The sequence below is a fragment of the Ammospiza caudacuta genome, chromosome 24 (genome assembly GCF_027887145.1).
Source record: "Ammospiza caudacuta isolate bAmmCau1 chromosome 24, bAmmCau1.pri, whole genome shotgun sequence".
In the NCBI taxonomy this organism is placed as follows: domain Eukaryota; kingdom Metazoa; phylum Chordata; class Aves; order Passeriformes; family Passerellidae; genus Ammospiza; species Ammospiza caudacuta.
This window is the reverse complement of record NC_080616.1, coordinates 4,218,452-4,280,393: the sequence shown is the minus strand read 5'-3', so window position 1 is coordinate 4,280,393 and position 61,942 is coordinate 4,218,452. Positions and strand designations below refer to the sequence as shown.

Genomic DNA, 61,942 nt, shown 5'->3' with positions numbered 1-61,942 from the left:
GGAAGTGCAGAAAATGTTGTAACCCTCTGAATTTCAGGCAAAACTGCCTGAAATGGCAGTTGGCAGGGGGATTTTAAAAGCCTGTTTTCCACAATATCTGAACCAGCTCAGAAGTGCCACAAGCAGGAATGTACAGACAAGTCAGCTCCCTCTCTGTCTTATTGCAGATAATTGTCACATTTTAGTTTGGCTTAGCAAAAAAAGTGCCCCAAAAACTTTATAGTGATACTCTAATGCATGAAAACATCCATAAATTATCTGTCTAACAGCCACAGTGCATCTTCCAAGTTGTGACAACTTGGAAAACCAGCCTGACAAGCACGCTCACTTTTGGTGTTTTTCTAAAACTTCCTGAGCTTTATAAGGAGAATTTAAATTGAAGAAAGAACCGAAGCACAAACACTTTTTGTTCTCAGCACACAAATTCCTTCTGTCTCCCTGCCTGGGGTCCCTGTTTTTATCTGTGAGCAGTGTCTCAGCTCAAACAGTGTTATCACCAGCTATAAATCAATAAATATTGTCAGCTCCATCCTGTCACTACACACAGGCAGCAGGGAGGTCGTGAGCTTTCCCAAGTGGACATCCCAGAGGATACACGGTCTCTGCTGAAGCACTGCTCTGTCTGCAGCTAAAAGGATCCTGCCTTGGGTCAGTCACGCTTGGATTTAGCAGAATTCCTATTTATTTATATTAGTCAAGAAAGAAAAGAGTTTTTATCTAGACTAGAATTATCACAGGGCGGGGAAAAAAAGGAAATAAGAAAGCCTCAATATTCAGAACAAAGCCAGCAAAGAATTTTCATATAGGCGCAACTGCTGCAGAATGCAAATAAAACTAAGTTCCCATATACCTGGATAAAAAGAGTAAGACCACTTGCATTTCCCTGAGATTAAGCTGCTCTGCCTTAAGACGCTATTCAAGCCCTAAGCTTATCCACAGCTGCCCCGCCAACACCTTCCAGATGTGCGTGCGGCCGAACCTGCCTTGAGCAGATGCGATTTTCGAACCACAGCAAGCAGCGAGCAAGCAGCGAGCGCTCCGCGCTGCACAGACATCCCATCCCAGCTTGTCCCAGCTCATCCCAGTTTATCCCAGCGCATCGCAGCGCATCCCAGCGCATCCCAGCGCTCCGGAGGAGGCTCCGGGGCGCGTAGCCCGCTCTGGCCGCGCTCCGGTGCCGCTGCCGCCCCCGCTCGCTCACCTGGGAGCCGCAGCGCTGCCCGAGGCTCCCCGAGGCTGTCCAGGCTGTCCAGGCTGCTGTGACACCGCTGTCCCCGGCCCCCGTGAGCCATTCACATCGCCGCTGCCGTGGCAGCCTCATCCAGCGCTCGGGGCTCCGCTCTGATTCACGGCGAGCCGGCTCCCTCTGGGTCCTAGCGCTTGTGGACGTGTGGGAGCTGCACGGGCTCGCAGGAATTCAGCGCTTGGCTGGCTGCCGAGCGCAGGCAGGGATGCACAGATGTGCAGTGAAAGTTTCAAAGCCTCGGCTGCGCTGCGAGAGCGCTCGCACAACGCCCCGAGAAGGCTCCGGCTGGGCCGCGCCGCTGGCAGCGACTGAATCCCTCTGCGAGGGGGGTTTGTCCTCTGCCTTCCCTCCCTGCATCCTAATCCTTGCCCTCGATTTAAAGATGAGGGCTCCCGCAGGGAAACTCCCAGCTCCCCGGTGGGAAAATCATCTCCAGAGCCCTCTGCTCCTCTCAAGAGCGGGGAGCAAACCTGTAGGAACGCTAATGGTTAACTGGGGAAGGAGTGGACTGGGTCCCTACAAAAACCGTGCAGTCCCCGTTATCAGCTGGCTGAAACTGGGGTCAGCCAAGCACTGGTTGAGAGTAGCAAAGAAATATTTGACCCTGACTTGAGGCAGAGGAAAAGATTATATAAGAGTCCTTCCAAGTGAAATATTCTGTGTTTAACACGCTTACATTCAGCAACAAAGGGATATGGAAATGTTTTCCAGCGTGTTTGAGGAGAGGGATTAAGTAGTTTACAAGGGAGCAGCAGTGGGATTTAGGCAATGGTAAATACAGGAAAGAAGTGTAAAAATTTAAAACTTTGTAAAAAATATATATAAAAGGCAATTTGTCTAAAAACTCTACTCTCAAAAAAGTTGGCAGCTCTGTTGAGGATTATGAAGCAGCCCCTTAGAATTTCATAGTTCTTGTTCTGGCACAGTGGAACCTTTGTGATTACACAGACCCAAGGAAAAAAAAAATTAAAAATTAAAAGCAGATCACTGCATTTTATCTAAGTGGAAGTAATCAAACACTTTTTGATTCCATCCAGGAGAGGGCAGCCAGCTGGAGAGACTGGTCCTTAAATCCTTTGGGAAAGGGAAAGATGTGTGGAAAGAAGAAGAGCAAGGAGGCAGAGAAGCCTTGAGATAATCAAGTTCTCTGCCATGGGGATGTGCTGCTTTCTGAACCTGGACCACCCTTATCCTCATATTTCATTAGCACCAGCAGAAAATCCTTAAATTCCTTCCCCACAGAGCCAAAGTGCCTTCAGTGCTAGATTGATTCTGGGAGGGGATGTGTGTTTAAAATTGCCTGGAATATCCTTTAGGAAATTGCAGCACAAAATGCTGGATGTGACTGCTGAAATTGCCTTTCCCATTTGCCAGGATTATGCAGATTGCTTTGTTTTTCTCCAAGAAAAATTATTCTGCACATGGTGGCAGCCACAGGCCAAAGTGTGTCTTCATTTACACAGGAGGGAGAATTTCTTCAGATGTTTCCTGCAAACCTTGACATGGGGATTTGGCCAAAGCCTCGGGGTCCATGGCAGAACTGCCAGGCTGTGCCAGTGCTGAGCATTCCTCTGGCCTCATTAGGACATCCTCAGATTTAGGACTTTGTGCTGGAAAATTGGAAAGAGCCTTAGAGCTCATTGTGACTGCAGTAAACAGCATCAGATGAGAGCTATAAAATGATAGGATTTCTCTTTTCTTTACATAAAAGTTAGTGCACGCTTGTGTCGAGCATCTCTAAGAGTATTTCTTGGCAAGAACTGCCTGTTTTTTCTTAAAACTGTTCTAAGAAAACTGCCTGTATTTTCTTAAAAGCTCCTTTGGACACAGTAATCAACAAAACATTGTGTTGGTGCCTAATCTGTATCAGCAGCACTAATTTCTGTCTTGAAATCCTCCCCTTGTCCCACATTCTCGTTCCTCCTGAGCAGGCTGGGATCCCTGGGAAGGAGCAGGAGCTTGTCTGCTCTCCCTGACGTTCCCATGTCACCCAAACAAACACCAAGGCAGCTCCTGGAGAAGGTGTGGCAGCTCTGCAGGGAGGAATGTCAGATCCCAGGGCATTGCTGTGCTCAGAGGTGAACCCTCCTCCCTCAGCAGTGCTTGGAGGCTCAGATTTAAGGAGGAAAGCCTTGCTCAACCCTCCCTGAGCTGAGGCTTCTCTTGCTTTGCCAGGTGAGGGGTTGGAGTGTTATGGGTGAGGAAAGGATGTGCTATGGAGTCAGAAGGGCATCTGGATAAAGAGACTTGTAAGCACAGGATTAATGAATCCTAATTACTGCTTTGCATCCAGTTATTTCTCTGCTTTTACCACAGTTTAAAGGCTCCCATGATCTCTTGGATGAGCTTCTGTGAGAAGCTGTGGCTGCCCCTGGCAGTGCCCAAGGCCAGGCTGGACAGGGCTTGGAGCACCCTGGGATAGTGGAAAGTGTCCCTGCCATGGCAGGGGTGGGACAAGATGAGCTTTAAAGTCCCTTCCAACCCAAAATGTTACATGATTCTGCTGATTCCTCCTGGAATCTGTGTCCTTTGTGCTGCTGAAAGTCTTAGACAAGGCATTTGAGAAGAAGTGTCTGTGTCCTTTTGGTTTAGAAGAAACAGCCTTCGAGGAAAAATGTTGCTTTTGATGAATCCTCATTTATTTCTGAAATCTTTGTGGGTTTGGAAGCAACATGGGCAAGTACAGCTGCTGTTCATAAAATCTTGGCACTTCAGAGAGGTGTCAGGTCACTGAGAAAGGGACCCACAGAGCATCAAACAGTTTTCAGAGGTCCAGTAAAAGTATAAAGGGATGGGATGAGCTTAACAAGTTTTATTTTCTTAAGATACAGTTATTTAAATGTGTGTGTACATTACATTCAATATTTCCTTGTAATGCTAAGTCTTTACGTGAGAAAAGCTGCGTCACAAGCAACCCTCTTCCCCTGCCTGTCCTGGGGTGCTTTGATGTGAGTGTGAGGAACAGTTACAAACAGCTGAAATTAAACACTCAGAGTGGAAGATGGTGTCTATTTTACCTGAAAGAATATTTAGCTTTTACACCTCTACATTTGCAGGAAGCAGAACACTGTTAACTTGTGTAAACTTGTCTGAGAGCTGTTCCCAGGGCTGAAGTGAGTGGAGAGAGATCACAGAATTCCAGACTGGTTTGGGTTGGAAGGGACCTTAAAGCTCATCTTGTTCAACCTCTGCCATGTCAGGGACACCTTCACTGTCCCAAGCCCCATCCAGCCTGGCCTTGGGCACTGCCAGGGATCCAGGGGCAGCCACAGCTGCTCTGGGCACCTGTGCCAGGGCCTCAGCACAATTCCTTCCCAATATCCCATCCAGCCCTTCCTTCTGACAGTGGGAGCCATTCCCTGTGTCCTGTCCCTCCCTCCCTTGTCCCCAGACCCTCTACAGCTCTCCTGGAGCCCCTTTAGGCTCTGCAAGGGGCTCTGAGCTCTCTCTGAAGCCTTTTCTTCTCCAGTTGGGCACCCCCAGCTCTCCCAAGCTCCAGAGGAGATATTCAATTCCTACACCACAGCTGGAGGAAGCTCACCCATGTTTGGCTGAGTGGAAGTTAATCAAGAGATTGGGAGGAATGATCACAATGCAAATTCTCTTCTCGTCTTCATTACAGAAAATGGAAAAGTTGATAGAGGAATTGGGAGTGTGTTCTGATAGAGGAACTGAGGGTGTGTTTTGATGGAGGAACTGAGGGTGTGCTTTGATGGAGGAATAAAGGGTCTGATGGAGGAACTGAGGGTGTGCTTTGATGGAGAAACTGAGGGTCTGTTTTGCCTTTGGGGGTTTTGCAGCACCACTGTGGGGTTGTGTATGAGGGAGATGTTTCCAGCAAAAAAGCAGAAGCTCACTTATGGGTCATGAATAAATGGGTCAGACAAACAAGTTCATTACTGATTTACTGTAGGGCTCAGTCTCCTGTAAATATTTTCTTAACTGTCTCTGCCTCATGGCTGCCCAGCTGAGTCGATACCACATGGGGAGAGCAGCTTGGGCATGTTGGAAAATCGATGGGAACACGCTGAATTCCAATAGCTGCAATCCAAACTGAGCAGGGACAGCCACTCATCTGTGCTGCTCTGCTGAAGTGATTTGCACTCATCCTTTCTCTCTCTTTTACTTGGTTCTGCTCTGCACAGGAGAAAGAAACCCTTTGACTCTAAATGAAAACATCTCAAAAGCCTGAGCTGACTAAAATGTCTGCTGATGGTTCAAGTGCTGGTACAGACAGAACATAATTGTAGTGGCAGTGACATATAGACAGAGCTCTGATAAAAACTTCACATTCTGCTTCAGACCCTGCACACATTTGGCCTGACAGTTGTTTGAAGAGATAACAACCATTTCTTTCTGGAATGCACAGGCTCGCAGGCAATACATGCTTTATTTAATAAATGCTTTTATTACTGGCTCTAAACTGAAAGAGAATGGGTTGAGATTAGATGTTAGGATGAGATTCTCTCTGAGGGTGCTGAGGCCCTGGCACAGGGTGCCCAGAGCAGCTGGGGCTGCCCCTGGATCCCTGGCAGTGCCCAAGGCCAGGCTGGATGAGCTTGGAGCAGCCTGGGATAGTGGAAGGTGTCCCTGCCATGGCAGAGTTGGAATGGGATGAGATTTGAGGCTCTTTCCAACCCAAACCATTCTATGATTAATTATCAGCTATTCATTGGCAGAGAGGATCAAATGAGAGCATATGTGCTATTTAAAATATTAGAGGAATTATGGATTTTGAGAATCAGCACTCAGATGTTTATTCCATGCTCTTCTATGAAAGAATGAATATTTTAAAGAAATTCTGCTGAGTTGGTGCAAAGTTTTTCCCCAGGACTGAGCTTTTTGTGCTTGGCTGAGCCAGGCTTGGGTGGAAGTCTGAGTTCTCCTTGGAAACCATTGTTTGTCAGAGTTTGCTGATGCTGGATTTTGTTTGAGGTCTCTCTCCTTGGACAGAAGCTGCTCTGATGGATTTTTAGAAGAACACCTGCTCTGGTGCACCTTTCACATTCATCTCCTTGACAGAAGCTTTTAAAAAGCCAGCAAAACCCAGCCCTCCCTGGTGCCAGGTTCGGGTATTTTTGCCTGGTTCTGTGCTGCCAACACTGTGCCAGCATCAATCTTTGAAACACCCACAGTCTGACAGGGGGATCCTGTTTTGGGGGGTGCCAGCACTGCCAGAGAAGTTCAGCAGCTCAAGGACTCGTTCCCCCAGTGGCAGCAGGAAATGGGACCATGTTGGGGGAGGTCTGCATGCTCACAGAATTCACAGAATTTACAGAATTCACAGAATTGAAGAGCCCTTCAAGATCATCAAGTCCAACCCAGCCCCAACACCTGAACTCAACCCTGGCACCCAGTGCCACATCCAGGCTTTGTTCAACACCCCCAGGGATGGGGACTCCACCACCTCCCGGGGCAGCCATTCCAGAACTTCATCACCCTTTCTGTAAAAAACCTTTTCCTGATATCCAACCTAAATTTCCCTGGGTGCAGCTGGAGACTGTGACCTCTGGTTCTGTCACTTGCTGCTCCTCCTGCTGCTGGACCACAATTCCAGATCCCCTGGGAATCCATGGCTCCAGCATCACTCCTGTCCTTGCTGCAGAGGGTTTGGAAGCAGAGAGGAGCATCCCTGTCCTGGAGTGACTCCTCCCTGCCCTGATGGATGAAATGGCCTCGAGTTTCCCCTCCTGCTCTGGCAGGAGCTGTGCCAGCCCAAGCTTGGCACAGTGGGAATGGTTCTCCTGCAGGACCCTGCTTTGCTCATGACCTCTGGCAGCTGGCAGCTGCTTAAGGGATTTTCTATCTGCAGGGAATGAGCTTTACAATCTGATCCTTTTTGCCCTGTTAGTGGGCAGATGACAAATGATCATGGCACAATTCCTCCTCCTTTCAGGGCTGGATCCTCGTGTGCAGCAGCGCTGGGGCCACAGCTGTGGGATCAGGTTGTGCTTGTTCTCCAGGGGTGCTTCCATGGCCCTGGACAGCAAATTCATGTACACAACACCACAGGAACTGTGGCCACTGGGCCAAGGATTCTCCCACAGAAGAATCTGCTTTTTTCAGAGTGCCCCAAAACATTCCAGAGTGCCCCTTGACCTCCTGCTGTAGGACAGACCCCAAGAGAGAACGTGCTGCTCTCAGGGAATGTTGCTTTCTTGCTGAAATCTTGTGGAGGGGGTGGGACAAACACTTTGGCGTTTGATTTGCTGGTGTATAATTTTTTAAGGGTGGAATTAGGCTTTTCATGGAACACCTTCTCCTGCTCTTTGGTCTGAACATGGTCTTTTTCTATGAACACTCTGCTTAAAGCTTCCTTCTCAAGCACTGGTTTTTCTGGAAGTTTTTAAGAAAGCTTTTGTGGAAAGGAAACAGAAATACTAACTAGCAAAATGTCACCAAGCTGTGGAATTGAGGTACAAAAAGGTAATTTGTCAGAGTTAGCAATTACTGTGCAATAACAGGAATTACCTGGCTGATTTAAAGTTCATCCAGGATTTGCCCAGGCTCTGCTACCAGGACACGCTTTACCATAAATCAGCCAATTTCTTCAAACATTTCTGCCCTGGAAAAGTTTTCCAGCTACCTGTGCTTTACCATAAATCAGCAACCACGAGAGAGGCCACACTTTGAGGAGAGCCCCAGATTGCCCCCCAGTCATTCAAGATTTAATTTCCTTAGGTTGAATTCCAACTTTGTAAAAGAATCCCATCTGCAGGATTCTCCCTGGCCAGCCCTTCTCTGTGTTTCCAAGAAGGAGCACACTTAGGAATTGCTGTAAAACATGGCTCTGTGTTCCTAGCACTGTTGCAGGGCAGTAATTAAAACCAGGACTGTTATTCACTCTTTACATACCAATGCCTGGAAGCTGAGCTCTGTGGGGCTGTGTTCTGTGGGAAATGGACTGGCTGGGTTTGGCTTGGAGTTTTGGTTGGATTACTATTATTATTATTATTATTAGTAGTAGTAGTAGTAGTAGTAGTAGTTGTTGTCATCATATTTTTATTTATTAATTTTTTATTTTTAATTTGTTATTGTTATTATTGGCTACCATTATTACTTGTTACCATTACTATTTGTTATTTAATTTGTTTATTTCTTACCATTATTATTTGGTTTTTGTGCTGTTGTCATTTGTATTATTTATTATTGTTACTGCTACTCGTGTTTCCTTAGGGACAGAAAAAAAGTTTATTTTCATTTTATTTTTAATTTATTATTGTTATTATTGTTTATCATTATTGTTTCCTACCATTACTATTTGTTATTTTATTTGTTTATTTCTTACTATTATTATTTGGGTTTTGTGGTGTTATTATTTGTATTATTTATTATTGTTACTACTACTCGTATGTCCTTAGGGACAGAAAAAAGTTTATTTTAATTTTATTTTAATTTTATTATTTTTTTTTTTATTATTATTATTGGTAACCATTATTATTTGTTACCATTATTATTTGTTATTTTATTTATTTCGTGCCATTATTATTTGTTTTTTGTGCTGTTATTATTTGTATTATTTATTATTGTTACTACTACTTGTATGTACTTAGGGACAGAAAAAAGTTTATTTTAATTTTATTTTTAATTTGTTATTGTTATTATTGGTTACCATTATTACTTGTTACCATTATTATTTGTTATTTTATTTATTTATTTCTTACTATTATTGTTTAATTTTTGTGCCATTATTATTTGTATTATTTATTATTGTTACTACTACTCATATTTCCTTAGGGACAGGAAAAAAGTTTATTTTAATTTAATTTTAATTTTTATTTTATTTTTAGTTTATTATTGGTTACCATTATTGTTTGTTACCATTACTATTTGCTATTTTATTTGTTATTTTATTTGTTTATTTCTTACCATTATTAGGTTTTTTTGGTGCTGTTATTATTTGTATTATTTATTATTGTTACTACTACTTGTATGTACTTAGGGACAGAAAAAAGTTTATTTTAATTTTATTTTTAATTTGTTATTGTTATTATTGGTTACCATTTTTACTTGTTACCATTACTATTTGTTATTTTATTTATTTATTTCTTACTATTATTGTTTAATTTTTGTGCCATTATTATTTGTATTATTTATTATTGTTACTACTACTCGTATTTCCTTAGGGACAGGAAAAAAGTTTATTTTAATTTAATTTTAATTTTTATTTTATTTTTAGTTTATTATTGGTTACCATTATTGTTTGTTACCATTACTATTTGCTATTTTATTTGTTATTTTATTTGTTTATTTCTTACCATTATTAGGTTTTTTTGGTGCTGTTATTATTTGTATTATTTATTATTGTTACTACTCATATTTCCTTAGGGGCAGACAAAAAGTTTAGTGACTACAGCAGATTTAAAAGAATTTAAAATGCACTTTGTGCCCAGAAGTGACAGCTGGAGGTAAGATTTACTCCCAGTGCTTGCAGGAGGGATGTTGAAGGCACACCCCTTTCCTAATTCCATTTATATCTGGATGAACCTGTTGTCCATGAACTTGTGTGCCTGAGGCACTGTTTGCTTCCAACCCTTTCCTGGCAGCAATCTCCACGAGTTGTGCAGCCTCTCTGTCGATGCTTGTGCTGCTGCCAGTGAGTGCCCCCAGGTCTCAGCAGTGCCAGGGTTCCTCTTCCTCCCCTCCTCACCCATCGCCTTCACCCCCTGCACACCTTCCCCACCCAAGGAGCCCCAGCCCCGCAAAGCAGCTCCTTCATCTCTTTAATATCTTTATTTGCCCTTTTGAGAGCTTTTCCTCACTCCCCTGCGCCCTTCCAGAGCCTGGAGCTGCTCATGGATCCAGTGGTGGATGCAGAGAGGTGCCCCAAGGTTTGTGCAGGTGATTTCTGAGCCTCACATATCTCCTGATTCATTTGCAAGCAGTGATGATATCCAATATCATCATTTGGATGTGCACAGCATCAAGCCATCTGTTGCACTAAATGTTCATTAAAAAACCTCAAGGAATCCCTTCTCCATGTGGAGAAATCCTTTTCTTTCATGCTGCAGGAGTAAAATCCTTTTCCATGCTGTATTCCAGCTCACTGGGACCTGTTTGTCAGCCCCTACAATCTGATCACCCCAGCTGCTGGGCTGATCTTTGTTCTGTTCACAGGCCAATTGCCATTTCAAAACTATTTTAATTTCAAAATTAATTTCAAAATTATTTAAATTTCAAAATTAATTTCAAAATTCTTTTCAAAGTTATTTTCATTAAAATGAAAAAGTGCTTGAAGAGGCCTCCCCTATGTGAGGACACCCAGGTGTGTTTAACCTGAGTGAGGGAACAGCCCAGAGTGGGCACCAGGCTCACACCAATTCAGAGGGAAATCACTGGATTTTATTTGTGAAATAGTGCAATGTTACTGCTTTGTGAGGCTGATCCCTTGTTTTTCTGGTGGTTTAAATTCTGCAGATACTGGAAAAGCTTTCCTGCTCTCACACAGGGAGGTCAGACCCAGCTGCAGTTTTTCTTTGGGCATGTAGGTCCTGTCTTGTCCTACCAAACACCTCTCACCTGGCCCAGAGAAGCTGGGTCTGTCTCTTTTGGAGGGAACCCATTTTTTTGGGTGGTCATCACTGGTGAAACCACCTTTGTGTCACTAAGGATCAGAATATCAGAATTAGAAACATTTTTTCTGGCAGTTGTAAATGTTCTCTCCTTCAGTGTGGGTCTGACCCAGGCTGCTGCACTCAGCTCTCCTCCTTCCAGCACTCCCTGTGCAGGTACAGGGGATGCAGGAGGGAGTTCTGCTGTGAAATTAGGAATATAAACTCAATATCAGTCTTGGAGGGGATGCATTTGACAATTTATCCATCCCTGGAAGTGTCTAAGGCCAGGCTGGACAGGGCTTGGAGCATCCTGGTCTAGCACAATGTGTGGAACGAGATGAGCTTTAAGGTCTTTTCCAACCCAAACCATTCCATGATTTTATGATTCTTTTGGGGTTGGGATATTTTAAAGTAGCTGAAAAAAATGTCCCAGTTGGAGGGACCATGCCCTGACACCAGGGCCTCAAAGGATGGACTTGCCCTTCATCATCTCTCTGTCCAGCATCTACTTCTCTTTATTGATAAACCCTAATGAGGCTTTGGGGAAGGTTGAAAAGAAGTGCAAATAATCACTTTTAAAGCAAAGCTCAAGAAATATTTAATATCCTACACATCTTCCAGGACCTGACTGTGTATTGTGTAACAATGGAGATAATGAAAGTGTAAAACACTGCGGCTCCCTGCCAATGTTACAACTTGTTTTTACTACTAAAAAAGGCAGTAAACTGGGAGGGCACATCCACCAGTGAATTGCTTTGCACTTGCCCTGTTTCTTACACTTGTTTTCTACACTTCTTCTGGGCTCTGCTGGAGGCAGAACTCCAGGCCAGAACTACCCCTGCTCTGAGCCAGTGTGGGAGTGCTCAGTGTGTTCAGCTGTTTTGCAGCAAAAAGCAAAATTCTGCCAGTGAGAATTATTCTGAGTTGAAAACTGAATGAAAACAAAGCTTTTCAGTTGTCCAGGGAGGAAAATTAGGCATGGAGTAAGCCCCTGGTAGGGCTGTCACACTCATACACCAGGTTTTTATTTCAGTATCACAGAATTTGTCTCCTCTTCACTGTGATTTCCACCTCTGGTAAATAGTCTGCAAAATAAAATCCCTCAATTATCAGAAGTGTGTGAAGCTCTCAAGCAACTTTTATGTATCCTGGACTTCCTTGGACTTTCCAGGTCCTTCCTGGGACCACAAGGATTGGGGGAGACTGGGGAACACAAAGCTTTAAGAGAAAACACAAAGCTTTAGGAGAAAACACAAAGCTTTAAGGAGAAATGGTGGAACAGCTGGAGCAGTGGGATGCTACAGAGATGGGATGAAGTGGTGAGAGGCCAGGTGAGGTGGGGAGGATGCACAAGGAACCAGCCAGAAATAACAGTGTTTTCCATTGATTTCTAGTGTTTTCCATTGATTTCTAGTGTTTTCAATGGAATTACAGTGTTTCAATGGAATTACAGTGTTTTCAATGGGCTTGTAGGAAAAGGGACAACTTTGGATTAAGGAAAATAGCTTTTTATGGTTTTTGCCAACCCATTGTAGTGGATCAAGCCTTGCAAACAGGAACAACTTTGGATTTCAGAGACACTTGGACAAACCCTCCCAGGGGTGTCCTGAGGATTCTCTGTGGCATTGTCCCCAGACCTGCTGTGACATTAAAGTCCACCTGTGACAATCAGCCACCCCCCAATGCAGGTTTAAGCCATGCAGCTGCAGTAGGAGTTGGAATTGCTCTTTGCATGCACAGAGGGAATCCAAACCAATTTGGGTTTGAGGAGAGCAGGGTTTACTCCAGGACACAACACAGATAATTGGACAGCTCACTCTTGTACAGAGCATGCCTTTTTATGGGGACATTCCAGCTCCAAAGAGAGCAAATTCTTCTCAAACACATTGTCTTAGTTAAACTTTTAATATGTTTTGATATTGCCAGCAGCAGCTTTATATAATGCAGTCGTGTAGCAAACAAAACTCACTCTGTGCTCTTGAGGAATGGGAGCCCATGGATGGAGGGGATGGGGTGGCACTCTGGGGTTGGCAGTGGTTCATGCCTGGAATCAATGGGTTAATGAATTTCCAGCACAGCCTTGGGACTGGGAAGCACAGAATGTTCTGGAAGCAGGGGGAGAGGGCGAGGTTTTGCCAGCTCACCTTGAGCCCAGGCTATAGATGGCAGGAAAAGCCCACTTAGACCAAACCAGTTACAGACTGGGCTTATGGTCCCCAAACCAGTTACAGACAGGGGTTGTGGTCCCCAAACCAATTACAGATTGGGCTTCTGATCCCCACACAAGGACAGACTGGGGTTCTGATCCCAAACCAGTTACAGACTGGGGTTCTGATCCCAAACCAGTTACAGATTGGGCTTTTGACCCCTAAATCAGTTACAGACTGGGCTTCTGGTTCCCGAACCAGTTACAGACTGGGGTTCTGATCCCAAACCTGTTACTGACTGGTGTTCTAATCCCCAAACCAGTTATACACTGGTGTTCTGATCCCCAAACCAGTTACTAATTGGGGTTCTGATCCCCAAACCAGTTACAGACTGGGCTTGTGGTCCCCAAACCAGTTGCTAATTGAGGTTCTGATCCCCAAACCAGTTACTAATTGGGGTTCTGATCCCCAAACCAGTTACAGACTGGGCTTGTGGTCCCCAAACCAGTTACTAATTGGGGTTCTGATCCCCAAACCAGCTACAGACTGGTACTCTGACCCCCAAACCAGTTACTAACTGGGCTTTTGGTCCCCGAACTAGTTCCTGCTTCTAACCTGGACATCAATACTATTCTTTTTCCTTGTGCAATGCACAGGCCCTGCACTTCCCAAACATAAAGAAGGTAAGACTGGAGCAGTCATTGCCATAAAAAGGAGTTTGGATGATAGCACTGCTCAGTTTCTGGGGGCTCTGTCTCATCTCCAGAGCCTGGCAGTGCCCTGGGTGGCACCACGGGACGTGCAGCTCCTGGTGGGGAGCATCACGCCTGGCTCCTGCCTGGCTGCCCACCATCTGCTGGGGGTTTGGCTCTGCAGGAGCTCCTGCCATGCTGCTGTGCCTTGGCACCCTCCCCTGGCTGGGCTGGCATTCCCTGGAAGCACAGAGCCACGCTGTGTCCTGAAGCTGTTCCTCGTTATGCACCAAGGGACAGTTGGTGTTTTGGGTTGTTCTCTTTGTACTGTTCTTTTCAGGAAGGCAAAGACAATTTTGTGTTGCATTTGTCACTCCACAAGCCTTTCCAAAATCTGGGTCATTCCAAATTCAAGGTGTCACTGGGTAAGGTAATTCTGCTTGGGAATTAACCTGGGAATTTTAAGTGTTACTACATTGAGGGCAGAACTCACACTTGGAAATCTCAGGTAATACATATGCTTTATGTTTTCCTGTAAAAAACAACTACTCAGGAGTTCTGGAAGTCCAGGGGAACTTAGAGGATATTCAAAGAATGCCTCTCTTATTCTTTGACTCCAATACTGATTTTATACCTGCAGCTCTTTTGTGGCACCTGAGTTATTTTACAACACTGTGGTCAGTGGGAAAAGCTGTGTTGTGCGTGTGCTTTTCCTTTTTCCATCCTGGATTTTCTGTTTCCATGTGTGCTGTGGGTTCCTCTGCCACCTGAGCACAGCACAGTGTCCTTTGGGACTGGAACCAGGCTTTGAGTCAGCTCTGACAATGAGGAGGGGGCTTCCATTCCCTGCACTTTGCTTGGGATGCTGGGGAATAAGGGAGGTGTTGAAATTATCATCCATAATCTCGGCTCTAAGTGATCAAAAAAATCATCACCCACATTTGTAAATCTGTAAAATAAGATTTGTAAATCTTATTTTAAGTTTTTAAGGGCCTTGTTCAGGTAAAGCAAAAGGAAAGAGGGATCCAGGAGATGTCCTCAAGGTGGTGGAAAAATCTGTGACTTGTCTGAAGCAGAGCAGGCAGGGCATGGAGAGACTGCCCAGTGCTGCAGTGTACGTGTTCATCTCTATTTTTAAATTATTCCCTTTCTTTTAGAATTATGTTCAGCACTGTGATGCCTCTGGGTGTCCAGCAGTTGAATTATTAGCATTAGAGCACTGATGAGAGCCAGCAAACTGAGCTGGAGCACGGCTGGCAAAGGAAGTATTTGTGTAAGAGGTGACTGACAGCAACTTGTCCCTGTCTGCTAAGTTTCTTCTGTGACTTCTGTGTCAAAAGTGAGTTCTTCAGAACCTCCAGCTCCCTCAATTTTTTAACCTGTTTGCTGGGAACAAGAAAATGTCTCTTTCCCAGCATTCTCCTTTTCACATTGGCCTTGTTGCAAGCAAGAGCTGAGTGAAAAGGAGAAAAACCCAAACCAGAACAACAACAAACCCCCCCCCCCCAACACAACCTTCATTCCAGAGTCCAATTTGCAATGAGAATCTTTGAGTCTATTTTTGTCCAATTCCATTTGGACAAAATTCAAGAATTTGATTTTTCCCATTGCTTTACTTTGTACTCTGGTTGACTCGGAAAGCCTGGGCTGAAACCAATGCTGAACCACAAAATTCAATTAAAACACAGGGAGTAAGCAGGGAGGAGAAATCAATGGGTGGATTAGTCTATCAGCTGCTGTTCCCATGATCTTCTTATCTTATCCTGCACTACGAGAAGAGCTGTTGGGAAGTGGAGTTGTTCTAAAATCAGCTCAGGCTGCTGTGTTCTCTCAGAACAGAGCAGAAAATTGGATCAATAGCCTGAGCCTATTCCTCTTTGCTTTCCTTCTCAACAGCTGGACTGCCAAATCCAGCCAGAGAATGGAGGCTAATCTGGGGTTTAATCCTCTGCTCTCCCACTATAAAGTTAAACAACAGAGCCTGAAACAAGCAGAAATCAGTACAGATTCCAAGCCAGGCTGCTTAGGGTTTACATAGATTTATAATGTTTTAATAATTTTTTTAACATATTTTGCTGCTGTTCTTGTGTCTATCAGCTACATCAAGATATTTGGAACAGAAATGTTTATAAATCCTTGAATTACCTGTGGGTCTATCAAAAAAGAAAACCTAAGGCAGGAGGAAAATGTTCTAAAATGAGAATATTTAATTTTTAATTTGTTCCTACTTCTATCATAAATTTCACTTTTTATGTAGAAGATAATAGGAGCACTTCTGAAGTTTTACATCAAAGGTCCTTGATATGAGGGGAAGAAAGGAACAAACACATTCTTGACCTTGTATGAGCTGTTTCAAAAACTGCCAATTATGACCTTTTCCAACCTCAATGAGTCTATGATTGGTACCTGGACCTCTGTTAAAATATACAAAGGAAAAGAGCAAAATATACTCTTTTTTATGATTTTTCTTTTACTTGCTAGCAATATTAGGTTGGTTTGCTGGTGCAAAACTGAATGAGGGGTCCTGACTCATGGAATGGCTGGAAAACAGGAGGGAAAAGGGATTGGTGGTGGGTTTTTTCATATAACTCACTGCAGGGATCTGCACTGAGCACAGCAACCCCCACACATCTCTGGTGTTGGACAAACTGGGACATCCACTGCAGGAAAGGCAGCCCAGCACGTCCATGCACCTGCAGTGATTGGAACCCCCAGTTTGGGGTCACACAGGGCCAGTTCTGATCCCTCAGTCCCTGCTCACAGCTTGGGCTCACAGAAAATTGGGTATTTTTGGCTGGGTTAGGTGGCAGATTGTCGACGGAAGGAGACCCGGACATCAATTTGATCATCAAAGGCCCAATTTTATTGATCAGTATGGCAGGTTAAATACAGTTAATAATGAGCTTCATACACATTGCAAAAGTTGAGCTCAGGATTGGTCAGTTACCTCATGTTGCAGCAAGGTCACTGCTGACCTTTCCTTTCAGCTTGCTGACTGCTGACTTTCTTCCTTCAGCTTAACCAGCGGCATTATGTCAGTATGGCCTTTCTCAGCTAACCAATTATTAATAAATCTCTCCACAGCAGATGGCAATGATTTGGTGTTGATGTGGGAGAGGTGATGGAAAGCAATGGGGTGGGCTCTAAGATCCCTTCCAACCCAAACCATTCCATGGCTCCTCCAGGAGCATTTATATTTATGAGGCTCTGCTGGAGCATTTATCACCATGCAAAGAGGAGGTTTGGGATGGGCTGTTCAGGTGGCAGCACCAAGCCTTGATGTTGATGCAGGAGATGATATTTGGGGTGTAGGATGACCTGCAGCCTTGTATAAGGATGGACTCCACTGTGTCCTCACAGGGAATCACAGGATCAGGAAGGATCCCAGACTGCTTTGGGTTGGAAGGACCTTAAAGATCATCCTGTTCTGCCTTGTGAAGCAGTGCCATGAAGTGATAATTGTGCTGCTGGAAAGTGGCTGCTTGTGTTGGTGCTGAAAACCAAAGGGTCCCACTGGGAACTTTTATAGGAGAGAACCAGCAATTCTGGTTCCTTCATAGGTAATTCAGATTGTGAGTGTCACTGAAGGGAGCAGCTCCCTCTGGCACCAGCAGAGGCCAAAGGCACACATAAAATTCATTTCCCCACCTTCTCTGGGAAGAGCTTCCTGGCATTTGGAGTTCTTTTGTGCTGGGAAGAGATGTGCTCAGCTGGGGCATTTCTCTACCTTGAGCTTTGGATGAAAATGTGTTTCTATCAGGAGTTCCAGCTCTGGCTCTGCTCTCCAGCACCCCAAATCTCACCTGGCTGAGTGGGAGCAATCTCTGCCCATGGTGGAACCACTCCAGGGTTCTTCCAGGAGTTTCTCTGCTGGAATTTTTCTCCCTGTGGGAAGAGCAGGTGTTTGGAATGTGGTGCTCCAGTTCCAGCAGGAGAAGCAAAAAGCAGAAATGTCTCAGCAAACTTCAGCTACAGTCTGGGGTGTTGGAAATAAATCTTATCATAGAATCCTGGAATGGTTTGGGTTGGAAGGGACATTAATGATGACCCAGCCTCACCCCTGCCATGGGCAGGGACACCTTCCACTGTCCCAGGGTGCTCCAAGGCCTGTCCAGCCTGGCCTTGGACACTTCCATGGATCCAGGAGCAGCCACCCTGTGCCAGTGGGAGCAACACCCCTGTGTGCAACCAGAAATGGACAATCAGCCTTGCTCTGGGTGCTTTCAATGTTTTCCTGAGCGTTCCTCCTAGAATATCTCATCTCTCTTAAGCACCTCCAAGCACCCATAAACAACATCTTCCTTTCTGCACTTCCCTCAGTGCGTTTATTTTTGCAGCAGGGAGGGGGAGATGGAAAATCCTCGGAGCAGTAGCCACAGAAGCTGATCCACCAGTGAGCAGGCACATGGCCAAGTGGATGCATGGGCATACATGCAGACAGCCCAAAGGACAGATGTATCAAATCAGATTTATGAGGTCAGTTTTCCCAGCCAATAAAGCCCAGATTGCTGTCTGCCCCATTATAACCTTCCTGTGTTTAAATGGATGTGAAACAGATAATCCAGCCTTTGGCGGGAACAGCGCTGATAAAACACAAACATCATTTCTGTAGCCACATAAGATTATTTTTCCAATTCAGCAGAAAGTATTGGCTTGAAGATTGTTAAAGAGGTCACAGTATTTTTATACTGGTTGTGTGTGAATAAAAATTTTCTCAGTCTGAGAGAAGGATCAGAGGATGTGGATTAATTATTATTATTATTGTACAGTAGAGTACAGCAGGAAGGGACTGAATATCTTGGTGTGATGAGATCTGTCCTGGGCAAACCTGTATAACTAAGAGCTGCTCCTCAAACCCCAAATAAAATTGTTCTGAGCCCCAGGCCAGGCTGGTGTTTCCCTCAGGTTGAAGGCTGTACCTGTTAAAGTTGTTCGATGAATGGGACAGGACTCTGAGAACATTCCATCCCACCATTTAAATGATTACTGATCACATTATTTCCCCAAACCTATAAAATAAAATGCAAGTCTGCCATTAGGAGGGTGGTCTATCCATTATCTCCAGGATAACTGCCTGAAAAAGTTGCATTTTTCTTTTTATTTTCAATAAAACAAAGCATTTTTCCATTCTATAAGATCCCTTCTCTCAGCAAACAAACCTAAATTGGTTCAATATTGTTGTTTGAATCTCTATTTACTTATCCTATGGGAAAGAAATGTAAATTAAAATATGAACATTACATGCAAGACACTTCAAGAAGATATTGAAATTGTACAGTAAAAATAGCTTTCTGATGGGAATATATTAAATAACATTGAACATAAAGACTCATTGGCAGTGTCATTTGCCAGCTGCAAAAACAGTATTGGGATGGGAAACATGCTAGGAAGAAGCAGGCACTTGGGAAGAATACATTAGTAAAAATTCTATTTTTATTTAAAGTTCTATACAGTCAAAGTTCATCTTCCAATGTTTTCTAAGGATTAGGCTTTCAGTGACATTGGAACTTTTGGCCCAAACATTCCTGGAATCACATTGTCCTCTCTAGAACCAAATGAGGAGAAACTAATGCGTTCTATTAAAGCTTATTGTTGTGAATTTTGTAAACTGGGGTTCTTTTCCCCTTCAGATTCTTTGTTCTGCCTTGTAAAGCAGTGGAATGAAGTGATAATTGTGCTGCTGGAAAGTGGCTGCTTGTGTTGGTGCTGAAAACCAAAGGGTCCCACTGGGAACTTTTATAGGAGAGAACCAGCAATTCTGGTTCCTTCATAGGTAATTCAGATTGTGAGTGTCACTGAAGGGAGCAGCTCCCTCTGGCACCAGCAGAGGCCAAAGGCACACATAAAATTCATTTCCCCACGTTCTCTGGGAAGATCTTCCTGGCATTTGGATTTCTTTTGTTGTGCTGGGAAGAGATGTGCTCAGCTGGGGCATTTCTCTGCCTTCAACTTGGGATGACAATGTGTTTCTATCAGGAGTTCCAGCTCTGCTCTGATCTCTCAGGCTCTGCTCTCCAGCACCCCAAATCTCACCTGGCTGAGTGGGAGCCATCCCTGCCCATGCTGGAACCACTCCAGGGTTCCTGCAGGAGTTTCTCTGCTGGAACTTTTCTCCCAATGGAATGTGGTGCTCCAGTTCCAGCAGGAGAAGGAAAAAGCAGAAATGTCTCAGCAAACCTCAGCTACAGGTGAGGGTGTTGGAAATAAATCTTATCATGGAATCACAGGATCCTGGAATGGTTTGGGTTAGAAGGGACAATGATGACCCAGCCTCACCCCTGCCATGGCCAGGGACAATTTCCACTGTCCCAGGCTGCTCCAAATCCTGTGCATCCTGGCCTTGGACACTTCCAGGGATCCAGGGGCATCCACAGCTGCTCTGGGCACCTGTGCCAGGGCCTGCCCACCCTCATAGGGCACAATTCCTTCCCAATATCTTATCTAAGTCTTCCTCTTTCCATTTAAAACTCTTCCCCCTTGTCCTGTTACTGTCTTACACCTGGGCGGAGAATCAGTCACAAATCCTGTGTGTGAGGTGGTTGCACCCCGGAGGAGAGAGAGCTTTTGTCCTTTGGCTTTGGGGTTGCAGTTACTCCATTAATTTTTGTGATGGAAATGTGAAGCACATGGTGAAGATCACTCCAGACTTCTGACCTTTTCCACTTTCTTATTCCCCTTCCTCAGCTGGATGGGGGAGGTGGTTCTGGAGCTGCCAGCGAAGCCTGTGAGGAGCAGATAACAATGAGGTGATAGCACACAAATGTCAGCCCCCATTAATCCCAGGACAGCCACCCGGATGCGTTTACAGCAGATAATCTCAACACAAACACAGCGTTCTAATCTCTGCCCTGGTGACTCACCAGCACATATTGACCTCAAGGCAAAGATCAGCATCTGTTCCAGAGCTGTTCCAGCCTCTTTGGAAGGTGTTGCTTTGCTTTTCACCAAAATTGCAATGTTTCTCAGTATTCAGGGGTCCCTTGGAATTCTTGGAAGTGAGAACAGCCAGTGGTGGAAAACATGAAGGAATTTCAGGTCCAGTCAGAGAAATAAAAGAATTTTTCCCCCAAAGGGTGCTGGGCAGAGCCCAAGGATGCCAGAGCTCCAGGAGGGTTTGGACACCACTCCAGGGATGCCAGAGTGGGATTTGGGGTGTCTGGATTGGACTCAGTGATCCCTTCCAGCTCAGGATATTCTGTGAAGTTAAGGATATAATCCTGATGTACAGCACTCCCTGGCTTTCTGTGGATGTTTTCTCTTGGGAGAAGGAGAAGTCTGTGCTCCAGAGTACACCTGTGGCTCTTCAAAACTGTTTAGACTGATGTGTAAATGCCTGGTTATTATCACAGCTATTCCTTTTCCATCTTTTTATCCTGGGTGAAGTGGTTCCATGGCCTGCAGCTTTCCAGACACCTCAAGTGTGGATTTTTCTTTCTTTTTCTGGAGTTTGGCTGCTTGTTGGCACACAGTGCTCAGTGAGGGAATTCTGCAGGGTCTTCCCAGCAGAGAAACAAAGGCTGCTCACTGCTGGTTAAACTGGGACTCAGAAAGGAAAAAACCAAGTTAAATGCCATTTCTGAGGAGTCAATACCTGAGGAACAGTGATTTTCTTTCTGCAAAATTAAGCTCCAGAGCAGATCACCAAGTTCAACTTTTAATAGGCTGCTATGCTTGAAGTTATCATAATGGGATATTATTTGGTATTATGACATTTTAGTATTAAAAAATAATTCCCTATAGCCATTCCCTGGAAAAGAAAACCAAGATTCATTGTCTTCCACTAAGAGATGAGAACAAGTTCTATGTAGCTCCTGAAACATTGCCAGATGATCAATATAATTTTTATTCTTACATTGTGTCTTTTTTTCACCTTTATTTCTCACTGGATTTCAAACTTTAGATTGAAATATGCCAGGGTGGTTAATCTGTAGCCTCAGAGAATTAATGTTGGACAATAAGTTCTCCAAAGAGGAGTAAAGAAACCCAAATTCAGTCCTGGGAGGGGGAAAACGTGACTGAATGACACAAAAAAGGAGCTAAATGTTCATTCAAATACCGACCAAAACCACGGCAGAAAGTTCTCAGACCAAGGCTCCCAGGGGGCAGGGACACACAGCTATAAAATAAATACTGAGGAATATGGGACATAAAGAAATTCTAGAAAAAAAAACCTTAATGCTGCCAAAAATATCACCTCCCATCCAGGCCAGATAAAAGGTGACATTTGTACATGGCCTCTTGCATTCAAAGAGAGCCAGACCCTGAGTGCAGGAACCAGAGGTCGAAGTTTGGTCACCTAAATTTAAAACAGCGATGTGGAAAAACCTCTGTGTATCTGCTGCACTCCCATCTGCTGTCATCCTGCTCTTTTATTTCCAAGTTAATTAATTCCCTGGGGATGCAGCAGACTTGGAAGGGCTGAGGGGCACAATCCCTGCTCTGAGGGCCTCATTCCCTGGTTTATTTGGTGTATTCCATCTCCTAAACATGGCTCAGAATTCCACAGCTGAGATCGACCACGGAAAACTTCACTGTTCCCATCACTGATTTAAAGTTGTCTGGAAAGGTTTAAAATGATGGCATGTAGAATTTGGTAAATTTTGGATTATTGACATCAAGTGAGACAAAATGTTCTGGAAATTATTGACAACATTGGTAAATTTTGGTGTCACTGGTTTTTGTTAATTGAGTTATTTAAGAATTTAACTGCCTTATAAAAATATGTAAAATTATAGCATAGAATTGAAGTTGATAAATGCTATGTATTCTGTTTTCCTGACAAAATCTAAAGATCAGCAAAGGGAGAGGAGCTCCACAATTCCTCTCCATTCTTCTCTTCTCTTCTCTTCTCTTCTCTTCTTTCCTCTTTCTCTTCTCTTCTCTTCTCTTCTCTTCTCTTCTCTTCTCTTCTCTTCTCTTCTCTTCTCTTCTCTTCTCTTCTCTCTCTTCTCTTCTCTTCTCTTCTCTTCTCTTCTCTTCTCTTCTCTTCTCTTCTCTTCTCTTCTCTTCTCTTTCTCTTCTCTTCTCTTCTCTTCTCTTCTCTTCTCTTCTCTTCTCTTCTCTTCTCTTCTCTTTCTCTTCTCTTCTCTTCTCTTCTCTTCTCTTCCTCTTCTCTCTCTTCTCTTCTCTTCTCTTCTCTCTCTTCTCTTCTCTTCTCTTCTCTTCTCTTCTCTTCTCTTCTCTTCTCTTCTCTTCTCTTCTCTTCTCTTCTTTTTCTGTTCCCTTCTCCTCTGCCACAGAACATCAACTACAGCCCCAGGCTTGGGGGAATCCAAATGCTTTTCTCTGAGGAGCCCCTCTTAAAAGTTATTTATTTTCCACTTACTGACAACTGTAAAATCAGTTACCTTCAGGAAAAATGATTCCTAAATCTCCCTGACTCTAGCAGGATGTTCATTATTTGTTCTAGTGGTGACAAAGCAATCTACTGCTAAGGTATGTTTTTGTTTCTTGTTTTAAAGGTTCTTCAAATAAAATTTCACTTGTCCTTGGTGTGACTCTCCATGAACTGATCTCATTCTGCTGGCAGGTGAGCTGTTCCTGCATAGATAGAAATATTTAAGTCTGTTCTGTGCACTCAAACCTCAGACAGCAGAAATTCCCCTCTTCTTAAAGTGCTCAAACAGAAGTTCTGTAAGGAGCTGTAGAAAATTGAACTACAACAAATCTGGGTTGAGTGAACACTCCCCCTCTCTTTCCTCCTCCTCTTCAGCCTGCTTGGAATTCCTCATTTTCAGCACCCCAGCACTGCCAAGGCCACCACTAATCCACATCCCCACATGGATTTTAAATCCTCCAGGGATGGAGACTCCACCACTGCCCTGGTGGTGAAATATTCCCCAAAATCCATCCTGACCCCCCTGGACATTTCTCTGTCCTGTCCCTGTCCCTGTCCCCCCTCCTGGCAGGGATTGTGCACAACCAGAAGTTCCCCCTGAGCCTCCTGAAATGCTTCCAGTCTTTAGGTGGTTTCACTTTAATAGAACAAAATAAAAATACGAAAATCTCCACTCTGAAAGACTCTCAAAATCACAGCCATGTATTTCAGAAAAGCGATTTCTGTGCTGACACTGCTGGGCTGTCCTGGTCCAGAAAAGGAAATTCCTTATGGATCTTTTAGTAGGTAGGAAGAAAAATGGGATTAAAGATTTGATTTACAGCTGGTCCTGGGGTCTGAAGCTGGCTTGGGGTATTCAGAAGGGATTTAGGAATGGGAAAATAGCAAGGAGACTCTTTCTCATGGTTTTCATGGTGGGTTTTGGTCTTCAAACTCCCTGAGGAATTGCAGGAGGATGTTATTACATTTTCTGTCAAATGGAATGAAAGGTAAAGGTAAGTGTAGGGATGTGAAGTGATGCACCAGGATTACTTTTTTTTTTTTTAACCCCAACAAAAATGAACAAAAAACCCCCTCAAAAACCTAATTTTGCACTAAGAGCAATTGGCTCTGAGCTGACTGTTCAGAATCAGGAAAATTAATTACATTTGGATGATTTAATTGGTCTCTAACGTGAGGCAACCTGCAGAATAAAATCTGTGCCTGTGGAAATTGCCTGGGCACATGTGCAGGGATTCCAGTGCTCCAGGGGAAGGGAGGAGGCTGGGAGAGGTCTGAACAAGGGGGAGCTGAAGGGGATGAAGGTTTTTATGCAGAAAGAAAGGAATATATGGAATACTTTAGTCTGGAAGGGAGTAAAATGATGAGAAAAGGGAGTAAAATGATGGGGAAAATCAGTAAAATAATGAAAGAAAGGAACAAAGTAATGGGGGGAATGAGTAAAATAATGGGAAAAGGAGTGAAACAATGGGGAAAAGGAGTAAAATAATGGAAGAAAGGAATAAAATAATGGGGGAATGAGTAAAATAATGGGAAAAGGGGGGAAATAATGGGAAAAGGTAAAATAATGGGGAAATTAGTAAAATAATGGGAAAATTAGTAAAATAATGGGAAAAGGAGTAAAATAATGGGGAAAAAGAGTAAAATAATGGGGGAAAGGAGTAAATTAATGAGAAAAGGAGTAAAATAATGGGGAAAAAGAGTAAAATAATGGGAAAAATTGGAGGAATTTGATGGAACTGAGTCCTGAGAGCCATGGCAAAGGTGATGCTGTGTGCTTTTACAGCATGGGAAGCAGGGGGCAACAAATTCCACTTTCAGGAAAGAGGATGGATGAGTTTTCTTCCCATTGCTGTAGAATGTTGTGAATGTGGGAAATTTCTGTAGATTTGAGGGAAATGAACCCAGGTAGGACCAAGGCTGATTTCTGATTTGAGAAACCCCTAAAATGCAACTTTCTGAGGCAGACAGAATACTCTGGAGCTCTTTAATACATGTGTGTCCTACTCTTATACACATCCATGTCTTTTAGATGATTGTAGGGAAAATATTTAATTAAAAGGGAAGACATTTAATTAAACATTGTTTGAGCTGATCAAATGCTTGTGTGAAGACAGCTTCTGTTAAATATTTGTTACATTTATCTGCCACGGTGTAACATGGAATTTATTGAGAAAGGAAGCCAAGTTTTGAGTTTTGAAGTTTTTACATTGAGCAAGACAGATGAGAGCAGATATTTGATTTCCACTCCTTTTTTTTTTTTTTTTTTCCTGCCTTTACAGAGGTTTGAGTGGAAGAGGGAAACCTGTTTTTATGTCAGTTATTTACTGTGCATTGTTTTTATACTCTTCAGTTCTGGACAAACACAGCACTTAAAGCACTTGCCTACCTGAGGTACCTTAGACTGTCAGTGTAAGCACAAAATACAGTAAAAGGGCACAGAAAAACAAGGATAGTTACTGTAATACAAAGATTTATAAAGGTGAGAGAGTAATTTTTACATCTTTTTATGTTTCTGGTGATTGCATTTATGTATTCTGTAATGTATTGCATATATAATACAATATATACTATATATATATATATATATACACATATATATATATAATTGGTTATATGTATTTATATATTTTTATATATTAAAATTATATATTTATATATTTATATAATATATAAATATATAAGAATATAAAAATTCTATATTTTATATATTTATAAATTTATATAAATATATTTAAAGTATAGAAATTTTTATATTTAGAAATATATATTATATATCTAATATATTCTATATATAATATATATATTCTATATATATTCTATATTATATATAGAATATATATTCTATATTTTATATGTATATTTAATATATTCTATATCCTAGATATATATTTTTATATATAGAAATATATAATTATTTTACTTTTTTTTGATGGGTCTTATGGCTTAGTTTTAGGTATCCCTGCATGGAACAGGTAGTTGAACATGATGATCCTCATGGGTCCCTCCTAATTTGAGATATTTTATGATTATTTAAGGAAAGATATTATGACTTTTATGGGGTCACAGCCCAGGGAAGACTCTTGGTATGGCCTTGCTGATTTTCATCAGGCACTTTGAGCCCAGGTTGTTCCCTCCAGGGGTGAGCTGGGACCCACTGTGGATTTTCTCCTGTGTTTCCCACATTCCTCCAGGAAAATCCTGCAGAGGAGCTTTTGGAGAGCACAAAATAGATGCTCAGGGTGTGGAGGCTGGGAATCTGCTGGAATAACAGCACCTCTGTGTTTGTGGGGCAGCAGCTGCCAAACCTTGCAGGGGATTTCTGCTGATTCTGTTTTCCCCTTCCAAAACACACCTGGAGCTCCCTGGGAGCAGCTGCTCTCCCTCTGGGCCAGGTTCTGCTCTGTCTGGGACAAAATCTCCCAAAATCTCCCCAATCCCTGCATTTTCCCAGAGCAGGACAGGAGCTGGAAGTGGTCACAAAAATTGGACAAACTGTTTGGTAGCTTTCACCTAAAATCTTTAATCATAACCCAACAACTATTGACCTGAACTTAAAAACATTACTGTGCTGCAGCTGGTTATTTGTAATATCTGATTTTTAGTTTGTTTGACATACTTGGGGTTTAGTTCGTTGCAATATCTGATTTTTAATTCATTGGAGAATTCTTCATGTTTATTATTTCATCTTGCTGTGGTGACTTAGGATAAAAATGGGGCTATAATAACCAGGGATTTCTCTAAGAAATTATACAGTTATCACAAACCTTCAAAAAGCTTTAAATAACAGTTATAAGTCCAAAAATTTTTGGAAAAAACAACTCCATTATGGAATGCCAGTCAGGTTTGTGTGAGCAGCGGGGATGAGAGGTTCTGGATACTTGTGAAGTGTTGGGAAGGATGAAAGTTTGACAAGAAAGTCTCACAGATATGTGTGCTGGCAGAAAGATTTTTGAATGTAGAGTCTGATGAAGGAATAGAGATGGAAGCAAGTTTTGATAGAGAAGAAAAGAATTGCTGAGCCAGTCTTACTGGATCACTAAACAGGCAAAGGGTGTGTTAGTTAGAAGGGGACTTAGAGCAAAAGATAAATTTACTTTAAACAAGATGTTTTTACCAAGCAGAAAGATAGCACAGACAAGTAAGTCAGCAAATGTTGCAAGTAGAGAAAAGGTCTCAGAATTTTCCACTGCAAAACTGAAAAACAACTTCCAGCTTAAACTGTAATGTACTGACTTTTAGTGACTGGAGAACAGTAACATGAATATGGTAATTACAGTATTTATGATAGGCTATAGATAATAGTTAAGGTACAGATTGGTTCTACTGCATTGAGATGCTCGGCAAAGAAAAGTATAGAATGCATTGTAACCAAAAGAAAAGTATAGAATGCATTGTAACCAAAAGAAAAGTATATAATGCATTTATAAGCTAAACCAAGGGGTCTCCAGGCCTGCCTGCAGCTGGAGCTGACAACTGTGGGCACAGCTCTGTCACCCACGACCCTGGACTGCTGTAACATCCTGAATACAATAAACTGCATTTTGGAGAGCCACCTGAAGTCCTGCATCTCTCATTGAAGCCCTCACAGTGAAGTGCTGCTGTTCCTCAGCTCAAACATGATTTTCTTGCTCCATGAATCACAGGCCAGGGCTTGGCTCTGCTCCTACCCCTCGACAGCTGCCTGAGCGTGTCTGGGCATTCCCAGCGTGCTGTGGGAACCCCTCAGAGAGGGACAGGACTCTGCACTCACAATTCCCTCTTTCCATCCCTCATCTCACTGAGGAGGGCTTTGGTGTAAGAGTAAGAGTGTCCCTGGAGAAGATTTCTAATTTTGCTGCCTGGTTGAGCTGAAGCTTTTCCAGAGCAGGCTGTGGGGTGGAGGAGGGCTGGGAAAGGTCAGGGATCCCATCTTGGCTCCTTTTCCAGCAGCTTGGATGGTAAAACCCCCCCAGACATTCTCGTGGGCTCTCTGCCGGCTGCGACAGACAGATCATTTCCCCCTCTGGATTTATAAAACTCTTTGGGGTTGTGGCATCCTCAGGAGCCAGGAGCAGCCAGCATCTGTGGAAATATCTGGGAAAATTTCAGCCACGCAAAGGGAGTGAGTGAATGGCGCAGGCAGAACCTTGAACCATCTATACTTGGAAGGCAAAATGCAGGAAATTTCATTCCTCCAGCTCCAAAACATTCCCCATTTTTTTCTGTTTGGTTTTTAAAAATAATATTGTGTCCTTTTTGGGCACACATAAATATAGTGATGCTCCTTCTGTGCCTCATGTATTCCAGCAAACAAGCTGTCAGATTGCCCAAGTGGATGGTATATGTGGCAGGAGATTTATGAAACTGTTCCATCCTGCTTCTAAATAAATTAAAAAACGTCATGCCTTTTGGAAATCAAAGCTTTCAGAGCAGTGTTGTGGTTTTTGTTGCTCTAAATTAGTGAGATGAAGCGTTTCATTTAAAAAGTTCCCTCCTCTGACAATTGTCGGGGAGTTCACACGAATGGAGCTTTTCATTTTGGTGGAGAAAACCCAAATTGTGTAATGATGTCATCTATTTTCATACTCTGTTTAGACAGCCTTGCAGACTACAAAGGACATTTTTTCTCTGGACTGTGGATCTGAGATTTCTGAGGGAAAATATCAGATATCTGTGAGGAAATGTTAGGGTTTTGTGACCCTCTGCCCAGCCACAACCTCTGTGAGCAGGGAGCACCCAGGAACCCCCTGTTTGCAAAGCAAGGTTAAAACACACCAAGCTCAACTTCACATCCCAGCATTTTTTATGGAAAGTGGAAACAGATGGACTAGACAAAGGCTCAGTAATCATGTGTCTAACACTAACCAGAGGGAAGAAACCAAAGCAGCCATTCCCACATTGGTGGTTTTGCTTCTAGAAGATGTTCCTGCACTTCAACATTTGTTTGAAAACCTGAACAAGGCCGTGGATGTCTCCTGGCTGCTGGCCTGACAGGGAATTCCACAGGGATGGCCCTGCAGAAGGGTGAGGGGTTGGGGGGAATTGGGAAAGGCAGGATGATTTCTTAGCCTGAAGCAAAATCTTTGCTTAAAGCAGGAAAATGAACCCCAAATAACTGACTGTAAGAGTGAGCACAAGTCTGATTAATCAGAAAATAATAATCATTTTGTCCAAGACAAAATAATAATTTTGTCCATAATTTTTACATGCTAAAGAGGAAATTGAGTAGTGCCTTACTTGGTAAGTTTAAGGAATAGGTGACAATATTCTGCACAGCTCTCTGTTGACACAGAAATATCTTTAAAAAGTTGACAGAGATGTCAAAAACAGTAATACCTAATTAATAAATAATACCAAATGGTATTACATAAATATAGTAAATACAATAAATAAATAAATAAAAAGAAAATAAATATAGTAAAATAGTAAATAAAGTATATAAATAGTATATACTTAAAGTATATAAATATGGTAAATAAATATAGTAAAAACAATAATACCCAAAAAATGTCTGTAATTGAGAATCAGTGAATGAATTGCAGTAACCCTTAAACAGTAAAGCCAAATGACAGAAGTTCCAAAACTTTCTTGTTAAAGGAACAACTTTTTTGGTATATGCAAGGTATGCACCATAAATCAATGGTTTTGAAAAAGTCCATCTAGAACTGCTGTGTTTTACTAAATTATTTGCCTTAACCCATCCTATTTAATTCCATTATTCTGTTAATATAACAGAAATTAAAATTCTGAGCTTGGGTTTTGTTTCATGGGGTTTCTTTTGCTTTCACCACCTGCTTCTACTGCTCATCCCTGTGAGTGAGACTTTTCCACATCTAAAATATTTCCTGACACCAGTTCATTCCTTTGTACCAGGTGGGTACTGACACAACAATTTAATAATTTGTGTTGATTAATTAATTACTAAAATCAAACTCAGAAATTAACCAAAGCTTTCCATCCTTCTTTTATTGTCTCTTTTAATTTTTTTCTTAACTGTGCCATATCCTACATCTTATTACTGCTCAGCATTTCTATATATTTGGATTTCTTCTGAGCAGGAGCTGTTTGATTTGACAGATTCTGTATTTGCAGCATCAAAATATGTTGCTATGGAAAAAGTTAGGAGTTCTAATTAAAAATGCAGAGGTCACAAGTTTCCCAGAGCCAGCAGGGCATAGATCCTAGGAGAAAAGAATCACAACATAAAAAATCCAGAGATATGTCATTCTGCAACTTTCCAGATCTGAAAAGGGAACAGCAAGCATTCAGGACAAAACAGGAGGCTGAGATTCATTCAGATGCTAACTTCTCCTTCCCACTGGCACAAGCTGCTTCTGGAACTCATGCACAGCACTGAGATTTGAAATGTCATAATCCAACTGAAACTGAGGAGAGAAATTAGATGGGCTTTAATAAAGAGAAATCAGAGCAGAAATCAGGTCATCCTTTCAACTCCAATACCAATATTAAATTAATTTTCAATTTTGAATTATTTATTGAATTAAGGTCATCCTTTCAACCCCAATACCAATATTGAGTTCATTTTCATGTCATGGTGCTGGGGTTTTGATGAAATACCTGTGTCTGTCAAAGTGGCCCAAAGATGATGAAAGCTCAGCAAGGCCATACCAAGAGTCTTCTCCAGGCTGTGACCCCACACAAGGCATAATATTTTCCTTAAATAATAATAAAATATCTCAAATTAGGAGGGACCCATAAGGATCATCATGTCCAACTACCTGTTCCTGTCCTGAGCCTCTGAAAGATCATCCTGGTGGAAAACACCCTCAGGCACAGGTTTGGGGTTGTCCTGTGCCACAGAGCTGGGCTGGATCATCCTTGTGGGTCCTTTCCAGCTCAGGATATTCTGTGATTTAACTTTTCTGTGATTTTAGCATTTTTTTCCCTTCAAAACCTTGAGCTCTTTAACTATTTACAGTTTCCTCTCCTATAAATTGTTATTTCTAAACAATTCTTGTGGCTTTCCTCTCCTTTTATTCCATTTCAGCCAAACTAAGAACCACCAGGGTTCAGCCTTGGTGTACTTAATATTTTATATTTGGTATTTAGAGTCAATAATTTATATTTGTTCTAATATGTGACCAGGGGTGCCCACACAACTCCTCAATATCTGAATTGATCAATATTTCATCAGAGCACAGGATTTCACTCAGCTCAGCTGTACCAAACCTCTGCTCTGGTAGGAACATTCCTGCTCTGTGCTAGGTTGGCCATTTCTGCAATATTTTGGTAAATGAATCAGCAAAACCATCAAATCATAGGAAATCCCAAACTGGAAGGGACTCACAAGGCTCATCAATTTCTAATATTTCTACTCAAAATGTATTTAGCTTCTAATCTTTTGACAGTGTTGCAGCTCTCAGAGCTCCCACTGCAGTGATTTTTTATTTTTAATTGACAAATATTGTGGAAATATCTTCAAGTTTGTATCCCCTGCCCTGCAGTAAAAGTTTTCCTCCCTGAACTCTGCAGTTTGGGGAGGTGATGCTGCTGCACCCAGAGCCAAGGGATGCCCAAGGGATGCCCAGCTCCTCTGTGAGAGCTGCTGAGTTTCTGTCTTGAGGAAAAGGGAAGCTTTATGATGGCTCCTGCTCCTCAGTTCTGCTTCTGGATAGAAAAAATATAACATTTCCTCACAGATATTTGATATTTGATATTTTCCCACAGAAAACACAGAGCCATGTTCCAGAAAATGTATTTTTGGGAGTCTGAGGAGGCCTTGGCACAGGTGCCAAGAGAAGATGTGGCTGCTCCATCCCTGGAAGTGTCCAAGGCCAGGCTGGACAGGGCTTGGAGCATCCTGGGACAGTGGAAGGTGTCCCTGCCATGGCAGGGGTGGGATGGGATGGGGTGGGATGGGATGAGATGGGATGGGATGGGATGGGATGGGATGGGATGGGATGGGATGGGATGGGATGGGATGAGATGGGATGGGATGGGATGGCCTTTGAGGTCCTTCCAACCCAACCCAGTCTGGGATTCTGGGAATCTGTAATTCTGGGATTCCATAATTCCATGTTTTGATGGCCCACATGTGAATTCCATGTTCACCCACACGTGAACCTTGGCCCAAGGTTTCAATTCTCTCCTAAAGGTCCCACCAAAGGCGCAGCACAAAGCTCACCCTTGCAGTTTAATGCCTTTGCAGATCTAGAATTGTTTTCTGCCAGTTCCTGAGAGAATTCCAGAGTCAGTTGTTTGCCAGGGTTATTTATAGTTCTCTATCATGGCCGTGGCCTCAGGCCACATCCCTTAAACTGAGGAGACAAGCAGTCAAGTGCAACACCAGAACATGGAACTGAGTTTGTTGTTGGCACAACTACAGAGACCAGCCCTGGATCCTGTGTTTCAAAGCCTGTGTGCATAATTTTACTCTGATTAAAGATGCTATCATTGATAAAACAACAATAGAGATCCACCTCACCCTTTTGGGGGGGTTTTAAACTACTATATCTGATTAGGATGAGGGCTAAATGCCTTCCTGAAGGCTCACAAATGCTGGTCTGGAGTTTTGTAAATTTAGACAATGCCATTCTGCTCTATTTAATGAGTCTTGTTTATAGTTCTGAAGTCTATAAACTGAGCTAATTACCATGAAAAATTCCAGGCAGCTGCCTTGAAACTGTTTTACCAGTTTTCCCTTCTGCCCTGCTTTGTTTTTTTAATAAAGCAAGAACTTTGCAGATAGTAAAAGACAATATTCAGGATTGGGATCCATATTTAATCCATATTTTTTCTATTGAACTGCAGCAAGGTCAGCTCTTAAATTCCTTGCTCTAATTCTAAGCCAAAGTAGATGAGAAACTGTGTGAATCCAGATGGCAGCTCAGAGGGCAGCTTTGCTTTGAGAAGGTACAAACTTCACTCATTTTTACATTATTCATTTTAATAAGTGCATTTATTGAGCTCATAATGTTAAAATATTTCCTATATTATATATTAATCATTATATTATAAAATATATTAATATAATATATTATATTATTATATAATATATAAAAATATACCCTTATATTATATAGTATGCAGTACATAGTATATTGTATATAGTATATTGTATATATATATATGTATATAGTATGTTGTATATTATATGTGGAAATATGTAATATTATATATAATTTCCATATATAAATATTATGCTGTAAGATATTGTATGAAACAGTTCAATATAATGATTTGGGTACTTAATATTTTATATTCATTATTTAGAGTCAACAATTTATATTTCTTCTAATATGTAAAATAAAGTATGAAATACTTACTATATAACTCATATTTGAGACAGAAAATAGAAAAGTTCCCATCTTTGTATGCAGACAGCACAGCTCTGTTTTCTGTCATAAAGCAAAAAAACCCCAACATACTGCAGTCATTTAATATACTTCTATTTCCATGCTCCCATGTTAATTTGGAGGTATTTTTAGTGCTATCCTGGCTTTCCTATAAATTTATTTTTAAAATCCGAGCAAGACACTCTGAAAGAGCAAAAGGAAGCTCTGGACATCTTTCCCTGAGTGGAGTCCCCTGAAAAATTTCTCAGCCCTGCAGATTTCTAAAAGGCAAGAAGCCAGAGAGAAACTGTTGGGAAGAGCTTGGAGTACCAGGAAAGGCTCCCTAAATTGATTTTGTACTAAAAATTCTGATTCAGGGTGTTGCTAAGTGCAAACAGAAATATTTCTCTGTCGCTTGCCAAACAAGCGGAAGACTTTGGGAGTTTCTTTTCATCACTTGGAGCTCTGAACAAGGTGGTGGGAGGGGATTCTGCCCAGCCTGGCAGGGCCTGGGTCCCTCTCCGGGCTGGGTTTAACCCCTTTGGGTTTCTGCAGGGGTTGTAAAACCAGCTTCAAAACAGCCCCAAAAGAGCCCCAAAACCAGGCTCAAAATAGCCCCCAAATATCCCCTAAACAGGTCTAAAACAGTCCCAAACCAGGCCCAAAACAGCCACAAAACAGCCACAAACCAGGCCCATTCCCCTGTCCCAAAACCAGCCCCAAACCAGGCCCAAAACAGCCCCCAAAACAGCCCCAAGCCAGCCTCTAAACATGTCTAAACCAGCCCCAAAACCAGCCCCATCTCCTGTCCCAAAACAGCCCTGAAACAGCCTCAAAAACAGCCCAAAACCAGCTCCAAAACAGCCTCAAAACCAGCCCTGAACCTGCCCCGAACCAGACCCAAGGCCTGCCCCAAAACAGGTCCAAACCAGCCCCAAAACAGCCTCAAACTTCCCCAAACCAGACCTAAATCAGCCTAAATACCAGCCCCAAACCTGCCCCAAACCAGCTCCAAACCAGCCCTCAAACCAGGCCCAAAACCAGCTCCAAACCTGCTCCAAAACAGCCCCAAAAACAGCCCCAAACCTGCCCCAAAACAGCCCCCAAACAGCCCCAAACCTGCCCCAAAACAGCCCCAAACCTGCCCCAAAACAGCCCCAAAAACAGCCCCAAACCTGCCCCCAAACAGCCCCAAAACAGCCCCAAAACAGCCCCAAATCAACCCCAAAACCAGCCCCAAACCAGCCCCAAACCTGCCCCAAAACAGCCCCAAACCAGCCACAAACCTCCCCCAAACCAGCAGCCTCATAATTGTGACACCTTTATTCAAGAACCAGGCCCAGGACTTTGTGGGGTGCTGGGCAAGGCCCTCTGAGAGCCCCTGGGATAGGAACTGAAATTTCAATAAAATACAAATTCACTTGGTGAGGATTCAAAAAATACAAATTCACTCGGTGAGGGTTCCATGGGAAGGTTTTCCACGGCAGAGCCAGGCCCAGGATGTTTCTCACGCGCCCTGATGATTTCACTTAATGAAGACAATTATGTGAACAAGTTTATTGTGTGATTATAGAATGAAAAAAAATCCGTGGAGTCATTAAAGAAAAAAAATAATAATTTCAGAACAAGCCATATAAGGCACAGAGAATTCTGCCCTGCTGACTCGGGCCAGGCTGGGGAGCAGCACTTAAAGGAAAAGGGCCCTTGGAACAGCAGCGTTCCTTCTCTTTGGGCTTCCCTGCCCCAGCTTGGGCACTGATCTGCCACTGCTCCTTTCATGGGGATTTTTACTCTGTGTTCTAAGGCCTCTTATGGATTTTAACAGGTTTTTTGAAGCCCCTGATGCTGGGGTGTATGTGTATATATATATATATATATATATATATATATATATATATATATATATATATATATACATTTAAAAAGTACACACAATATTTAATACATATTGTTATACATTAAATATATTATTATACTTTTATATTGCATTTTTACTGTATGTTCTAAGGCTTCTTATGGATTTTAACATGTTTTTGAAGCTCCTGAGGCTGGTGTGTGTGTATACATATATATACATATATATACATATATATATATTTACATACACACACACACGTATATATACCTATGTATTTAAGGCATAATATTAAACATTAAATATATATAATAATTTATATTTTAATATTTTTATATTTGTATTTTTACTGTGTGTTCTAAGGCCTCTTATGGATTTTAACAGGCTTTTTGAAGTCCCTGAGGCTGGGGTGTGTATGTATGTATATCTATATCTATCTATATCTATCTATCTATCTATCTATCTATCTATATATCTACACATACACACACACATATATTAATTTTTAAATATTTGTATTTTTTCTATGTGTTCTAAGGCCTGTTATGGCTTTTAACAGATTTTTGAAGCCCTTGAGGCTGAGGTATATATATATACCTATGTATTTAATACATATTATTATACATTAAATATATATTTTTATATTTTTATATTTGTATTTTTACTGTATGTTCTAAGGCCTGTTATGGATTTTAACAGGTTTTAACAGGTTTTTTGAAGCCCCTGAGGATGGGGTGTATATATATATACATACATACATACATATATGTACACATATGTCTATACATATATATACACACACATATATATACATATATGTACTTATGTATTTAATACATAATATTATACATTAATTTTTTTTTATATTTGTATTTTTACTGTGTGTTCTAAGGTCTGTTATGGATTTTAGGAGGTTTTTTGAAGCCCCTGAGGCTGGGGTGCATATATATACACCTATGTATTTAATACACATTATTATACATAAAATATTTATTTATAAATGTGTGTATATTTATATATTTATATATTTATATATTTATATATTTATATATTTATATTTATAAATTTATATATTTTGTATTTATATCTTTATATATACACACTATGCTATCATCTCCACTTAACCTGCCTAAATAAATGAGATAATATTTAAGCCAAGTGCTCAAAACCCTTTGACAATAGGTGCAGAATGGCTCTGGCTGCCCCTGGAAGGAGCAGGCATTGCTGGAGGCTCTGCTCTTGGAAAAGGGGCTGGAAAATTCATTTAAACCTCATTTAGTGAGGACAGCAGGCTGCTCTGGGTGGTGGCTTTGCACCTGGACAGCCCTGGAAGGGGCACTGATTCCAGGTAGGGACCTTGAATGGTTATTGATAGAAAGGGTGAATTTTAACATTATACATTCAATTTATTTTTTCTTTTTTTTTTTTTTTTTTTTTTTTTTTACTGTGTGTTCTAAGGTGTGTTATGGATTTTAACAGGTTTTTTGAAGCCCCTGAGGCTGGGGTGTATATATATATAAAAAAAAATATATATACAGATATATCTATACATATAGACACATACACACATATATACACCTATATATTTAGTAGGTATACATTTAGGTATATACATTTACATATGCATATGGGTATATACATTAAATGTATATACCTATATATATATTTATAGTTTTATATTTGTGCTTTTACTGTGTATTCTAAGGCCTCTTATGGATTTTGCTCATAATTCAATATTAAAGCTCCCCGAGCTTTATTTTTGACCTTATTAACATAGTGAGGACTTGGGCACAGCAGATCTTGTGCTCCTCTCCTGAGGAAGGGCTCTGAAAAATGGGTTTATTTGAAAAATGCTCTTAAAATGCTGCTGTTCTCCCAACACCCGTTTTTGGCCTGGAAAACTGGAGATTTGTGGGAGACACTTGGCCTTCCTGCTGAACAGTGTGGCTGGGAGGGTGGGTTGTGGAGAGCAGCTGCAGGAGCTCCACCAGCAGCTGGAGAAGGTGCTGGGTGAGTTATGAGCAAAGTGTGGTGAGGAGAATTCTGGGCTGGGGAGGACCTGGCCGGGTGCAGGGAACAGGGAGCAAGGAAGGGCTGGGGTTGGTGGGACTGTGGTCAGAGGAGAGGGATGTTTAACATCCTGGAATCCTGGAATGGTTTGGGGTGGAAAGGACCTCAAAGCCCATCCTGTTCCTCCCCTGCCATGGCAGGTTTGTGTGTCTGGGCTCCCATCCTTACCTGGCTCTGCAGAACCTCAGAAATGGGGAACTCTGGAATGGTTTGGGGTGGAAGGGACCTTAAAGCCCATCCAGTGCCACCCCTGCCATGGCAGGGACACCTCCCACACCCTCCAGGTTGCTCCAAGCCCCATCCAGTGTGGCCTTGGACACTGCCAGGGATCCAGGGGCAGCCACAGCTGCTCTGGGAATTCCATCCCAGCCCCTCCCCACCCTGCCAGGGAACAATTCCTAATTCCCAAAATCCCATATAACCCTGCCCTCTGGCAGTGGGAGCCAGTCCCTGTGTCCTGTCCCTCCATCCCTTGTCCCAAATCCCTCTCCAGCTCTCCTGGAGCCCCTTCAGGCCCTGCAAGGGCTCTGAGCTCTCACCAAACACCCAGTGCAAAACAATAACTTAAGAAAGCACTGCAATACAACACTCTGAGTTCTTTCTGCAGCCTTTTCTTCTCCAGGTGAGCACCCCCAGCTCTCCCAGCATTTCCTCATCTGTGTCCATCCCTCTGCTGAGCTCTGGCTGCATGAAGGGTCACACACAGATTTATATCCAGCAGGAAGGTTCCTCCTCTTGCTCTGTTCATTTCCCCCCTTCCATCCATCCATTCATCCATCCATCCATCCATCCATCCATCCATCCATCCATCCATCCATCCATCCATCCATCCATCCCAGGGATGCTTTTCCAGCTCTCCATGGCTTTGTGCCTTGCTCAGAGCATGGAGCAGCTCATGGAACTGACAGCCAGGGGCAGGGTTTGTATTGATCCCCACACTCCTGCCAGGGGCTGCTGCCAGGGCAGGGGCTGCAAATAAAACCTGGGAAGTTCCTCATCCACTGGGGATCCAACAAGAAAGCTAGTTAAGTATTTCAATTAAAATATTTAAATTTTATCAGTTTTATAAAATATTTTAAATGCTTCAATTTTATCAATTTTATCAAAATCTAAATATTAAAAATTGATATTAAATATAAAAATATTCAAATTTTATCAATTTAATAAAATTTAAAATATTAAAATGCTTTGATATTACATATTAAAAATATTTAAATTATATCAATTTTATCAAATTCTAAATTTAAATATTTTGATATTAAATAATAAATATTCAAATTTTATCAATTTTATCAAATTTTAAATATCAAACTCTTTTGATATGAAATATCAAAAACATTTTAAATTTATCAATTTTATCCATTTTTAAAAATTGATATTTAACAAGCCTTTACCAGGCTTTAAACACAAAAACCTGCTGATGCAAAGCTGCCAAACCCCATTTTTAGCTATAATCCATGAGTCAATTCACTATTGTCATCTATGGATTGGGTGTGACTTGCCAAAAATAACTATCAAAGCAGGTCACCGTGAGAGATGACTTTTTCCAGATGCTGTGCTGATGCTCCTGTGGTATCCTGTGTCCATTGTATGAATTAATAGACTGTAAGTTCATCACAATTTGGGGCTAATTAAGCTGTCTTTTCACTGTGAGCTTAAATATCTGAGGCAGCTCGTGGCTTTTTCCCACTGCTTTACAAACAAACACCCACTTTAAACAAACTCTGCACTTGCTGTGTCCATGGGCTGTGCTGGGATCACTTGAGTGGAAAAAGCAATTTAGCTTTGGATTTGCTGTCTGCTGCAGCCAGGCTGACCTCCTCAAAACCCCCAGTTTGCTTTGATTTGATCAATAATTTGGGATAAAGCAGCATGCTGATGTTTGTATTCTGAGCTAGGTGCAATTTAAATGTGTATTTTTCACCAATGAAAACAGCAGCGTTTGCATTGCAGTGCTCAAGCTTTATTCTGCCAGTGACATTTCCTCCTTGTCATCATTCCCTACAGGAAATCCTGAATAAATATGAGTTTACAGGTGCAGTTAACAAAGGACACAGACCAGTTTACCAGTGCACCCTCCCAGTAACAGCAAATTCCCAAAATCCCATCGCTTTGTAAGTCTAGCACTGACTGAAATGAGCCCCACATGAAGCAGTTTAGCTGCAGTGTTTCATAAATATGTCAGAGCCAAATCTCGTGCACCAAATGCATTCAGTACCTTTGATCCTGGTTTTCATCAGTGCCAGTTCAGCATAATGTCATCATTTACAGCAAGAAACAGGAGATTTGGGGTTGTTGAAGGGCTTTTGGTTGTTTTTTCTTATTTAACAGCTCAAAAAAAAACTACATGGAGTTACTGCCACAGAAATAATGGGGGAATTTAAACACCTCCTACAAACATATTTGATTGGAAAATTGAAACCAACGGGAAGTTTATTAATTACAGTGAGCTTGTAAAGGAAATTTCTTGTATGTCTTATATAAAACTCAGCAAGGTTTATTGCAAGGCTTAGCAGTGAGGATCCCTGCTCCTGTGCACGTGTGTGTTTGGGAACAAGAACTGAAATTCCTTTTTTTTTTACACCATGACCCAGCTGGGCACCCCCAGTTCTCCCAGCCTGGCTCCAGAGGAGATATTCAACTTCTACAGCTCAGCTGGAGGAAGCTCAACCAAATTTGGCTGAGTAGAAGTTAATCAAGAGATTGGAAGGAAAAAAATACAACGCAAATTCTCTTCTTGTGTTCATTACAGAAAATGAAGAAGTTGATAAGGAACTAAGGGTGTGCTCTGATAGAGGATTTGAGGGTTTATTCTGACAGAATTGAGGGTCTGTTTTTGATAGAGGAATTGAGGGTCTGATAGAGGATTTGAGGTCAGTTTTTATAGAGAAACTGAGGCTCTGCTCCCGTGCCACCATTCAGGGCTGTCCACAGGCCTGCAAAATGTCATTTTGTCCTCCTGACTCCTTCTCCGTGCCCTCATGAATGAGGCACTCTCCCTTTTTGCCTCAATAAAGGCTTTGTCTTCATCTTCAACACTCAGCATGAGGATTTTGATGATCACAATGAAAAACATGGAGTTTTCTCCTCAGGCTGCCAGCACAGGAATATTCTGAATATTCTGAGGTTGGAGCTGAGAGATGGAAAACACTTGGATAAAACCACTGGATTTTTCCTCCACGTTTGTCCCACCAAGAATGCTTTACAAATGTTATTTATAATGATTATTTATAATATTTGTAAAGATTATTCTGATATTCTATGTAATGTTTGAGGATTTTCAGTCTCCTTTTGGATGCTTGAGATTTAAAGATTATTCTGTGTAAGATTTGAGGACTTTGAGTGTCCTTTTGGAAGCTTGAGACTTAAAGATTATTCTGATATTCTGTATAATATTTGAGGACTTTCCAGTCTCCTTTTGGATGCTTGAGATTTAAAGATTATTCTGATATTCTGTATAAGATTTGAGGATTTTTCAGTATCCTTTTGGATGTTGAGATTGTTGTGCTGCACACAAAGTGCATTTAACTGCTCAACTCTGTCTTTGGAAATTCAGAGAAACTCAGGGAGAGAAACCTTTACTCAAGGGGCTTCAGTAAATTTTCCTCTAAAATTTTTTGAAAAACATTTCTTGATAATAAGATAAATAACAAGGGTGACTGTTTTCAGTCTACACTGATGTGCTCAGATGTTTAATTTCCTGTGAATATGGGTCCTAGAGAAAATAAAAACAGTGATAAGAGGCTTTTTTTTAATAACTTCCTCCTGCACTATGGATGCAGTCTGGGGGTGGAAAAAAAGAACCTTTTGATGATAAATTATTGAAATGAAAACTCATTTACAAACTCACTAAAGGAAGGGCTGTCTAAGCAATGGTTGTGTGTCTCTGAAACACATATTTTTATGATATTTTTAGGAGATAAGGGAGCTATTTCTAGCAAAATACAAAGACTTTTCCACGGAAAAGAAGAGGGAAGCACTAGAGGGAGCAGGTGTCAGGATCCATGAATGATGAGAACACAAGAATAGGTGGAAAAACAGAGTTTGGGTGGAAGAAGATTGTTGGATGGCTGAAATATGGGAGAAAAATCTCAAAAGAGAGAGTTCAGGGCACAAGAGGAGCTTTAGACCTGAGGAAATTTCTCCTATTTCTGATTTTCTCCAGCCTAACTGCAGAATTAATAATTTCTTCCACACCTCTCTCCTGCCCAGATGTTGCTGCAGATGGCACAGAGAGTTTGGAAATGCACAGCAGGACAGTGAAACCAGCCTGGTTTAACTTCCAGTGACACTTCAACAAAACAAATAAAAGAATTCTACATTTCTCTGTGCTCCCCACACCTTCTCCCCTCACTGGAGTTCAGGGCTCTCCAAAATAAAAGTTTTTTCACCCATCATACCAGCCCCTCACAGCAACTGAGCAGGGAAAACAAATTATCTGCACTGCCAGAGATCTAGGAAATATTTTCTAAATTGTATCACGGCAGAACAAAAAGCTTCCTTGAGCTGTAGGGTCTCGGAGAAAGGAGGTTATCTATGGCATTAATTTTCTATTCTCTAATGGAAACCATTGTCTGACTTTGCCACAGCCGTGGTTTTCTAATGGTTGGGAGTAATTTGCCCAGATTAATGCTCTCTGTTCAATCCATTTAATGTGACTTAATTTCACAACACTAAAGGCTTTATCAGCAGTCAAAGTAACCCCTGCAAAACCCCAGCAGGCAGAAATGCCTCTCGAGTTTGGCTCTTGAGGCTGGATGGTGCTGCTGGGTGAAAAATGAGGGAATTGTTTGGAGGGAAAGGAGCATCAGCAAAGCCCTGGCTCGGCCTGAATTCTTTGTGCTCCATCAGATGTGTGCTGGGGTCACAGCCCAGCCTTGGCCTCACGTTGGTCACAATGTGGGGTTTGTGTCGGAGCTGTCAGACTGCCCCGAGCCGGAGCTGCACGGAGCATAAATCTGTGACCCAGCAAAAATCAAAAATCCTCACTGGCTCTCTGTCAGGTTCACTTTGGGATAGCACCTATTGCGAAGGTAAAGGCTTTTTCATTTCTATATTTTTTAATTTTTATATTCTTTTATTTTTATATTTTATTTACATTTTAATTTTCATTTTTCTATTTTATTTTATTTTTATATGTTATTTTTTATTTTTATATTATTTTATTTTTATATCTTATTTATATTTTAATTTTTACTTTTATATTTTATTTCATTTCATTTTTATATTTTTCCCATTTTTTTATATTTTTGTTTTTATATTATTTTATTTTTATATTTTATTTATATTTTATTTTCATTTTTATATTTTATTTTATTTTTATTTTTTATTTTTATTTCCATTTTTCTATATCATTTCATTTTTATATTTCATTTTTTAATCGTTATATTATTTTATTTTTACATTTATTTCTATTTCTATTTTCATTTTAATATTATATTTCGTTTCATTTTTGTATTTTATTATTTTATGTTTATATTATTTTATTCTTATATTTTTATTTTTATATTATTTTAATTTTTTTATATTTTATTTTCATATTAATATTTTGTTTTCTTTCCTTTTTATAATTTATATTTTCAATTTTTAGTTTTATATTTATTTTTCATTTCAGCTTCATTTTGGAAGTGTCACCTACACAGGATCACAAAAGCTGCTGTGTTGGTTGGGTTTTTGCTCCCCTTGTTGTTCTCATCAGCTTTCTCTCCACAGCACATTGAGGAATATTCTCTGTGAAATCTTTTCTGCCTGAGATGTTGCAACATCCCAGTTCTACCCCACAAGAACTCTCAGTCACTCCCTGTCCTGCCTTCCTGAACCTGCTCATTCTGAATGCTAAATTAACCTTTTAATTGCTTTAATATTACCTCACATGCCATTCAAGACTTTTTTGGCCCCTTTTTTCCTGAGGCTCATCATAGGAAGCACCACTCAATGCCTTAATTGAGGAGAGGGGAATTTTGGACTTGTGAACACGTTAAATGTGGTTTTAGTGAAAAAGACTTCTCAAAAATCCCATTTTGCAGCCAGGATGTACTATTCTGCCTTGTCCCCCTCCAAAAAATCACCCCAAAGTAGCTGCAGAACAAATGTTAGCAGCATTTCCAGGTTTTCACCCAATTTTAGTGGTTTTTGGCTTTGCCAGGAGTTCCTGACTGAGCTCTTGCTCTGGTTGAGCCCTGTGGTTCAGTGCCCACTGTAGGATTCACTCTCCATGTTCAGCATTTTGGGGGCTGCCAGAGTGAATGCTTATTACCGTGCCTGAGTGGGCGCAGCTGGTGAGAGAGAGAGGGTGAATCTTGTTTCTTGAATCAGAAGGCTGATTTATTAATATATTATATATAATACATTATTATTATACTAAATAGAATAAAGAGAGAGGTTTTGCAGAGCAGCTAGGCTAGCTAGGAAGAGCTAGAAAAGAATCCACAACAAAGCTGTGGCCAAGGACTCAGTCCCCTGGCTTGCACTGGTGATTGGCCCTTAATTATAAACATAAAACATGAACCAATCACCAATCAAAATAGGTGCCCCTGTTGCATTCCCCAGCAGCTGATAATAATTGTTTACCTTGTCTTCGGAGGCCTCTGGCCTCCCGAAGACACAGAAATCCGAAAGAAAGGATTTCTGTGGAGAAATGTCTGCGACAAATGCTGAACTCCTGAAAAACACAGCTCTGGAGCTCTGACCCCCAAGAAAAGTTTGCAATCCCTCCCTTGCTGCCCAGGGCTCTCTCTGTGCCCTGGTTCAGGTTTGGGCTGGGTCATTCCACACTCAAACCTCTCAGGAAATTTCTAAGTTGTTGGAGGAAACCATGAGGAAATCAATCCCCATGGGCAGAGAGTGAGGAGATGATGGGGAATGGTTTGATAGGAAAGGAGTGGAGGTTTAGATGAGATTTTGGGAAGGAATTGTTCCCAATTCCATATTTTTATTATATTTTTATGAGATAAGGGAGCTGTTTCTAGCAGAATACAAAGACTTTTCCATGGAAAAGAAGAGGGAAGCACTGGAGGCAGCAGGTGTGGGGAGGAGCTGGGATGGAATTCCCAGAGCAGCTGTGGCTGCCCCATCCCTGAAGTGTCCAAGGCCACATTGGACAGGGCTTGGAGCACCTGGGACAGTGGAAGGTGTCCCTGCCATGGCAGGGGTGGCACTGGATGGGCTCTGAGGTCCCTTCCACCCCAAACCATTCCAGGTTCCCATTTCTGAGGCTCTGCAGAGCCAGGTAAGAGTGGCAGCCCAGGCACAGGAGCCTGGAATGGGGCAGGGCAGCACCTCCAGGGTTTGTGGTGGTTACTCACCCACAGAAAGCTTTGAAATTGTAAAAACCTCAATGATTTTGAAGGAAAACTTGAGGAATTGGCCTCTCAGGCCAGAAGCCCTTCTCATATCTCCCAGTATTGCCCTTCCAACTTCAGCAGCCACATTCCAACAATCCAACACACACCAGAGTTTATTTGATCCCCTTTAGGTCAGGAAGCACAAAACACTCAGAACTGAGCCTGGGCTCAGCTTTTCCTTGCATCAGGGCTGTGGATAACACATTCCCCTTTGTGACCAGCATTTCTCTTTCCCACCCACTGAGAATGACCCAGCAGAGGTGCTGAGGAAAGGGAGCCTGAGACCACCCAGCAGCGCCTCAGGCCAGCCTGGGTGGGCCATTTCTTCCTCCCCAGCTTTTCCTTCTGCCCTTTCTGGCCCTTCCCAGTATGGACCAGTGGGTGTTGGTGGTGCTGCAGGGGAGGGAGAGCCCTGGGCAGGGCAGGTGGGGCTGGGCTGCTCCAGCTGGGACCAGCGTGGAAGGAGAGGGGAGGAAGAACCTCAGATGGAGCACGAGGTGGATTTCTGTGCAGGAGTGGCTTTTTGGGAAGGGTGTGGATGCAGTGGGTTTGAGTTCACTCAGCCCAAGCCCCTGGTGATGATTTCCTTATGCTCATTATTCCTCAAGAAGAAGAAAAGGGTTTGTGTTACAAGAAAACCCCAAATGTTTATGGTGAATAAGATGATGCAAGCAAGAAACATATTAAAAAAAATCACACCATGTAAAACATCAAAACCCCACCAACCTCAAATCAAACACAAAGGAAAAGATGCAGAGCCTCCTCTACAACTGACAGCAAATTCAAAATGCATTGTTTGATACAGCCCTGGGATGTCCACCAGAACACTCAACCCTGTTAGGAAATCTCTTTTATTTTGTGTATAATCTGTGTATTTAGAGCTTGCTTAATGTATTTCCTCTCTGCACCAACTTTATTGCAGATTTTTCACAAAATCTGGCCAGAACTGATGTCACAGTAACCCTGTGAGATGGGCAGTGTGGTGGAAGAAATATTTATAGAGAGTGAAAGGACAACTCCAAAGTCAGTGTGGTGTGGCACAAACCCTCCAAGCTCTTCATTTCTTCCTCCACAACTTTGTGTCAGCAACAAAAGGAAAAGCTTCTTTGTAATGAAAACACTTCCTAACACTAAGATGAATCTCCTAAAAAAGAATGAGAAAGAATCTCCCACCACTGAGATGTCAGAACTTTCTGTGCCTTGTCTCCTCAAGAGAAAGGCTGCCTTCCACCTGGAAGCGTGTATTTTTAATTTAATTACGTTTCTCAGACTGTATTTTTGATTTAATTAAAGAGATGTCCATCTGGCTCTCATCCTGCACACGGCTGGTGCCAATATCCATGAAAAATGGAAAGGAGAGAATCTCTCAGCAGAGGAGATCCCACGGTGGACCAGCACAGGGCTCTGAGGTGGGACCTGCTTTGGGATGGAGCCAGGTTGGTCCTTCAGAGCTTTTCCTGCAAAAACCAAGGAATTTGCTCTCCTTGGAAGGCAAATTTGCTTCCAAGGAAGGTTGTAAAGGTAGAAGGGGGAGTAAAGAGGAAAGGAAAGAGCAAGAAGTGTTTGAGAGGAGAAACACCAAGTGCCACCAGCATTGACACTGTTGAAAGTGCAGGGATCAGGGAATCCTGGGTGTGTGTGAGGTTTTGGTGGCAGAATATTTAAAATCAGAATTTTTGGTGTCAGAAGGTGTAAAATGAGGGGTTTTGCTGTTGGAAGGTTTAAAATCAGTTTTTGGTGTCAGAAGGTTTAAAAATCACAGTTTTTGCTATTGGAAGGTGTGAAATGAGGATTTTTGGGGTTGGAAAGTTTTAAAATCAGAGTCTTTGCTGTTGGAAGATTTCAAATCAGAGGGTTTTTCTGACAGAAGACTTAAAATCAGAGGTTTTGATGTCGGAACATTTAAAATCCGAGTTTTTTGTGTTAGAATATTTAAAATCAGAGTTTTTAGTTCAGGTTTAAAATCAGAGTTTTTGCTGTCAGAACATTTAAAATCGGAGTTTCTGGTGTCAGAACATTTAAAAACAGAGTTTTTTGTTCCGAACACTTAAAATCAGAGTTTTTTGTTCCAGATATTTAAAATCAGAGTTTTTGGTGTCAGAACATTTAAAATCAGAGTTTTTTGTTCAAAATATTTAAAGTCAGAGGTTTTGGTTCAGAATATTTAAAATCGCAGGTTTTTCTGTCAGAACATTTAAAATCAGAGTTTCTGCTGTCTGAAAATTTAAAATCAGAGAGTTTTATTCAAAACAATTAAAATCAGAATTTTTAGTTCAGGTTTAAAATCAGAGTTTTGGTTCAGAACATTTAAAATCAGAGTTTTAGGTGTCTGACCATTTAAAATCAGAAGTTTTGGTGTCAGAATATTTAAAATCAGTTTTTGGTTCAGAATATTTAAAATCAGAGTTTTTTGTTCCGAACATTTAAAATCAGAGTTTTAGGTGTCAGAACATTTAAAATCAGAGTTTTTGGTTCAGAACATTTACAATCAGAGTTTTTGTTGTGAACATTTAAAATCAGAGTTTTTTGTTCCGAACATTTAAAATCAGAGTTTTTGATTCAGAACATTTACAATCAGAGTTTTATGTTCCTAACATTTAAAATCAGAGTTTTAGGTGTCAGAACATTTACAATAAGAGTTTTTTGTTCCAAACATTTAAAATCAGAGTTTTTGGTTCAGAACATTTAAAATCAGAGTTTTTGCTGTCAGAACATTTAAAATCAGAGTTTTTGTTGCGAACATTTAAAATCAGAGTTTTTTGTTCCGAACATTTAAAATCAGAATTTTAGGTGTCAGAACATTTAAAATCAGAGTTTCTGATTCAGAACATTTAAAATCAGATTTTTTGGTGTCAAAACATTTAAAAATAGAGTTTTTGGTTCAGAACATTTAAAATCAGAGTTTTTTGTTCCGAACATTTAAAATCAGATTTTTTGGTGTCAGAACATTTAAAAATAGAGTTTTTGGTTCAGAACATTTAAAATCAGAGTTTTAGGTGTCAGAACATTTAAAATCAGAGTTTTTGATTCAGAACATTTACAATCAGAGTTTTTGTTGTGAACATTTAAAATCAGAGTTTTTTGATTCAGAACATTTAAAATCAGAGTTTTTTGTTCCGAACATTTCAAATGAGAGTTTTTGGTTCCGAACATTTCAAATCAGTTTTTGTTCCGAACATTTCAAATCAGAGTTTTTGATTCAGAACATTTACAATCAGAGTTTTTGTTGTGAACATTTAAAATCAGAGTTTTTTGTTCCGAACATTTCAAATCAGAGTTTTTGATTCAGAACATTTCAAATCAGAGTTTTTGCTGTCAGAACATTTAAAATCAGAGTTTTTGTTGTGAACATTTCAAATCAGAGTTTTTGGTTCCGAACATTTCAAATCAGAGTTTTTTGGTTCCGAATATTTCAAATCAGAGTTTTTTGTTCCGAACATTTCAAATCAGAGTTTTTGGTTCCGAACATTTCAAATCAGGGTTTTTGGTTCCGAACATTTACAATCAGAGTTTTTGGTTCCGAACATTTCAAATCAGAGTTTTTGGTTCCAAATATTTCAAATCAGAGTTTTAGGTGTCAGAACATTTCAAATCAGAGTTTTTGGTTCCGAACATTTCAAATCAGAGTTTTTGTTCCGAACATTTACAATCAGAGTTTTTGTTCCAAACATTTACAATCAGAGTTTTTTGTTCCGAACATTTCAAATCAGGGTTTTTGGTTCCGAACATTTCAAATCAGAGTTTTTGTTCCGAACATTTCAAATCAGAGTTTTTGATTCAGAACATTTACAATCAGAGTTTTTGTTGTGAACATTTAAAATCAGAGTTTTTGGTTCCGAACATTTCAAATCAGAGTTTTTGGTTCCGAACATTTCAAATCAGGGTTTTTGGTTCCGAACATTTCAAATCAGGGTTTTTGGTTCCGAACATTTCAAATCAGGGTTTTTGGTTCCGAACATTTCAAATCAGAGTTTTTGGTTCCGAACATTTCAAATCAGAGTTTTTGGTTCCGAACATTTCAAATCAGAGTTTTTGGTTCCGAACATTTCAAATCAGAGTTTTTTGTTCCGAACATTTACAATCAGAGTTTTTTGTTCCGAACATTTCAAATCAGAGTTTTTGGTTCCGAACATTTCAAATCAGAGTTTTTTGTTCCAAACATTTCAAATCAGAGTTTTTGGTTCCGAACATTTCAAATCAGAGTTTTTTGGTTCCGAACATTTCAAATCAGAGTTTTTGGTTCCGAACATTTCAAATCAGAGTTTTTGGTTCCGAACATTTCAAATCAGAGTTTTTGGTTCCGAACATTTCAAATCAGAGTTTTTGTTCCGAACATTTACAATCAGAGTTTTTGTTCCGAACATTTACAATCAGAGTTTTTTGTTCCGAACATTTCAAATCAGAGTTTTTGGTTCCGAACATTTCAAATCAGAGTTTTTTGTTCCGAACATTTCAAATCAGAGTTTTTGGTTCCGAACATTTCAAATCAGAGTTTTTGTTCCGAACATTTCAAATCAGAGTTTTTGATTCAGAACATTTACAATCAGAGTTTTTGTTGTGAACATTTAAAATCAGAGTTTTTTGTTCCGAACATTTCAAATCAGAGTTTTTGGTTCCGAATATTTCAAATCAGAGTTTTTGTTGTGAACATTTCAAATCAGAGTTTTTGTTGTGAACATTTCAAATCAGAGTTTTTGTTGTGAACATTTCAAATCAGAGTTTTTGGTTCCGAACATTTCAAATCAGAGTTTTTGTTCCGAACATTTCAAATCAGAGTTTTTGGTTCCGAACATTTCAAATCAGAGTTTTTGGTTCCGAACATTTCAAATCAGAGTTTTTGGTTCCGAACATTTCAAATCAGAGTTTTTGGTTCCGAACATTTCAAATCAGAGTTTTTGGTTCCGAACATTTCAAATCAGGGTTTTTGGTTCCGAACATTTCAAATCAGAGTTTTTGGTTCCGAACATTTCAAATCAGAGTTTTTGGTTCCAAATATTTCAAATCAGAGTTTTAGGTGTCAGAACATTTCAAATCAGAGTTTTTGGTTCCGAACATTTCAAATCAGAGTTTTTGTTCCGAACATTTACAATCAGAGTTTTTGTTCCGAACATTTACAATCAGAGTTTTTTGTTCCGAACATTTCAAATCAGAGTTTTTGGTTCCGAACATTTCAAATCAGAGTTTTTTGTTCCGAACATTTCAAATCAGAGTTTTTGGTTCCGAACATTTCAAATCAGAGTTTTTGGTTCCGAACATTTCAAATCAGAGTTTTTTGGTTCCGAACATTTCAAATCAGAGTTTTTGTTGTGAACATTTCAAATCAGAGTTTTTGGTTCCGAACATTTCAAATCAGTTTTTGGCCGTTCCGAAGTCGGGCCCGGCCCCCGGCGCCCTCCCGCGGTCACGGCCGGTACTGCAGCGCCGCCGCTGCCCGCGGAGCCTCGGAGCGCTCGGCCGGGCCCCGCCGTGTCCCGGCGGCTCGGGAGGGACGCGGGGCCGTCACGGTTGTCCCCGGTGTCCCTCTTTGTCCCTGGTACCCCTTTTGCCCCTCTTTGTCCCTGGTACCCCTTTTGCCCCCCTTTGTCCCTCATTATCCCTCGGTGCGGCGGGGCCGCTCTCTGTCTCCCCCTGGTGGCTCCCGGCGGTGCCGCAGCCCCGAGCTCCCAGAGCCCTTCCGAGCCTTTTTTTTTCCTCTTTTTCTCCGTTTTTTGCGTTTCTTTGCCCTCGTTTGCCCCGATCTGCGCTATTTCCACCTCCTGCTCACGCTCTTTACTCGGATGTGTTACCACAAACATCGGAGGTTTATGTGCAAAAAGGAGACAGAGGAGTTTATTTTTACTTTATTCCAATAAAGGCAGAGGCCATGGGGCATTGCCCTGAGATCGCTCACATTTCTGGAGGACACAGCCTCCTTTTTATCCCAATTTCCCTTCTCTCTTTCCCCATTTCTGAGGTACTTGAGAGGCCCAGACTTCCCAAAACACCTGATACCAAAGATTCCCCTCAAATGTACAACCCTCCTTTTTCATTTTTAATTCTTATGGAATTCAAGGTTTCCCCCCATTGTTTCTTTCATCTCTCAATGTCTAATTTCACTTATCAGCAAACCTAAAGTTTATTTGTAAAGGCGAATATCTTTTTCCATCCATCAATCACTGGAATCCTTCCCATTGTTTCTTTTATCTCCCAGTGCTGGTTTTATCTACCAGTAGCTTGTTTGGGAAGACAAATCCACTTTTCCTCTCACAGGGATGCTCTGGAAACCATCCCAACCCTTTGGAAATCTCACCCTCCTGGCTTTCCAGGTTTTTTTGTAGAAAATCCCAGACCTGGGAATGCTGCAGGGCTCCCTGGAAGCTGCTCTGCTGCTCAGTTACACATTAAAAACTGTCACCAAACAATTCTGTGCAGAAGGAAAAAAACAAACACCAAACAAATGCAGCAACGTGTGAAATTCTCATTTCTATAATTGCAGACAAATCCTTAAGGAATCATTTAAGCACACAGAGCAGCTGTGTGGAATTAACAGAGTTGTTCACAAAATGAGGTTTGTGAGGAAATACAAGCAAAGCTTTGTGTATTTTATTAAAGCAAAACAACCGCAAAGAAAAACAAATGCAATAAATAAAATAAAAGTGCTCTAAAATGCAGGATAATAACGCAGAGAGGCCGCAGGCAGGAGAGGATGGCTGATGATGGACGGGCCGGTGCTGCCGGTACTGCCGGTACCGGGCCCGCCGTGGGCCAAGGCAGCAGCAGAACGGCCCAAAGGCGCGGGGCCGCCATTGCAGCGAGGGAGAAGGGCTGGGGGCAGGGTGGGGCAGGGTGGGGCGCGCTCACCGGGAGGGCGGGCGCGGTGTCCGGGGCTGTCCGGGGCTGTCCGGGGCCCAGCGCCGCCATCTGCGACCCACGCGGGGCAAGCGGCACTTCCGGGTTGTCCGACACGACGGTGGCCCCGCAGGATCAAAAAGCATCGTAGCCTGGAGTCACGTGTTCGCGTTTCTTTACTGGAGCATGCCGGGAATTGGAGTCTTTCATCTCCAGACCGCCGTGTGGACAGGCGGTGCTCGCGGTGCATGCCGGGAGATGTAGTTTGGCTGCTCGGGTAGTGACCGCATGCGCAGTAGGGCCCAGCGCCGCCCGGCGGGCGTAGGGGGCGCTGCAGGCGGAGCCCCCCGGCCCCCTCAGCGCCCCCGGCGACGCCATCTTGGCTCGGGGGCGGTGACGGGGAAACCGCCCGGGAAAAGGGATTAAAATGAATCCCCTGTGCAATGGAGCCGGGCTGGGAGTGTTCATCTGGGGAAGGGAGGGCTCCGGGGCACCTGACAGCATATAGGGGCTCCAGGAGAGGGAGCTTGGACAAGGGTCTGGAGTGACAGGACACAGGGAATAGCTGCCCGCTGACAGAGGGCAGGGCTGGATAGGATATTGGCAAGGAATTGTTCCCTGTGAGGGTGGGCATGCCCTGGCACAGGGTGCCCAGAGCAGCTGGGGCTGCCCCTGGATCCCTGGCAGTGCCCAAGGCCAGGCTGGAGGGGGCTTGGAGCAGTGTGGAGTTACCCTGGCCCTGGAGGTGTCCCTGCCAAGGCAGGGGGTGGCACAAAATTTAAGCTCGCTTTCCACCCAAGCCATTCTAGGATTCAAAAAAAAAAAAAAAAAAAAGGATAAAAAACCCCACTCTGATTACACACAATATTTATTTATTACATTTATTAATTTATTATACATGGACAAGCACCACGTGGTGAGGTGTTGGCACTCTGGGGACAGACACCAGCATGCAGTGGTCAGTCAGAGCAGGCTCCTGTCCACCCTGTGCCTCTGCTTGGGAGGTGTGAAAAATGCCTATTTTATGTTTGGCTTTTTGCAAATATTAAATGAATATTATACATGTTTTGTCAGAAAGTTATGCTGTATTCATGTCATCTCTATTCCGTGGCCTTCCTCAGTCAGCACACCTTACCTCAGTGTTTGCATACAGATGCAGACTATGTGAGGTTTCTAAGTTTTGAGAATTCTTTACAAATCCATTTGTCACAGCAGTGGGAGTGGCTCTGCTCTGGGGGGCTGTACCCCCACACTCCTGTGGGGTTACACGGGAGCTCCCGACCCTGGCCTGGCATCCCTGGGGCAGGACCTGCTGCCTTCTGTCCTGCCCCAGGCTCATGGTGACAAACCCTGGGGTGTGCAAAGGGCAATGCAACCCTGGGGAAGGCCAGGAAAAACCCACCCACGAGTGGGGAAAAACCTGTGTTTATCCTTCAAAAACCCCAGTTGTGAGCCAGGGCAAACAAGGGGAGAGGAGCAGCCGGAGCCCTATGTGCCTGCAAACAAAACCAGACAGAGCCCAGCTTCTAAAGCTGCTTCTGCTGCCCTTACAGGTGTTTTTGTCACACTGGCTCCATGTCAGCCCCCAGAACGTGCCAGGAATTCAACCATGGAATTATTTAGGCTGGAAAAGACCTCTGAGATCATCTACTCCAAGCTTTGACTGTTCCCCACTTCAACAACTAGACCAGAGCACTGAGTGCAGTCCTTTCTTAAACACAAAGTTCACCTTTGACTAAGCCCTAGGGAAGAAGAAGCCTTTCAGGAGGGCTGGAAGCACTTTAAAAAAGGGAAGAAATATTCAAAATGAGGGAAGGCCTGGGAAAAACCCACCCAAGAGTGAAGAAAAACCTGTTCCCCACCTCGACGACCAGACCAGAGCACTGAGTGCCGTCCTTTCATGAACACAAAATTCACCTTTGTGAACTTAGGGTGAAGGGAAGAAGAAGCCTTTCAGGACACGGGAGGACTGGAAGCACTCAAAAAAAGGGAAGAATATTCAAAATGAGGGGACTAAAATAAAAGAAAAATTCAAAATGAGGGGATTTTCTGCAAAGCCGCTGGGACTGACAGCAGAGGGCGGCACGGGCTCGTTGCGATGTCTCTGCACCTGCCGGGTTCCCCGAGCTGGCGATTTCTGCCCTTTCCCTCTCCATCCATCTCCAGCCTACGGGAGATATTTCGGGGGGCAGAGCGAGCCCTGGTTCTCTGACAACCAGCCCAGCATCTCCTGCAGCTTTCGATTCTGAACGAGAATGAAACTCGAGACAGAAGAATCGGTTCCTTTTCCCATCCTGAAGCTAAAGCAGAGAAAGGAAACTTCAGAGCTGGCAAAAATATCACATTTGAGGGTACCTACATGTGATATTTGAAGGTACCCAGCTGCGGGGAGAGCAATGCCCTCCTGGCCGGAGGGGCTGGCTTGGAAAGCGAAGTTTCCAGGAAGGAGCTGGGTGGGGATGCTGCTCCTTCCAGGCGGAGTTCAAAACCCCAGGGGTATTTATCACGTATTACACATCCAACAATGTTATCACAAATCCCCTCATCCCGTAACTCGGCTGCAGACTCTGGGAAATGGGATCCATCCCCCGCGGGAGGTGAGCACGGACGGTGTGTCCGTCTGTCCGGCAGTCACTTTTAGCATCTGTGAATGGCTGCAGAGCTCCTTTGGGTCCTGCTGTCCCCTCCCTGCGGGCAGGCTGGGCTGGATTTGCTGTTCCTCCCCAGTTTGAGTGCCCGATGTTTCCTGGAGTTTTCCCTCCCGCTTTCCCACAGCAATTCGCACGTCTTCTCCTGCTCCCCGTGTTTGTTGGCTTTATCAAGGTTTTGTTTGGAAACACCCTGCTAGAGCAACAGAGGAGTGACCCTGGCGAGGGTGGGGGGCTCATTGTCTGCTCTGCCCACATCCTGCTCGCTCCCCAAAGGCGAGAAACTCCCCCGGAGGGTGAAATCCAAATCCTTGGCACTCACAGCTGCGCCTTGATTAAGTGAAGCAGGGGTTGATTAATGAAGGCAAGAACCAAACTGGGCCAAATCTGTGTGCTTTGGGGGGGATGTACACACACCTGGGCACCCTGAGAGTGTGGGTATCCTACAGGGAGCAACCTACTCCACGGAGTAACCTGGCACCGAGCCTGGGGCTGCCGTGGCACATCCCTGCTGCATGCTTGGTTGGATTCCCCCGGGGCTGCTTCTGATGCTGTGGGTCCCAGCCCTGCCTGCCCATTTCAAGGAAGGAGATCGAGAATTTGGGGTGACCTGAAGTGACATTTTGCCGCTGCTGTTTCTCTCACAGCTTTCTCAGGGGGTGAGATCTCCATCCCGACACCCGCTCGCCCCTCGTATTCACACACGTGCCTCTGTGGTATTTGAGGGCCGCTGAAGTGGCTGCTGCAGTTTGTAACAGGAGATGTTGTTTCATTTTTGGGGTTGCTTAACCCCCTCCTAACTGTTATAAACCCGGTGAGTAAGGGCACAAAAATATTGCCCTGGAGGTAGGGGACCAAAAGCTTGGAAAGGGATGAAAGAAACGCTGCCATTACAGCTTTCAAAATATGTTTCTCTCGCTGAAGCTGCTAAATTTGACTCAACTTTACACGCTGGAAAGGTTTTGCGGTTGGTTTGGGGTTTTTTATGGTGAATAAGTGTTTTTTCCTCTTTAAAACCCCCACCAACTCGCAGGCTGAGTGATGCAGTTTCGATGTGTCACGGAGGCAGGGTGAGCACAGCTCTGCTCTTGGCAGAGTCACTGCAAACCCCAAAACACGAGACTCTGCTCTGGAGTGGGGCTCCAGGTGCCTGAAACCAGCACCTGCCCCCCCGGCTGTCCCTGCAGGCTGGGGGTGTCACAGGAGGGCAGGGAAGGGACAAGTTTCACCCTGGTTTCACCCTGAGAGGGGGCAGGGCTTTGGTGTGAGCTCCTGCAGGATTCAATCCCCAGCCCAGGGGATGTGGGGACACCGGGGGATTAAAGCTGGGAGCTCCTGCTGCAAATCTCAGCCTGAGGAAAGAGGGCAGGTGAAAGGAGGTGAGCCCAGGCTACACCACAAAAGATCTCCAGCGAGTTGGGTCGCTGTGCCTCAGTTTCCCCACATGGAGATGATGCTGTTGCCACACAGGCTGCTGGCAAAGGGCTCAGACTGGTTGCCACAAGGGTTCATTCCCGGGGAGCTGGAGCCCTGGGACATGGTTTGCTGATAATTCACCCCGACCTAAGACCTCAGGCAGGAGTCGAAAATAGCTCCTGTGACTCACTGTGCCAAGAAGGCCAAAGGGTTTGAGACAGTGCCTCGGGGACACCTGGATGTTTTCCTCAGGATAGGGAGGTGGTAAGGTGCCACCTCTGAGATTCTGGCTCTTCAGGTCCCTGTGGTGAGCCCAGGCCCTGCTCCCCAGGTATTTTCTCCTTGGTGCTCATCTGCCTTTCTCCAGCCTTGGCAGAAGTTTGGCTGTTGCTCATCTCACATTCCAGAAATGATGTGTAAAACAAAAATGTCCCTTTTGCTCCCCTGGCTGGTCCTTCCTGCATCACCAAGCACCTGAGCTGGGGATGGATGTCTGCAGAAAGGCACAGGTGAGATGAGTGCTGGCCCCTTGAAAGACCTCAGTCATCTGTGGGATTCCAGTGCTCCCAGAACTGGAGTTCCAACAGCCTGAAATCTCCTCCTGGTTCTGCTTCATTATTTTTTTCACAATTTCTGCATTGTGGGTGCCTTGTCTACTGACACAGGGGCACAAGAAAAATTTGTGAAAGGGAGGTGGGAGAGCAGTGCTGCCTCTGAGTCACCTCCTAATGGGTAACTCCTGTGTTTTCATCCTTTCCTGTCCTCAAAGTGCAGGAAATATCCCCTCAGTGAGGAAAAATGAGGGGTGAAAAAGGCTTTTCTTTCCCCTAGGCCCTGAGTGCAATGGTGATAGGCAGCCTGGAGGGGAGAATGGGTAACTGATGCTGTAACTGCCCATCTTTGCTCTCCCATCACCCCTGTGGCAGAGACCTGGGACATGAATCTGGTGGCTCTTGTCCTCATGAAGGTGTCACTGCTCAGGATGGTGCTCAGGGAATCAAACATGCACTGATCCTTTAACAGAGAGGCTTGGGACACAAATCTGGTGGCACTTACCCAGGTGCATGTATTGCTGCTCAGCACTGTTGGTGCACTGGGATCACACACACACCAGTCCAACACTCAGACAGGACAATCCCCATGGCCAGCAGGATCTTGGGGACACTCTGGCTCTGTCCTGTGCTGCAGCACAAACTTGGGGGTGACAAAATCAGCAGCCACAGGCGGAAACCGAGGGACTATCAGCAGCCAGCTCCACTTGGGACCTGCAGAGTTTTCTAAGAAACACCACAACAGTCGCGAGCGCTTACGGGAAGGGTGGGCCGGGCTGCAGCGGGGCTGTGATCGTGCTCAGGGGCACGCTGCCCACACGAGGGGCTCCAAGGGGTAGCTGGAGGTGTGCTGGGGATGTTTGTGTTCGTGTAAGAGCAGCTTCCTGGATGGTCTCGAGTGGAAAAGAGAGCGAGGAGGGTAGATCTAAACCGCATCTCAAAATAGGCCCGAAGTTTGACGGCGTTTGGAGCTGTGCTTCCTGCTTCGAGCAGCCCCAAGGAGATGAAAGATGAAGCTGAGTGAAAAAGGAAAAAAAATAAAACAAGAAATAAAAAAGCAAAACAAACAAACCAACTTAACACTTTCTTCACCGAGGCAGAGACACAGGCATGATAGCAGGTCACTCCACGAGGCTGGGATGTGGCTCCAGGAGCCCTCATTCCCTCCTAGCAGGTTTATGGCTTGGAAAGCAGGACAGGAGAGCCCTGGGTGAGCTGGGGAAGGGATTGCTCACTGGACATGGGGATATTAAGGAAAAAGACCTGGAGGAAGCCAAGGAAAGGAGGGTCCTGTTGTGTCAGATCTGGCCTGGGCATTTGCAGTCACCTATAAAAAGGGAAATCTGCCCCTTCCCTGGAGCTGACACAGCCCTGTGCATGCAGCAGCAGCTGCTCCAGGTCACGCAGAAACCGTCTCCAAAATTCAACACATGTAAACTAATTAAAAAAAAAAAAACCCAAACCAAGATAAGAAAACGCACAAACAAACATCCCTGAAGTGCCGCAGAGCTGGAAATGGGGTTTGACAGTTTGGAGGGTAAAAAACTCGACCGCTGCTGACTGATAGTGACCGACTTCTCGTAATCCTCACATCAGCTTCCTCTGCTGTGCTGCGTTGGCCGGGCCGGAGGTGGGGACAGCCCGCTGGCAGCTTCCTGCACCCACCAGCCCCGGGCATGCAACACCAACAGAGCCGGAGCAACAGGATCTGCCTTGCCCAAATTGAATTTGGCTGACAACATCCGGCGTTTCGTAAGCAAGCTTTGATGTTTGTTTACTCGCCAGCTCCAGCACATGCTCCGCACCAGCCTGAGGATGAATGGGAGAAAAGGGCTCAGCACCTCTTTGATGTCTCCCAGGAGAGCTGCCAGTGCTGGAAACACCCCGTGGAGGGCAGTCCAGATCCATCTGGTCCCAGTTTGTGCTGGGATGGGATTTTTGGAGTCAAGGTCCCTGGAGTAGCCATGGTGTGGTCACTGGTGCCCCACAACCCCCAGCATATCCTCCATCCCACCCCACAACAAAGGAATGTCTCCAGCACAGCAAGTGTTTTGTTTTTATTTAAAACTGCATAAAAAAAATAAGATTTCTCAATTCCCCTGTACAATATTAACTATTAACAAAACCTGCTGGCTACACACGTGGTTACAGGTACAGACTGGACAGTGCAGACAGCCTGGGCCAGCCCCCCCCTCCCCAGCCCCAAAAAACAAGACACCCGTGGAAAAAACCCAAATTCATCTGCAAACTGAGATCTGCACATGGCAAGGAAAGAACAGCACCCAGAACTATGTACACAGACAGCTGGGGAGAAGCTGCCACCCCACACCTCCACCAGACACCCAATGGAAACACAACAGGCCCAGGGATGGACACAGGACAGAAACAAAGGGAAAACCTGAATGGAAAACTGGGGGATCAGCAGCTGTAGAAGCAAGGCATGGGCTGGAAACCCACATGAATTATAAATAAATAAATAAGTTATCCTAGCGGCCAGAACTCTTCCTTTAAGAAACAAAACAAACAACAAATTTATGAAAATAAATTAAAAACAAAAACTGGAAATGAGAAAAAAAGGCAAAAATGTTATCACTATTCACAACTGTACATCAAGCTTTGCTCCTGTAGAGCTATGTACACATTTACAGCTGTTGGTTTGCATTGTTTGTGCATTTGTGAGGGCACAGAGAAGCAAAGAACCCCAGAAAACCCATGTGGGATGGAGGCACAGGAGGCGAGGCATAACCCACTTGGTTCCCAAGCATCTTCTGACCCATTTCCTTTTTGAAAAAGAAAAAGGAACTACAGGCCCAGGCGAGTCAGAAAAGCAGCACTGCAGGAAAAGTCAAGTGTTTCCTGCAGCACAGCTCAGATCAAACAGAAGGCACACAAGCAGGGGACAGGGAGAAGGGACAGCCACTTTGCCACAGGCCCTGCCCTCCCCACAGTTTTCCCCCACTGAAGCTTTTCTTGCAGTCAGGTCATCCAATTCAGCAGATCAAGATGACACTTGAGAGCCTCCAAAACCAGTCCAAAAAAAAAAATTACTGTAAAATCTCAGAAGAGACAAAGTTCAGATGGAGTCCAGGACAGTTGGCTTGGATGGTGGCTACCAGAACTTGGAAGAGCAGGTCCTGAGCCCAGCTCCAGGGCAGGATATGCACATTCCCATCTGAGAACATCTGAGGATCCCTGCTCAGTGTTATGGTCAGGATGAAAAAGTCTGGTTTTCTTTGCTTCTTATGACCAGGAGCTGCATGGAGCTGTTACTTGTCAGGCTCCTGGATCAAACTGTGCAGGGTGATCTCAGCTGGTTCCAGGTGAATGTCCTGCAGCCAAGAATGGTTGAAAATATCTTCCAAGGACGGCCTGTCCGAGGGGCGCATGGACAAGCACCACTTGATGAGGTGCTGGCACTCTGGGGAGAAAGCAGCAAGCAATGATCAGTCAGAGCAGGCTCATATCCACCTTGTGCCACCATCTGAGCCGTGCCCACCCTCTGCTTGGGAAGAGAGCAGCATGGCAGCACATGTGCCCCTCCTGCAGAGCTCCCTGGGAGCTGCAGCCTCCCCCGGGCACATCCCAAGCCCGGTACCCACCGAGAGAAATGCGCCGTCGGAAGAAGAGCTGGCCCCGGATGATATCCTCATCCTGCTCGAAGGGGACATCCCCACACACCATGTTGTAGAGCAGCACACCCAGGGACCAGATGGTGGCTGAGTGGCCGTGGTAGCGGTGGAAGCGGATCCACTCCGGGGGGCTGTACACGCGCGTTCCTGCGGGGCACAGCAGCTCGTCAGCCCTCGGCACAGCATCCCCGGCACCCGGCGTGACCCGCCCGCCTTCCCGCCAGCACGTGACTCTTGTTTACAAACTTTGGGTTGTAAAAGGAAGGCGCGGGTGCCAGAAGAGGGCAGCAGGGCCCGGGAAAGGCCCGGCCGTTACATGCGAGGAAAAAACCCACCTACGGGTGGGGAAAAAAACCACGCCTTCCCCCCGCTCCGCGCAATGGTAAAAAAATAAAATTTAAATTATAAACCAAGGCAAACAAGAGGAGAGGAGCAGCCCCAGCCCTTCCGCACCTGCAAACTAAACCGGCCGGGGCTCGGGTTTTGCAAACCCCCCCTCCGCTCCCCCCTCCCCAGGGTGTTTTTGTCACGCTGGCTTCCCCCGCCCCAGCCCGAGCCAGCCCGGGTGACGGAGGCTGTCAGCAGGGCCGGGAGCCGGCTCCCGTTTCACAACATCCTCCCCGTGCCAAACAGAACTTGGCAGCGGCTGCAGAATTCATGCCGGCCACCCCCGGCACGGGGAAACCTCCGGAGCCCGGCCCGGCCGCGCACCGGCTATGGGCTCACCGTCAAACTGCGTGTAGAGCGTGTCCTTGAGGAAGGTGCCCGAACCGAAGTCGATGAGCTTGAGCTCGCCCGTGGCCAGGTCGAGCAGGATGTTCTCGTCCTTGATGTCGCGGTGCAGGACGCCGCAGTTGTTGCAGTGCCGCACGGCCTCCAGCACCTGGCGGAACAGCCCCCGCGCCATCTCCTCGGGCAGGAACCCCCGCTCCGTGATGAAGTCAAAGAGGTCCTGAGACGGCTCCGGACGCTCCATCACCACCACGAAGCTGTCCGGGAGCTCGAACCAGTCCAGGAGCTGGATGACGCCGTGGAAGCCGGAGCCCACCTTGTTCAGGAGCACGATCTCCAGAGGGACGCGGCTACCGCCGGGCTGCGGGGGCACCACGCTGCCATCAGCGGGGCTGAGCCACCCCCGCCCGCGGCAAGCCCGGGTGTTCCCCTGCCCGCACCCACCGATCCGGGGGATGCTCCGGTGTCTCCCTGCCCGCTCCCACCGGTGCTGGACATCCCGGTGTCCCCCTGCCCGCCCCCATCGGCGCCAGGCATTCCCGGCCCGGGATGCTCCGCGTCCCCCGGTGACCCCGCACCGCTCCCCCCGCGCCGTCCCGGTTTCCATCCTCCCGTCTCTGCTCATCCCCGCCCGGCACGCTGGCTTCTCCCGCTGGCCCCGCGCACTCACCAGCTCTCCCCACTGCGAGATGCGGTCCCGGGCCACGCGTTTGATCGCCACCTGCGAGCCAAGGGGAACGGCGGGATGAGCTCGGCGCCGGGATGAGCTCGGCGCCCGCGCCACCGAGCCCCCTCCCGCTCCGCCCGCCCCGCCACTTACCGGGGCGCCGTCCGAGAGGCGGATCCCCGAGTAAACGCTGCCGAAGCCGCCGCTCCCCAGCAACGGGCCCACCCGGTACAGCTGCTCCAGCGGCTCCTTCTCCTTCCCTGTGGACGAGACCCGCCCGTCAGCCCTCCGCCCGCTGCCCCGGCCGGCCCCGAGCCGGGACGGGCACCCCCACACCGGCCGTCCCTCACCTGGCTGGATCTTGGCGGGGTGCAGCTCGCCGGCGGTCCCGGAGCGGAGGTGCGCCAGCGAGGTGATTTTGGAGAGCAGCATGCCGGCGTTGGGGCCGGTGGCGGTGCTGGGGCCGGTGGCGGCACCTGCGGCGGGGCGCGGGGCCGGGCAGGGCTGTGAGGGCGCTGAGGGCAGGGCAGGGCGGGCTGCGGGCGCGAGCGGCCGCTCCGCGCGAGGCCCGGCCGCGTGTGGCGCGCGGCCCCTGCCGGCCCCGCGAGCCGCAGGGGCCGGGGGCGGGGCCGCACGCCCCGCGGGGCGTGGTTACGCATCATAACCACGCCCCTCCTAGGCCCGGCGGCCAATGAGGAGCGGGCGCGGCGGCGGCGCGCGCGGGCAGCGCTGCCCGGGCGGCCCCGCGCGGTCACGGAGCCCCGCCCACGGCCACGCCCGGCGGCGCCGGTTCGCGCGCTGCGTTTTCCCGGGAATCGCCGCTCCCCCGTGCCCGGCGTCCCCCGGGCTCGCCCCGCCGCTCCGCTCTTCCGCTCTTGCTCCATCACGCGCCAACCAGCGCGTGAACTTTTCCCCTTTCCAGTAAAAGTGGCCATGTGGCCCTTCCAGCT

General features: G+C 44.1%; 2 protein-coding genes across 2 annotated transcripts in view; both read right to left on the bottom strand.

The window, feature by feature from the left end:
* Positions 1 to 1,370, bottom strand: part of NGF (nerve growth factor) — a 29,533-nt gene extending 28,163 nt beyond the window's left edge. The window contains exon 1 of the mRNA XM_058819543.1: positions 1,202 to 1,370. The gene's annotated coding sequence lies outside the window, so the exon portion shown is untranslated. The remainder of the gene's footprint in view (positions 1 to 1,201) is intronic.
* A 57,157-nt stretch (positions 1,371 to 58,527) lies between these two features.
* PIM1 (Pim-1 proto-oncogene, serine/threonine kinase) lies at positions 58,528 to 61,553 on the bottom strand. Its single transcript, XM_058819344.1, has 6 exons — positions 61,343 to 61,553; positions 61,146 to 61,252; positions 60,996 to 61,046; positions 60,320 to 60,686; positions 59,564 to 59,740; positions 58,528 to 59,382 (listed from the first exon to the last, which is right to left on the bottom strand). The coding sequence occupies exons 1-6, from the start codon at positions 61,422 to 61,424 to the stop codon at positions 59,231 to 59,233; spliced, it is 936 nt and encodes a 311-aa protein (XP_058675327.1). The 5' UTR covers positions 61,425 to 61,553; the 3' UTR covers positions 58,528 to 59,230.
* Between the last annotated feature and the right edge of the window lie 389 nt (positions 61,554 to 61,942).

What these genes read in the sequence shown, in the direction of transcription:
- PIM1 (XM_058819344.1), bottom strand. Translation starts at nt 61,424, where the DNA reads ATGCTGCTCTCCAAAATCACCTCGCTGGCGCACCTCCGCTCCGGGACC. An exon ending in CCCCGCCAAGATCCAGCCAG is followed by an intron (nt 61,253 to 61,342) that starts GTGAGGGACGGC and finishes TCTCGTCCACAG; the next exon opens with GGAAGGAGAAGGAGCCGCTG. An exon ending in GCTCTACACGCAGTTTGACG is followed by an intron (nt 59,741 to 60,319) that starts GTGAGCCCATAG and finishes TGTGCCCCGCAG; the next exon opens with GAACGCGCGTGTACAGCCCC.